The sequence below is a fragment of the Helianthus annuus genome, chromosome 2 (assembly GCF_002127325.2).
Source record: "Helianthus annuus cultivar XRQ/B chromosome 2, HanXRQr2.0-SUNRISE, whole genome shotgun sequence".
In the NCBI taxonomy this organism is placed as follows: Eukaryota; Viridiplantae; Streptophyta; class Magnoliopsida; order Asterales; family Asteraceae; genus Helianthus; species Helianthus annuus.
The window spans coordinates 97,648,720-97,720,808 of NC_035434.2; the positions used below are offsets into that span (position 1 = coordinate 97,648,720).

The 72,089-nt window shown below is 38.0% G+C and overlaps 1 protein-coding gene across 1 annotated transcript; it reads left to right on the forward strand.

Moving 5' to 3' along the window:
* Positions 1-14,791: 14,791 nt before the first annotated feature.
* LOC110890320 lies at positions 14,792-16,019 on the forward strand. Its single transcript, XM_022137917.1, has 2 exons — positions 14,792-14,888; positions 15,508-16,019. The coding sequence occupies exons 1-2, from the start codon at positions 14,792-14,794 to the stop codon at positions 16,017-16,019; spliced, it is 609 nt and encodes a 202-aa protein (XP_021993609.1).
* The last annotated feature ends 56,070 nt before the right edge of the window (positions 16,020-72,089 follow it).

Here is a 72,089-nt window from a genome sequence, read left to right on the forward strand (position 1 = left end):
AATTATTTTCAGTATTCTATAAAAATAATCTCATCAAAATATTACTAAATAATATTTCGTTCACCTAAACTTGTTGCGTCGTCCGCGTTTCGCAGTATACGCACTGTATTGCGCACTACGCGCTTCAATTCACAAAACAAGATTTTTAAGCGTTCTAACTAATTTTTCTTTACGAATATGATTAAAAATAGGGTTTTAATCATAACGGAATATTTTTCGACTTTTAACGTTATCCGGATAGTCACCGACGTTTGTTTTGCATTTCGTTCATTACGCGATTAGCATTTAACTTATTATTGCCAATGTATTTTTTAGCAAAGTTTGAGTTTGTCAAACTTTCAAATACCTCAAATGAATGTCCTATTTAATAATTTAGTGCCTATATATAATCATAACACGTATCACACCAGCACAGTGCCAGCTCAGAATAGCCGGGTGTCACAACATTACTCATACTCATATTCACATATCACTTTGTCAAACATATAGTTTACCCGTGAATAATCCATTTTCGCGTACGTTGAAATATGCGTATTTTAACGTTTTCGGGCGTCGGAAGTCACATTTGACTAACCAAACACCAAAGATACTTAATATAAGTTAAATTACTTATTTTTATTATAAAAATATCAGTTTACAATCTGATTTAAAATAGTTTTGCAAAAATCATTTTAAAAGCCGATTTTTACCGTTTTTAACGCATAGTCTAGTAGCGAACTTTACCATAACCATCCCAAATCGTCACGACTTGATATTTTAACACAACACATGTTATTTACTGATTAAAATGGTGGTTATACTCATGATAGTGCAGGTCTCATATAAGACACATAAATCATGCAATTTCACCCATTTTACTACTTTTTAACTATATGTACAACATGCAAAGCTAATAACCCAATGTCATAACTTTTACACTATCAAAACACATCATATAACATCATTTTTGCAAGATTTTTTTTTCTGATTTTTATATATTTTTATCATACCATAACAATTTCAACCTCTTATGATCATGTAGCTATCATGCATGCTTATGTACAAACATCCAATGCATGGTTATCATATCATCATACATGAACTTAAAATACTCCCAACATTCATTTAATCCATGTAATCTAAGATTTCATCATCAAATCATCTAATCATCCTGACTTAAATGCAACAACATTCTTTCATTTATGAACTAACTAACAAAGAACCCACATGTGCATATACATATATATACGTATGGCTCACATATACACACATAAACTTCCAAGATTTCACTATTCTTATATTCTTTTCAAATCACAAGACTTTTACATGACACCTTTTATAAAAACCTTTTGATCATGCATGCAATCACTTTCCATAAATCACATCATACAAGAATCATTATTTTAACAAAAATTAAAACACAACTCTAACATATACATACACACACCTACGTCTATGTGTACACACACATATGCTTCCATTTTATTTTGTTTAAAAACTCATTTGTTATTAGTTTCAAGTTTGTGAATAATTCCAAGATCAAGAGAAACCTTCCACTATCATCATCATCACCAAAGATCAAGAACGTGATTTTAAAAATAAATTTATACCTTCAAGATTTTGGTGGGTTTTTGACAAAGTTTGATGATATGGAGCCTGCACCTTCTTGGAATCACCTTAAAATCACCATTGAATCTTTAAAACATCTTGAAATGGCTTTAATCTTCAAAAAAAGTGTTTGAAATTTGAAAAGTTGGGTGTGTGGGTTTGTGTTTGGTCGAGAGTTTGAAAGGGAAGGGAAGGAATTGAAAAGTTTGTTCTTGGGAAGTTGTTTTAAGTTGAGTGTAAGAATTTGTAATCATTAGGTTTCTCATAACTCAACACATGGCAACAAAAGGAATTTGGTGGACACACATAGTGCCGCCACCTTCCTCTCACACGCACATTTTCTCTTTCTTAAATCTATACAAACACATATTCATGCAAAAACAGGTATTTAACTGACTACCGGGTATTTTATTTTCACGTTTTAATTGCGTTTTAAGGCGTTTAAAATTATTTTTATCGTTCTATAAAAATTAACTCACCATAATATTGTTGAACAATATTTTGTTTGCCTAGACTGGCTGCGTTGTCTGTACTTTGCAGTATACGCACAGTATTGCGCAGTACACATTAAAATTCGCAAAATAAGGAGTTTAAGAGTTTTAATTAATTTTTCTTAAAGAATATGATTAAAAATAGGATTTTAATCATAACGGAATAATTTTAGGATTTTAACATTGTTCGGCCGGTCACCGACGTTTGTTTCACATTTTGTTTGTTACGCGATAAACGTTTATTTTATTATTGCCAACAAAATTTTCAACTAAGTTTGGATTTACCAACACTTCAAATACCTTATATTAACGTCATATTTAATCATTTAGTGCCTTCATATATTCATAACACGTGTCATACTAGTATAGTACAAGCTTAAAATAGCCGGGTGTCAAAGGTAGTATCTATAACCTAGTCATAATGTGCGGAATCCATTTTGATTAGGCGACATAATAAGATTAGTTATTTTTTCAATGATTTCATTAATTTGTCAACGGTTACAATCAAGAAATCAATCCGACAGAGCTTCGCCATCAGATCAGCAAAATCTACCAAACACTAAGTCCTCATGATTATTTATACAACACGACACTACGTTCGTGCAGACCTAGTTACTTCCGTACGGATGAGCTCATCCGTGCGGATGTGACAACATCCGTACGGATGTACATTACAAACTCAAAACTTGAATAATCTAACAGTTAACCTATTACAGACTTGACACGACTCGATGACATAGGCAGCAGACATTGTGTATCAACACAATGAATCATAGCAAAATGACGCGTCGATAGTAGAGACAGCCATTACTTGCATACACTCTTAGACCAACCAACAAACTTTGTGGGAAGCCTGATTAATATCTCATACACAAGTATGTCAAGACCAACAACATCAATGGTAGTACTTTGTCGACCATAAGCATATAAAAAAATTTTCCTTCTACATTGATGCAGATTGTCCATGCGTACCTCTCACCCCAAGTAATATTAATTGCAAACAAAACGATTTATGTTCAAATATAAGTGAAAAGGTTTCTAAATGGAATAAGAAGGAACAATTTTATAGGATCGTTTGCACGACTAAAACGAGTCGTTCAGAAGAGTTCTAATCAATACGAGAGGCGGAAACAAACGTATCGACTTAGAATCGGCTTGATTTACACACAAAATCACTTTTAATGTCTTGTATATTGATATTACAGCTTTTTACAGGCAGTAGACACTTCGACAGCACCTCGGCACCAGAATCAGAATCGTTACAAATGAATGGGCAGCTCAGGTATTTATAGAGGTTGCATTTCGCACGGAATGGACAAGGTTCATTTCGTGCGAAAAGGCCATTGTCCATTTCGTACGAAATGGCTAAATCCCATTTCGTGCGAAATGGTCCCACAACTCTAATATCCTGTTTTCTAGCCTATCGAGCTCCATTCTTTCTAATCTAGACACAAGACTCGATACAAGACGAAGTCGACAGACATATGCACCAACAGACTCCCCCTTGGATGTTGACGAAGTCTTCGGTGTCGAGTCTTCATAGTCTTCAGTCTATATCAGTCTTCATGCTCTTCCAAAGTATCTGACAGTGTAAGTATCCTTCAATCTTATCTCTTCTTCTCTCTCTTTTTTCCAGAATCTCAACCTCTCTCTATCTTCTCTTGATCAGGTTTCTTGATTCCTTAAGTTCATCACCATCAGCAGCTTTCATGAACATCAGGATTTACACCTGGTTCTCTATCATTTAAACTCCCCCTTGAATGTTGATCCATAATCTGGCTCAAACTCTGCTCATGCTTTGCAGCATTCACATGTTCAGAATCGAAGCCTGACTCTACATATACTTATGCAGAAACACTTCAGGAATCGGAACCTGGCTCTTTCCAAGCTTCATTCCTGCACATCCTCTGCCTTAAAATAAAATTCACAAATTTAACAATTTGACAAATTTATTCTCTGCTTACCACTTGTAGAAGCAAACTCAAAACATCAATTATTATAATATTTCTCAAATTATCTAAACCATTTATCTTTACTTTTTATCTCAAACTAACTCTCCCAGACCTGTTAATCTGGTTTAGCACTCGGAATTTTGAAAATCAGCTTTTCATCATCAGTTGTCGAAAATCTTTTTGTATTTTCAAAAATTTATGCTAAAACACTCCGAAAATCTTTTTGGATTTTTGTTTTTAATGAAATGCAGTAAAGAAATATTTATAGACAATATTTTTGTGAGTTTGTGTAAGAGGATCATATCAGTTTATGAGACAAATCACCAACACCATTAAGCTTTAAACATTTTAAGTTCTAAACAATTCACGTAGATTGTCAGTATACTGATCCACTAAAATTTTCACACAAAGTTCAACTGTTTCGAGATACGAGATTAATGTTTTAATGGACTTAAACTTATTCGCGTGTCCCACCTCAGAATATACCCCCGTATCCAGACTTCTATATTCAGTCTTACAGGTGAATGTACACTAATGATATCTGTAAACGGGTAAATGCGAGACCATGAGAGCTCAGGTTAGAACTTCCATTCAGACAAAGAGATGATGGCTCGTCTTTAGGTGTGTCCCGTTTGGGGATCTTTTCTTCAACATCACATGATTAGCATTTTTCAATGTTTCATCATTTTTTATGCTGAGGGTAGGCTTGATGATTAAAGCAGTGCAAAGTATTATACGAGGACTAGGCTATTGCTTCCGCAAAATCAGAAGTCCAGGTATAATACCCCAGATATCATCACGCACAAAGACCTAGTATGTCAGAAATAGAAAGCCCTTCAAACAAGATTTCGGGGGTTACCCATATATCCGAGAGATGTTCCCCACGAGATAAGTAAGTATTGACATTTAAGTTTATATCTCGAAAACAATCTACTGAATGTATAAAAGCCTACTGGCACATCCTCAGTGAGATCGTTTATCACATTTGACTTTCCAATTCTTTAGCGTGTTGTGATAGTCCACTGATGTACTATCATTTCCTCTTTTTTCAACAAAACTCTTTTTCATTTTTTTTTCATGTTTTTGGCTTTTTAGATTTTATCATGTTTTTGACTTTTTCAAATTTTCGAATGTTTTTGGATTTTCTGAAATTTCTTACTCCCCCTAAAATTCAAAACCATTTAAAGAAAATTTGACAAACTGATGAAAAATGCTTCAATTCTCCATCCACTTGGCATAAGCAATCAGAACTCCCCCTGACAACAAACTATTTTCCCATTATGATTTCAAAACAATTAAGTTTGTTTTTAATCAAAATGGTTTTTCTGGAAAATAAGTTTTGTTGATTTTACCACTTGTAGGGTTGGGGTTATGATCATCACTTTGTTTTCCAATTTCTTGAATGAAAGTTAAATCAAGTTCAATTTAATGACCTTGATTAACCAACTTGAAGGTGAAAACCTTTTTTCAACCACTTGTAGGTTTGCTTATCAACCATACCACTATAAAATCGAAATATGACAATTATCAAGAACACTACTACTTGTAGGACGAAATATCACAGATGTGAATTTCTCAAGGAAGATGTCGATTCCTACTCCCCAATTACCAACCTGGGAGTTCCGGCAAGTCAGGATTTTAAGTAGAAAATGCTGTCACCCAAGCCTGACCAGCCTTGGGTGATTGTGATTCATCTCTATCCCACCATCTTTTTGATTTGTAAAAATCTTTCACACCCTTTACCTTCCCGTCAACCATCTTCTCAAAGATATGTTTTACTTCTCCATTAAAAGCTTTTTCAGCATCAAATTCTTCTTTACCAGAAAAGAATTGATCTGAAATTTCAACCTTACCAACTTTCAACTTCAAGTTTTCTTTTGACAATGGCGGAAAGTTTTCATCGTTCATTTCTGGAACGGAATTCTCATCACTTTTCTCATCAAATGACTCCTCTGACTTTGACAAGTCAGATTCATTGTCAGAACTACTCTCTGATTTAACAACCCACTTCTGTTTGTTCAAATCGACTTTTCTTTTGTAAAAACGTTTCGAACTTTCACCATCTTCGAAAGTCGAATTTTTGAACACTTTGAATTTTTCTGTTGGTTGTTCTGTTTTATCAACACATTTCTTTTTCATTTTAGAGTTAGAAAAAACTCCCTGTTTTGTGTTGTTGGACTTTGGGAAGTTCCAAGCAATATGTCCAACTTCTTGACATTTGAACCATGTTCTTTTCTTTCAATTCTTTTCTCAGATTCCTTCACCATATTCTTTTTCCTTTCAGCAAGAAACTCTTTGTTTGACTGTCTCCAGAATGGTTTCTTCTCTTCTTCTTCTGAACTTGTCCCTGAAACAAATTTAGTTTTTGCTTTATAATTTTTCTCATTTTTATGATTTTCTGGGGAAACAAAACCTAATCCTTTCTTTTTGAAATTACTGTTATGGTTCGGTTTCTTTTGAAAACCATAACCAGAACTGTAACCCTTTTTCTTGTTCAATCTTTGTTGAACTCTTGAAGTGTACTTTTTAGGTTTTTTAGTAAGACTTATATCTTTTATTTCAGAAATATTGATTTCTGTTAATTTGAAAACCTGTTTGATCTGTTCAGTTTTGACACTTCTTATTGGAAATTCTTTATCGGAAAATAATTTGTTAGAATCTTTCAAAGTATAAACTACTTTAAATGTTTCATCATTCAAAATATTTTTCGACATCAGAAATTCTTTATTGTAAACCCGTTTGACAGGTGAACTCGGACTCTTGTCTGATGAACTCGAACTTTCAGATTTAGACTCCGACTTTGACTCTTCATCCATATCCAACACCTGATCGACCACTTTCTTTAATAACTCAGACTCATGATCAGTGTCAGACGCTGTGAATGTGACGTCAATGTTGTCTGGTAACTCATCAATGGTTTCAGACTTTAACTTTATGTTGACTGCCTTTTTTAATCGTTCCTCATTTGGTTTTCTGGGAGAATAACTTTCCCAGATCGGAGGCAGACACTTGTTATACTTGACACTCTGTTTCTTACCAGTATCCTTATCTTCCGTCTTTTTATCTTGAAAAGCTTCAAGACCTGCAATAGTAGGATAAACTCTGTCAATCAAATAATCACAAGTTGTATAATTCAGCAGCAATCGTTTGGTTCTCTCATTTTCAATCTTTTCAAGTTCCAAATCCTGCTTCAGCTTTGCACAATCTTCAATATACTCATTGATAACCTTTTGCTTCGTCATTAATGTTGAACTCATCATCGTCTGAGCAGCTCCCATTTCTAGGTTTGTCTTGTTCAAATTATCAACCGTTCTGTTCAGCACATCATATGATTCTTTCACATACTTCACGTCAAACAACGATTTTTCTTTCAACTTTTCTAGCTTACTATACTTCTTGTATTTTTCTTCACACTGTTTGCATGATACCAAACATTTCTGACAAGGTTTAGTGACCTCAACAATCTTTTCAACTTCAACTATCTTTTCAACTTCGACTATCTTTTCAACTTCGACTATCTTTTCAACTTCGACGATTTTTTCAACTTCAACAATTTTCTCCACCACCTTCTCAATCACCTTTTCAGTCATCGGTTCTTCATCAAATTCTATTTTTATCTCACACTTATCATCTTCGACCTTTTCGGTCGAATTTTCTTCAACCTTTTCTTTCTCGGCTTCCATTTTTGCCTTTTCTTCAGCAATTTGTCTTGTTTCCAATTCTTCCAATTCTTTCTTCAGACGAGCAGCCCTTTTCTCTTTCAACATCTCAATTTTATCTGCAAAAAAAATAAATTAAAACTGAAGGAGTCTATGTTTTTTCTAGCATTATTAATGTACTCTTCCTCATCATCAGTATCTTCATCACTTTCTGATGATCTGAAAATCTTCGTTCTTTTTGGCTTCTTAGATTTGATTTCTTCTTCTTCCAAGATTCGAGCAACATGTCCTGAATCAGCCGGAACATATTTGTCCCAGCTAAATCCCTCTGCCACTTTTTCATCGTCTTGATTAACAAGATAAGCTTTCTTCTTTCCATCCTCAATAGCACGGGATGATGACGGTTGTTGAGCAATCTGATGAAAAATTGATTTTTGATAATAATCGTTCTTTCCAAACGGATCTTGTCTTCCGGTTGCTTCTTTATTTTTACATTCTTGTTTAAAATGCCCCTTTTCTCTACAATGAAAGCAAGTAACCTTTGATTTGTCAAACCCTAATGGAGATGAAGCAATATCACGAAGATCATCTCTTCCGGTGATTTGTGTGAATTTTTCTGCTCTTCTTACAGCACTGGCTAAACACCACTTGATGTCCATCAACTCAAGTTCCTCAGAATCAATCTGGTCATAATCCTCTTTAGTAAGCATTGGATTTCCAATTCTTCCAGCAACTAAGCTTTCATATGACTCAAGCATAGTAACAAGTGATGCCCTGTGTTGCTTAGCCACTTCTGGAGAGAGATTTTGACCATTTTGAATATTCAATGTAACATTTCATTGCAGATTTGTTGAACTCTGTCATTGCGGACTTGGTGTTGTGAAATTCGGATCAAAACTTGAATACGATGATGAATATCCACCACTCTGAGTTGTAGTGCTAACAATTGTTCCAGAAGAACCATCAGCACTAAAAGCAATCTTAATCTTCGGACTCGGAGTAGTCTCAAATTTGCTTCCTCTGTAGTATAGACTAACATCCTGTTGAGCATTTGGATTATTCATGATAGCAGTTTTCTGAATATCCAATTCATGTTCTTCAATCTCCTGAATGAACTTACTTAAATTCATACTTTCAGATTTTCTCATATGTTTCAAAATCAACAAATATGTTCCCCATTTATTTTGTGGTAGTGCATCAGCAAGCTTATCAACCCATTCATCGTCTTCTTTCTTGATCTCCAATCTTCTCATTTCCTGAACAAGATGACAATATCTGTCGATAGTTTTCTTAGTCGTCTCATCTTCAAAAGCTATAAACATATCAAATGATTTCTTTAGTAATGCACGTTTTTTTTTATCATATCAGCACTTCCCTTAAACTTCTGAATCAACGCCAACCAAATTAATCTAGCAGTTTCCTCATGTTGAAGCAAAACAAAAATATCTTCTTTTAATGCTTGTTGAAGAATGCTAATCATCATTTTTTCACTGGTGTATTTTAACTTCTCTTGTGCTGAATATTCACTTAAAGGTTTTTCATTTCCACGGTCATCTGTCGGTTTAACGTAATCTACATCTAACGAGCACCATGCATCAAACTTATAAGCTTGCACCCAGTTTTCAAACCTATTCTGCCATCCTTTAAAATCCTCAATGTACATAAGCTTCGGAAGCTTTTGAAAAGTTCCCGTTTCATTTTCGATTTCAATAGTTTCAGCAGCTGTGACTGGGGCAGCTGGAGTAGTAGCAAACGCGTTGTAAAACTTTTCTTCCATGTCTCGGTAAAATGTTTCACAAATTCACAAAGTTCACACGACATGGAAAATCAAACGAAATGCCTTTGATGCGAAATGGAACTTTCTTTCAAACGAAATGACAACTTCAAGCGAAATGGCAGCATGAATTCAATTCGTGCGAAATGGAGATCAATTCCAAGCGAAATGGACAAAGTTCAAGCGGAATGGGTCTTTTCGTGCGAAAAGGAACACTAATGGACCATTTTGTGCGAAATGAAGATTCTTTTTATGCGAAATGGACCTGTTTGGTGCGAAAAGGGCTATCTCAAGCGAAATGGAAATCCATTTCGTGTGAAATCATGCTGATGTCATCCAATCGGCCGGTTTTTGACAAAATTGATCAAGATTAAGGTCGATTTTAGGTCTAATTCTTTCAAGGATTGTTTAAAACAGTGTTTCGCTTGTTATGTGAAAAATTCAATCCATTTTAACCGTAAAATCTTGTTAATTTTTTTTAAAAAAGGTGTAGAAGTCAGAAATTTTGGTGAAATCAGGCTGATTTGGTAAGAACTCTTCCTCCTGAGCTCTGATACCACTTGTAGGATCGTTTGCACGACCAAAACGAGTCGTTCAAAAGAGTTCTAATCAATACGAGAGGCGGAAACAAACGTATCGACTTAGAATCGGCTTGATTTACACAGAGAATCACTTTTAATGTCTTGTATATTGATATTACAGCTTTTTACAGGTAGTAGACACTTCTGCAGCACCTTGGCACCGGAATCAGAATCGTTACAAATGAATGGGCAGCTCAGGTATTTATAGAGGTTGCATTTCGCACGGAATGGACAAGGTTCATTTCATGCGAAAAGGCCATTGTCCATTTCGTACGAAATGGCTAAATCCCATTTCGTGCGAAATGGTCCCACAACTCTAATATCCTGTTTTCTAGCCTATCGAGCTCCATTCTTTCTAATCTAGACATAAGACTCGATACAAGATGAAGTCGACAGACATATGCACCAACAAATTTTGCTAGATTCGACAAAAATGAGTATTAATTAATCATGAAATAAGAAGTTTATTAACCATTAACACAACAGTTGATGTCATCAGGTTTATAGGAGAACATGCCCCACATCTACAACAAAATAGTTTAACTTAATACAATTAAAATAAATGACGTCATGTAATAACATAAAGTGAACAAAAACACAATAATAACCACTCGAGTTAACTTCCTTTTGAATAAAATTAGAGTTAGTGTCGCATAAGAGAGGTTATTTATGTATCAAGAGAATTAACCATTAATGCAGTAGTTGTTGTTATCATGTTTGTAGGAGAACATGGTCAATAACTACAAAAAAGAGTTTTACCTGAACGTTAGACACTTAGACCGCTTATGCATGTTATAATGAAGGGAAATATACGTAAAAAAAACTCAAAGTCAACTTCATTCGATGTTGTAATAAAAAAAATATAACATGTCATATAAAAAATACAATGTTTTACAAAAAAACATAATCTACTGAAAAATTCAATGTTTATATAGAAAACACAACGAAATAATATATCACAATGTCACGTAAATAACACAAACAACTACACAAAAACATTCTCATATAAAAACAAAATGACATTAACACAATGTAATATATTGAAAATTTTACACAAAACACTCAATAAAATTCAAAATCATATCAGTATGAATCCTTTAAAATAAAACTAAAAAGACTAATAAGGCTGAAATGATTATAAACCATTTCATTTTCATCATACATCGAAAACTAAATAACTAAATATTAACCTAAACACTCAAGTTAATGTTTCCAAGGGAAGCACAACAACGAAACAACAAACAAAAGTCTTGAACCACGATCATCTACTTGTCCATCGTTCACTAAAACACAAGCATCATTTAATCTTTTTTTATAAGCATATCATCGTGTTTAGGGGTCGCAACCGTGTCGGGTTGATGAATTGGCGGGTTATGAGTTGGCGGGTTGGTGGTTGAAATGTTCAACCCGAACCCGACCCATATTATTATTCGGGTCAAAGATTTTAACCCTAACCCGACCCATATTAATTCGGGTAAACCTGAACCCGACCCGTTTAACCCATATTTTTAAATGAGTGATATAAGTAGACGATTTATATACGAGTTGTTCGGTTTTAAGCAGGTTATCGATAACATGTTTAATGATGAGATGAGTGTGATAAATAAATAATATAATGTGTCAAATAAACATTTTTATAACTAACCATGTAAAATAGAAACCGAAAAAACAAAAACAAAAATATAAAAGATTTTTTTATCTAAATAGTTAAACGAGTTAATGGGTCAACGTGTTTTTATACGGGTCAACCTTAACCTAACCTGTTATTTTAAACGCGTCGTGTTAATCCACCTAAACCTGTTTTTTCATGTCGGGTTCTGGTCGGGTTAACAGGTCGTGTTAAGAATTACCTCCCCTAATCGTCTTCCCTATCTTGATCAAAACCGTCAATGTCAATCACCTCACTCCACTTCTAGTTCTTAAGCGCCTTTGACCTTTGTTTAATTCTTTTAAACTTCCGAAGCTAATAAAATATACTTCAGTCATTGTTCTAGTATATTAACTAAACACGTGTTTGGCGTAACAACCTTGTTCATCTCATGACTAATATCTCTTTCATGAGAACCAATCAACGCACTAAGCTTCGATGCCAAGGTGTCATGTTGATCCTGTTTTTAACATAATAATACATGAGAACCGAAAAAAAATACAAGGATTATGGAAAGTATAAATTATAAGCTGCTAACATTATTTCCTTTCTTGCTAGCATTTGCAACCCCGTTGAACTCCATGTTAAGTCTTTATCTTCATTCTGTCATTTCCATAACAAAATACAAAACAAACATCATAAGCTTCACTAAATATCACTAACGTGATAATTTGAATACTTTAACATAAATGATTTACCTTTGCAGATTCATTTGAAGATATAATCAGGTTCGGCATTCCTTCAAACAATCCATCAAACTGAAAAACAACAAGAACAACAACAACAATCAAACCCAGTAAATCCTTTAATATATAAAAAAAACACTATTCTACTGAACAAACATTTTAAGTTACAACATAAGCTTTATTACATACATTTCGAGTTTCATTAGAGATGTTACTCAACTTTTAAAAATATCATCCACACACATGTTGGCAGCCACAACCTAGGTAAGAAAAAAACATGCCAATCATTGCTTTACTATTATAGCACAAATTTATACAAAAAACATGATAACTGTTAAACAACACAATGGTTATACAAAAAAAAAAAAAACACAATAATATATAACAACACAAACTTCAGCATAAGCTTGTTTATTTACATTTCCAGTTTCATTAGAGGAAAGACTCAACTTATGCAAATGATAATCCAGAAAATTGTTGTCAGCCACAAGCCACAACCTACAAGCCACAACCTGGTTAATAAAAAATACGTCAATCATTGTTTTACTATGATAACACAAGCTTCTTAAAAACACAATTTCTGTAAAAAAACACAATGTTATATAAAGACACAATACGTATACAAAATCACAATACGTATACAAAACACAATGATAGATACATTTCCTTCTACATTTGACGACACCATAACGATGGCTCGTCTGTATCTACAAGGTTGTCCAACCCAACAAACTGAAAAAGATAAACGTTATTTAAATTAACAAACATGATTGCTTAAAACAGACAGATAATGCAACTTTTTCTCCAATGATGGTGGAACTTGATGATATTCTCATCCAATTATCTTTTTATTTGACTAAGAGAAAAAAGTATATATAAAAAGGGTTTTGGACTAAAATGGCTATTTAGAAACCTTATTTTTTGTTAATGGCAAAAATACCGCTGGTTATATCTAGGTTTATAGATTGAGTTAGACAATGTGATCAACAATAGCGTCCCTGAGAATTCATTTACCCTGTTTGAGCTCGAAAAAATGTGCATTTATGCCTTTACAATTATGTTTTATTATTTTTATTTTTTGAAATTAAATTAGTATTGGGTCCAATAAACCTCATGTCAAGTGGGCTAAATTCTAAAGTATAAAAAACTATTTGTAAATGGGCCTATATTGGAATTGATATTTGTTTACTCTTTTTTAAATAAATATTAACATATATATATATATATATATATATATATATATATATATATATATATATATATATATATATATATATATATATATATATATATATATATATATATATATATCGATTTTTTTTTAAAATCACGTGCCACTCGAAATCATGGGTCTTGTGGGGAGGTCGTCCACGCACACTATCATAGCATCCACTGGTGATAAAAATGACAAAAAATGGGAACCAAGAGGAGAAAAAAAACTATTTGGATTAAAGTGACAATCAACCCCAGGGACTAAAATGATAATTTACTCTTTATTAAATGCATTTTATTTTATTGAAAATAGGAGTTTTTTAAACTCATATTGATAGTTGAGTAAGACCGCATATTGTCGTTGGGGAAGGTTCATTTGAGGAAAATTTAATGTGAGAAAAAAAAGAAGAAATGACATATTAGTAAAATACTATTTCATTTATAACTCATATCATTAATTATTAACTCTTTAATTAATTAGTCAACTAATAATTAATTATCCTACATATAATCTACAAAACTACACATATCAAACTTTCCAAAAAGAAATCATTTGATAACACGGAAGCGCACAAGGGTTTTCTCGTACGTATTTTCCATTCTATTTTAAGAAAATAATGTTATTTTCATGCTTTTAGTGAAAATTTAAGCTACGGAACCAAGTAAGAGCGACTCAAATAAGTCGAATTGTTTGTGTATTGTTTAAGATTGATTTGTCAAAAGCCTGAATCAAACTTAATTTAAATAGGCTCAAGCAAGAATTAAATTACAATTTAACGAATGAGTTTGAATTCAAGTTTCATAAAGCGGGGTTGACTATACTTTTTTAAGACCTATGCGTGTGGATCGGGAACAAGCTTCGGGGGGTTGATGTGGCCGGCGACCCGGACGGGGAACACTGCCCCCCGTTCATCCCAACGTCGATTTCAAAAATAAAGCTGTTAAACAATGGCTAATTTCAATAAAAAATCTAATTTTTTTTTTATTTTAAACACTATATAACCCCAAAATTCACCACACTCTTCATCTTTTATATTTCCTTCTCTCCCATTCAACTATATTTTTTAAAAAACTCACCACACTCTCCATCTTTTATATTTTTTTCTCTCGTATTCATCTATATCTTTTAAAAAATAATCACCATGAGTTCTTCATCGGACGAGGAAAATGCCGCAATTTTTTTCTTAGCATGATGATTGAGATGGCTAAAATTGTTGCCGAGATGGAAGAAGATGGTGAAGACGAAGAAACGTCACAACCAAGAACGAGGGCCACGGTGTTAAATAGAGATCGCGAAGGTATATTTATTTCTATACAATTTTTATTTTGAAAGTTTTGTTATTTATTTTTTGGATTGTGTTGAATAATATGTTAAACTTAGTTTATAACATTTATTTAAGGTGCCCAAGAACGTTTGGTTGATGACTATTTTGCTGAAAATTATGTGTACGCTAACGAACAATTTAGGTGTTGGTTTCAGATGAGTCGATGATTGTTTGTACGTATTGCCAATGATTTTGCTAATTATGATGTTTTTCAAAAATACACTTAGGCACTTCGTCAGTTAGCGTATGGCACTGCTAGTGATTAACGGGATGAATATTTAAGGATGTCCGAGAGAATGAGTCGGGAGTGTCTGTATGAATTTACCAAATGTATTGTGAACCTGTATAGCAAGGTTTGTTTGCGTAGGCCAACGAAGAACGATATCGAAAAGTTTTATGCATTCCATGAAGAGAGACATGGATTTCCTGGGATGCTAGGAAGCATTGATTGTACTTATTGGCAATGACATAATTGCCCTACTACATGGTGCAGTCAATATATGCGTGTTGATATAGGTTATCCCTTAATAATCTTAGAAGCCGCTTGCTCATAAGATTTATGGATTTGTCATGCTTTTTTGGGGGATTGTAGATTCCAACAATGATTATAACGTTCTTTCAAGATCTCATATTTTCGACGATATTATTAGAAGTACGGGTCCTCATTCTTCTTTCAAGCTCAATGAGGTGTCATACAAGCATGGTTATTACCTAGGCGAAGTTATATACCCATCCTATATGGCTATAGTTAAAACTATTCCTGAACCGGGTGATGAAAAAACAAAAAAGTTTGCAAAGTGCCAAGAATCGGCAAGGAAAGATGTTGAACGATTGTTTAGTGTGATAAAGATAAAATGGGTGATAATTCAACAACCGGCCCATGCATTTGAACAAAAAAAATTGAGATCCATTATGTATGCTTGTTTAATTCTTCATAACTTGATTATTGAAGACGATGGTCGAGCAATGTGCGTATACGATCCAAATGACGTTCAAGAGAATGTTGAGCCAGTTGACGAGGGAAAACAACAACCAAATTTGTGGGCGCTACGCAGTAAGTACGTGCATGGAAACCTATGTGCGGATTTCATCGACTATATTTAGAATAACTTCCGTGTCCATCACGTTGATGACGGGTAGTGGTGTTCGTATGTTCATTTTATGAATTAGTATGTAATTTGTGATTTTGTTTAGTTGTAATTTTCTAGAAATTTTATGCAAAGTTGAATTTTCTTTAAAAATATTTGGATTTATTATAAATAAAATACATTTTAGACAAATAAAAAAATGTGTTCAAAAACAAAATACATTTTAGAGAGAGATTTTGGTCAAATGGGGTTAAAAATGAGTTTTTGAGTCAATAGCATGTGAATGGACGAGATTAACCTTAAAGGATATAAAGTGTTACATAACATGCGATTTTTGGACACAAACTTAAATCTTTTAAAGGTCACGTTTCATAATTTTGATAATTCATAAAGGACACATAGTGTAATTTACTTAAAAAAATATTAAAAAATAGAAGTGGGAATAGGGAAGAAGGGGGGACCACACCCCATGTTTAAGGGAGGATGATGAATTGGAAGGTAAAGGTGATGTGACGCTGATGTGGTCTAACAGCAAAGCTTTCTTCCCATAAATTCTATACTAAATAACACCTTTCAAGAATTAAACCTTGGTCTCCTCACAAGAGGTAATTTTAACCACTAGAAAGGTATCATTTTTTAGTAATATTATTATTCTTATTCTAAAAAATAAACATGTAAGTGAATAATAAACATTATTATGTACACAGTTAAAATCAAAGCAATCATATTATAGCATTTATAAATATAGATAAAGGTTAAAAAACAAAAAAAAATTGTTGATGTGCGAAGCGTACAAAGGATTAATATAGGTTGCGCTACTATATTTACTTCATGCATAATTATAATTGTGATACTTTATGCGTAATTAACTTCGTATATTTCACACATCAATTCTCCCTTTTACATTAACCGTCCTTTATAAATAGTATACATATATACAATTACCGACTAGGGTACCAAATAGAATTTTAGTATAAATTTTATATTTCTGTTCATTTTAAAATTTTAAGTTGTTCTAATTAGCAATAAATTTAATAACTTTGTTATCAGGGCAAATTACATTTTTCGTCTTTTATGTTTATATCGGATTGCAATGAATCCCTTTTAACTTTAATAATTACAGTCACAATGCTTTATTTGTAAAACTTGTTACATCATACGTCTTTTAGCACTAACTTGGTTACTTTGTATGGTTAAATATAGTCCTGCGCGTTGCACATGAGGATAACTTGGTCTTTTTATTAAGAACTATTTGTGAAATAAATATATTTTGCTCTTTAATCCATGCCCTCTCTCTCTCTATCTCTCTCTATCCACACTCTCTCTAAATTGTTTGCAAAAGTAAAGAACCATCAAAATCCGCCACACACCACTACCTCTATCAAGATCTACCACACTACCTCCATCCAAATCCGCCACACCACACTACCACCTCCATCCAGATCCGCTAGAACCACCACCACCTGCCCACTTTTGTCAATCCCTTGTTAAATTCGAATTGGGTGTCAATCCCTTGTGCTGATTTTTACTTCATTATTATATGACAAAATTGTAGAAAACAACCTTTATATTTACCCCAAACTGCACTTTATACCTTTCACTATGAAATCTGTCAAAACCAACCTTTACGTTCATGTTTTGTTACACATCACAACCTTTACACCTAACCCAGTAAAAAAAGTAAGTTAAGTTGCCCCACGTGCGATGCACGTGAGGGCATTTATGTCTTTTCCTTTGACCCCTTTTACAATGAATATTATATTTAAACCTTTGTATTTATTTCCTTCAACTAACTGATATCAAATTACCCCCATTTGTAAGAGACTTATCAAATTCCCACCCACAAGAATCGTAAACCCTCATCTTCATCACAATCGCTTATAGCAGAGGTGAAATGGATCGTGATCCGATTCAAGTACGTCGTGCTGATGATGATCTTGCACTAGACCTTATATACGGTAATACTTCTTCACTCCAATTATGTGTATTAGGTCAAAATTAAGTTGTTATTGATCACTGATTATGTTCTGTAACTTGCATTGTAGGTGATTATCCAACGTTGTTTACTATACACTTGTATCATGGAGGGTATTTTACAGATCCTCCAGGACGATTGTATATGAATGATGACCTAGATTTCTTTGATTTGCTTGACAGTGACAAGTTTGGGTTTGCACAATCAGAGTCGATTAGGGATAAGCTAGGTTATAACCATGATGTCCCTCATTACTTTATCTAATCCATCAATGAATGACCTTGATAATGGACTCACATTATTAAGTAATGATGAAGATATTGAGAAGTTGCTTGCTTTTGTTAGGGATGGTCACCGGTTCTTTAGTGTTTATTTGGAAAATGGGATGTCTAATGTTCAACGATTAAGTCAAACCCAAAGCAATACTCTTCTATCAATATGTTGGCATGATGAGACACATGAAGAAGTAGGTGAATCAGGGGACAAAAAGGATACTCATGTGTAATTAAGCCAAATGTCTCACTTTCCATCCTATTCAAATTGTAATGAACAAATCCATGAAGGTAAGATTGTTGATGATTTTAACCCTTTTTTAGATGTTAATGATGTGAAGGTTAGTGCTAATGAGGCTAAAGAAGTTAGTGATCATGATTGTAAAGATAAGGATTATGATGTAGAAGTTAGTGATCATGAACTTAGTGATAATTCAGATAAGGACTATGACCTCAATTCATTTCATTTCAGCAAACATCAGTTGGATTACAAAAGACCTCAATTCATTTCAACCTAAAATATACCCTACTAACATACTGCATCCTTAACAAAAGCTAACCTAAAAATTACAACAAGACCAAAAAATAACCAACTATAAACCAGATAAGTCTTCCTACGTTCTGATTCATCTTCTTGAGCTTTCAATTTGTCCAACAGGATTTCAGTCACAGCTTCAATTTCTTGTTTTGAACCTTCCATCTCTTGCATTGCATTCATTTGAGGTTGGCTTCGATCCACCCATCCAAGAAATGATCGACACCTAAAATTAGAGCATGAGTAGAATCTTCTGCCTGGATTTCTTCGAGTTATTGATGTTAGAATTATGCCCTCCCCACCACATCTGTAGTAGATCGTCGCCCTGAATGATTGAAGATGCAAACCTAGGTTTTCTTGAACACAGAAAGGATGAAAGAAAGATGGAGGATAACAGCTAGGGTTTTTCATTTAAAAGGGAACGAGTTGTAAAAGAGGTCAAAGGAAAAGACATAAATGCCCTCACGTGCATCGCACGTGGGGCAACTTAGCTTACTTTTTTGACTGGGTTAGGTGTAAAGGTTGTGATGTGTAACAAAACATGAACGTAAAGGTTGGTTTTGGCGGGTTTCATAGTGAAAGGTATAAAGTGCAGTTTGGGGTAAACATAAAGAATGTTTTCTGCAATTTTGTCTTATTATATCATCATCAACTTCATATTCATTTCATGTGCTCTATTCTTCTATTTTCAATTTCTTTAATTCCAACATGGTAAAAAATCTATTCTTTCTCTATTATTTCATCCTCAACGGTTGTTTGCCAAAAACACAAACCAATGTGTTTCAGATCCGTACAAAAATGTGATTGGTGGTTGTAACTATGGTTTCAAATTTGTACTCAAGTCAGATCCGCATAAAAAAAATATTAGATCTTCTCTTCTCATTAGATGGGGATGACCAGATTTGTTCATTGTTTATGTGCTTGTAACAACCCGTTCTTCGGTTATTCCTACTTTTGTCGTATTTCTGCGTAAACGCTTGTACTCTTGGGATTCGATTAACGCTATGGGTTAAACTACATTTTCAACACATTTTAAACGCATATTACAACGCTTATTTAATTACAATTGTCGCATTTAAACGCTATTTATAACGCTTGTTACTTAACGCTTATCGCAACGCAATCTCAACGCAAACTCGAAACACGGATTTAATTATATTATTTGTGTTATTTGTGTGATTATTTGTTTAGAATGTTGATGTGCGTGAAGTGTGTTATATTTTTGATGAGTATTTAAGCCCTTTTTACACTTTTAGCCAAGTTTTAAATTTATAAAACACGATATTTACTAACACTAAACACACATATGGGCAAGTGCACCCATCGTGGACGTAGTATAGTGTTGGTAAGATACCGAGGTCGTCCAAGGACACAAGAGCTTTTAATACCGGTTTATCCTCAACGTCTAATCAAATCAAAAAGGTTAGAGAAATGTTTTTAAACTAAGAAAATAAAAAACTAACTAAATGCTGAAAAATAAAATAAAATAAAAACAGATAGACAAGATGAATCACTTGGATCCGACACGTGTATTAGTATAATCTTTGATTATTTTCGCACTTTTGCACTTGTTTAAGAGATTATCTTAGTTATTGTAGTAGGCCCCTCTTTTGAAGGCGACGTTATCCTCAACCCAGTAGTTTGAGTCAGCAAGGATACAATCCTAAAGGGTCGGATTATTGAAAGATAATGAATTAAGTTATTAATGCAAATTGTGGTAGGCCCCGCTTTTGGCGGTGACGTTACCCTCGGCTAAGTAGTCTGAGTCAGCAGGGATACAGTCCTAAATAGCCGGGTTATAGTATTAATAGTAGTTAACTTATGAGGGGGTCAAAGAGTTTGGATCCCCGCCATCCAATACCTATGGGCATTGAAGGAGATCCTACTAAATTTGACCCAGGTCCCAAGCAGGACCTCTAAACGCTGAACAAGGGCAAGACCCTTACCAAACCGTTCCCTTAACCCCCGACCAGGTAGCCAACATACCTCCATATAGACCGTGGAGATATGAATGGTGAAAATCTTTTATTTTATATAGACAGTAAAATAATGCCAAGACACCACGGACAAACGATAAGGAAAGATCACCTTCAACATAAGTAACTAGTTATTAAAGTCATTAATACAAAACCAAATAAAAAGTGCAAAAGATTAAAAATAAAAAGTATTATACTAAACACTTGTCTTCACCAAGTGATGTAAGAGACTTAGGCAAACATGGCCTTGGTTGTCAAGAACTCTTACGATCAATCTTGGATCCCGAGACGACTCACACACTCTACGATGGACAATGGATGATGGTGGTGGATGATGGTGTTATGGTGGTGGTGGGTGGTGGATGAGGTGTGAGAGAGGTGGTGTGCCAAGGGATGAGAGAGAATGAAGCCAAGCTCCTCTATTTATAGGCTGAACAGAAGGCTGGACACGGCCCCGTGTCCGCTGGACACGGCCCCGTGCCCGTCTGACACTCTCTCTCCTCATTAATTGTAATTGCGAATTACAATTAATGCGCCTGCTGTACTTTCACCACGCCCCCGTGCCCGCTGGACACGGCCCCGTGGTGGGCAATGGAAGCTTCTACTGGTTTGTCTTTTCTGCTGCTTCCTGGGCACGCCCCCGTGTTCGCTGGACACGGGGCGTGTTCAGACTCTGTTTCTTCTCCTTTGCTTTGGGAGGTGCCGTTGAGGGTCCGGGCAGTCTACTTTTGTTCCTTTTCTTGTATTTATGCTAGAATTAGTTGTCTTTTTGCTTCTTTTGTGATTTTGAGCTCATTTAATCCTGAAAATGCAAAAGGAAGACAAAAACACTATTTTTCCAACATTAGTACTCAAAAAGGGTTAGTTTTATGCCTTAATTGATGTGATTTATATGTTGCATTTTACACACATCAAATACCCCCACACTTGAACTTTTGCTTGTCCTCAAGCAAAACTCTTTAAATGTGGCTTACACTCCCAAATGGAATAGGTAGAAGAGAAGTTTTTTTAGCTTGTCCTAGAGTGTCGGGAATCCAAGGTTTTTATAGGTTTTATTTTTATTTATTTACAATCCTATTCGTTATGATTTATTTTGAACGTTTCATAAGATGAATTACTTATTTGGGCATAGCATGCCTTATTAAAATTCCATTTATATACAAGTTCACATACCTCACGGGAGATCACTCAACACTCGGCCGAAGGTGTATATTTTTAGTGAATCACTCGAGAGCGGCATGGAACTTACGCCTTCCATAGGCTTGCCAAGCAATCAATCCTCCTCCTTTTTAACTTTTTACCTTTGTAAATATCAAGAGGACTTTTGGGGTTTAGGGTTAGGCTTGGGTTAAAGGTGGGTGGTTGGGTTAGTGGTTAGTAAAAAGGGCGAAAATCGTAAAAAGCGTCGGTTTTCGTAAAATACCTTATTTTTAGTGACTTTTTATTTTGAAGTATTTCTCCAAACAAGCTTTTTTTTATAGCTTTTGTTTGTTTTTGACTTCATCATCATTTTATTTTTATTTTATTTTTATTTTTTTTTATTTTTTTTGATTGTCACATAAAAAGGCGAGTTTACGGAAAAGCGAGCTTGTTACTAAAATAAAGGGTGAAAAAATAAAAAGGTTTTTGGTGGGTAAAAAGGGTTTTGGGGTAATGAAATGAAAGGTTTAGGCTCAAAGGGGCTATCTAGGGGGATTTTGGGTAGGTGGTAAAAAAAAATGAAAAATAATGGTTTTGAAAGAAAAATGGTTAGTCCTAATGCCTCCATCATTTACTTACTTGGGTTTAAGTTGGTAAGGACCGGGAATGTATCGTTGTGGCAAGTTCTAGATTTGTAAGAACCAAGCGGCTATTCACACAAGAAACGAAAAATGAGCATTTAGTCTAAATATGTATATTTTTATGCTCAATAAAGGCTCAAAACTCACTTTTGTGGGAATGGGTTTTTATGTGACCAAGTATATATAATCGAATTTTTAACTAAGCTTGTCATGCCGTTTCATAATTTTCTTATGTTGGTTCTTTTTTTTTTATCACGACGCTATCGGTTGTAAACTTGTATAAATATAACCTTTTTAGAACTTGTTATTCCCAACTTAAACTAAGACAAGTAAATAAAAAAAATGAAAAAGTTTTTGAAAAAATTTGGGGTGTTTAGCGGTTCCAATAGAGTTTTGTGTAAGGCTTGTGTTTAGGATTTTGCAAAATTTCAAGGTTTTAGCATCCCCCCACACTTAAATTACACATTGTCCTCAATGTGTCCAAAAATAATGTTTTTGGTTGATTAGAATGTGTAAAAGTGGGTTTAAAAGCAAAGTTTTGTGTTACTGGCATCCTGGACACGGCCCCGTGTTGACCGGGCACGGCCCCGTGGTCAAGTGCCAGTAACAAAAATTAGAGAATTGAAACAGAAGCCTGGACACGGGGGCGTGTCCACTGAACACGGCCCGTGTCCAGTTACCTGAACTGGGTGATTTTCTGCAGGGGGCTCAGCACGGGGCCGTGTTGGTTGGGCACGGCCCGTGTTAAGCCTTCTGTGATGGAGATTTGTGTCGGGTTGCTCTGTTCTTTTTGCATGGTTCCATTTTTCTCGTTCCCTTTTTCATCCATTACCACCATGAGTGTGTTTTATTTGTTAAAACAACCATCAATCTTAAAAACCATCATAACATTACTAATCATAGAGAGACATTACATAAAGATAAAGATAAAAATTACATAACTATTAAACTTATGGAGTTCTAGCCCTATGTTGTATTTTAATTTAGCAAAATTTCCAAGAAGCTACTAATCTTGGTTAGATAAGGCTTTTTTAGAACTCCTACTTCCGGGTGTGGTTCTCCTCATATGTCGGCAAGCCACTCCTCTACCTCCCTTGGAAGGAGAAAAGAGGGCTCGTTCGCATTAGTTTGAGGAGTTTCAACTTCCGCTGGAACTTCTTGTGGATTTTCCATGGGAGGTTCTGCGGGAAAGTCTCCCCACCCGGTAGGGTTGTTAACACCGAGTGCCAAGTTCCAGTCTTGTTGTGGAAGGACTGGTTCCATAGGAGGTGCTACCAAAATGTTTAACCTTTGGTGCAAAAGGTTAATCTCTTGGAAGCTGCTTTCAAGTCCCATTGTAAGATCGTTAATACGGTCAATGAGGACCTCCTCTACTGACGTCATTTCGTCGAGAGCTTCCCTCAGTGCTATCACGTAGTGCACAAGTGTAGCTTCAACGGAGGGCCTCCTTCCCCTTCGGCTGTTTGAGGAATGAACGGATGATGTTTCGCTGTTTTCACTCGCCATTCTACGAAAAATAAACCAAAAGCAGTTTATATGACAAAACAGTTTCTGGACACGGCCCCGTGCTCATTGAGCACGGCCCCGTGTTCATCTTTCTGCAGAATTTTGGAGCAAAGAATCTTGGGTTTTTAAGTTATTTCCTGAGTTTATGCAAGCTTTTTGACAGTAAATAACTCTAAACAATGTTACATAACATGTTTTTACCAAGATTCCATGATCAAAACTCATTGTTCCCTACCACAAAGATTGAAAATTCAAACTTTTCATGGTAGTTCTTGAAGAAAGATGAAGAAGAAGGAAATGTCTAGAAGAGGAAAGGACAAGATGGGTTGTTGGAAACTTCTTTTAGACTTACCTAGGATTGTTTGAGAGAAGATTCCTTCAAATCTCTGTCCCCAAGTTGGTCCAAAAGTGCAGGATTTTTGGCTGCATTTATAGAAAACGACAGCCTGCTGGACACGGCCCCGTGTCCGCTGGACACGGCCCCGTGTGCAGATAAAATTCTGACACAGTTTGTCCGTATTCTGACGTTCTGATCAGAAGGGAATCTTTTGGTGGACACGGGGGCGTGTTGGCCGGGCATATGGCTCCGTGTCGGAAAGCTGTTTTATGAAGTTTTGTCTTTACTAAGGAGCTAATCTATATCGGGTGGCTCTTGACTTGTTGGAACAACCCCAAAGTGCCTAAGATACCTTAATTGTCCTATACTAAGGCGAGAACGCAAGAGGTTGTCGGTGAGGGTAATTCCTATTTTCATTCTAGGTGGACAAGTCCAACCCCTTCCCGGGCTCTCGTTAAAGAAGGTGTATGCCGAATCGCTCAGGTCTATGTATGCACCGAACGAAGTCGATGGGGAGTCCTTCACGGCACAATCGGCACAGGGACGACTATCGTCCGCGTCTTTTCTGGGTAAGAAGGTATTTTCGGGAGCAACGAGGTTGTCGGAATGCGGTTCCAACATTTCCTCATGGTCATCGTCTTGGGATGGATATAAAAAATCCTTCCTAAGTTCTTTTGACCAATTTAGAAGTAGTTCTTCTAGTTGAAATAACTCGTCAAGGAGCATTTCTCCTAGAATATCTGGCTGGGCGCATTCGAGGGAGAAATAGTGCTTATTTTTACTTTCGCCCCTCTTAAGGTTACAAGGAATCGGTGGGTCTATATAGTGGGGCCTATAAGTGAGGAAAAAACATTTTAATTCCTCATGTTCGCCTCCACATATTCGACACAACAAACCATAAGAGTGCCGAAAGTAAAAAGAATTACTATCACTCATGTTTGTGTCAGAAATTACCAACCGCCGGGATCTAACGGTTCTGTTTTCAGCAACTGAATCTTGGGCACGGGGGCGTGTTGAGTGGACACGGCCCCGTGTTCAGCCTACTGTCTGACTTAAAACAGGATTGCCAGTTCCAATGATTGAGCACGGGGCGTGTTCAGCGGGCACGGCCCCGTGTTGAGCTCTGCAGAAGCTAAAAATCTAAGAAAAATCCTAAAAAAAATGAAGAAAAATAAAAATATGATTAGGCCGTTGATTCCTAACTTTCTTAAAATCCTTGTGTCCCCGGCAGCGGCGCCAAAAACTTGATGTGCGTGAAGTGTGTTATATTTTTGATGAGTATTTAAGCCCTTTTTACACTTTTAGCCAAGTTTTAAATTTATAAAACACGATATTTACTAACACTAAACACACATATGGGCAAGTGCACCCATCGTGGACGTAGTATAGTGTTGGTAAGATACCGAGGTCGTCCAAGGACACAAGAGCTTTTAATACCGGTTTATCCTCAACGTCTAATCAAATCAAAAAGGTTAGAGAAATGTTTTTAAACTAAGACAATAAAAAACTAACTAAATGCTGAAAAATAAAATAAAATAAAAACAAATAGACAAGATGAATCACTTGGATCCGACACGTGTATTAGTATAATCTTTGATTATTTTCGCACTTTTGCACTTGTTTAAGAGATTATCTTAGTTATTGTAGTAGGCCCCTCTTTTGAAGGCGACGTTACCCTCAACCCAATAGTTTGAGTCAGCAAGGATACAATCCTAAAGGGTCGGATTGTTGAAAGATAATGAATTAAGTTATTAATGCAAATTGTGGTAGGCCCCGCTTTTGGCGGTGACGTTACCCTCGGCTAAGTAGTCTGAGTCAGCAGGGATACAGTCCTAAATAGCCGGGTTATAGTATTAATAGTAGTTAACTTATGAGGGGGTCAAAGAGTTTGGATCCCCGCCATCCAATACCTATGGGCATTGAAGGAGATCCTACTAAATTTGACCCAGGTCCCAAGCAGGACCTCTAAACGCTGAACAAGGGCAAGACCCTTACCAAACCGTTCCCTTAACCCCCGACCAGGTAGCCAACATACCTCCATATAGACCGTGGAGATATGAATGGTGAAAATCTTTTATTTTATATAGACAGTAAAATAATGTCAAGACACCACGGACAAACGATAAGGAAAGATCACCTTCAACATAAGTAACTAGTTATTAAAGTCATTAATACAAAACCAAATAAAAAGTGCAAAAGATTAAAAATAAAAAGTATTATACTAAACACTTGTCTTCACCAAGTGATGTAAGAGACTTAGGCAAACATGGCCTTGATTGTCAAGAACTCTTACGATCAATCTTGGATCCCGAGACGACTCACACACTCTACGATGGACAATGGATGATGGTGGTGGATGATGGTGTTATGGTGGTGGTGGGTGGTGGATGAGGTGTGAGAGAGGTGGTGTGCCAAGGGATGAGAGAGAATGAAGCCAAGCTCCTCTATTTATAGGCTGAACAGAAGGCTGGACACGGCCCCGTGCCCGTCTGACACTCTCTCTCCTCATTAATTGTAATTGCGAATTACAATTAATGCGCCTGCTGTACTTTCACCACGCCCCCGTGCCCGCTGGACACGGCCCCGTGGTGGGCAATGGAAGCTTCTACTGGTTTGTCTTTTCTGCTGCTTCCTGGGCACGCCCCCGTGTTCGCTGGACACGGGGCGTGTTCAGACTCTGTTTCTTCTCCTTTGCTTTGGGAGGTGCCGTTGAGGGTCCGGGCAGTCTACTTTTGTTCCTTTTCTTGTATTTATGCTAGAATTAGTTGTCTTTTTGCTTCTTTTGTGATTTTGAGCTCATTTAATCCTGAAAATGCAAAAGGAAGACAAAAACACTATTTTTCCAACATTAGTACTCAAAAAGGGTTAGTTTTATGCCTTAATTGATGTGATTTATATGTTGCATTTTACACACATCAAATGTTATGTGGTTATCAACGCAACGCTTATACGCTCAAACGCTCACTTGCATCTAAATTTATCGCAACACTAAACGAACGAACAAAAGTTGGAAAACTAACAAACGTGAGCTCGGCCGTCCGAATGGGCCATCCGCCCGGATGGGGCCCATCCGCCCGGATTGAGCCCATCCATCCGGATGGAGCCATCCGGACAAAGCATATCGCCCACCGCCTTAAACTCCACCCTCACCTATAAATAGGGGACTTGTGTCTCACTTTCAACCTTTTAAGCTCTCTCATCCGCTCTCAAGGTTGCAGTCGCCAAGACTTTTTGTAAGCTTTTTCCTTCAAATCATCCTCAATCTTTAATCTATTTCACTTCTACTCCATCTCCTTCATCAAAATCACACACACACTTAAATTATTTCTCGAAATCACTGATTTTGGACCTCTCGAAGGTGGTTCCCACTCGTTTTGCTTAGGCAAACTGCAGGGGAGTATCATTCAATCGAGATTGGTTCAAGATCTAAAGGATTTCCACACTTTTCAACTTATTTATGAAACTTCTCCTTGATTTTTATAAAATATTGGTGGAATCGGATTTAATAGGACTCTCGACTCATTCTATAGTCAAGAGCCGACTCGAGAACTGATTTCCTTCGAAGAGATGGATCGACTAACGGGCCGAACATGATTTTTCATCAAGAACAGAACATCCGTTCGAATGGGTAAGGCCCATCCGTCCGAATGGGCTGGACATGGTGTTTTCCATTGTTCGAATCCGACAACATGTCCGTCTCCGTTAACCAAAACCGTTGTTTAAGAAAATTTTTACAAAAAAAAAACTTCGTCTCAGCCCATCTGCCCGAATGGACAATGTCCATCTGCCCGTATGACCTGACCCTGACGATTTCCCTTAGTTAAATCTGGTTACCACGACTGTTAAAATGTATTTAACCAAAATTCAAAAACTTTAACGATTCACAAACAAACATAGACCATCCGCCCGAATGGTGTAGGATCGGACTTCGACCTAAATGAGTCGTTCGGATGAGCTCAAATCCGTTTCAGCGGCGGAAACAAAGAAACGGACGTATACACAGCTTGTATCACACTTTAATCCTCTTGTATATTAATATTACAGCGTTTACAGTAAGAGGAAATACCGGCAGCACCTCGGTATCAATTCTGAACTCTGTTACAAATGACATGAACAAAGACTTATATATACTAACTTTGGAATCGCTCCAAATAACATGCCGTAAAGGCGGTTCCAACACTTAACCGTAAAGGCGGTTCCACATGTGTCCGAATAGGCGGTTCCACCATGTTCATAAACGCGGTTCCATCATGTTGACTGTCTTTCATCCTTTTGACTCTTGAACTCTTCATTTAATTTGACCTTATAATGGCAACATCTCATTGGTCCTCATGTTGGTCCAATCAACATCATCTTGGTATAAAGACTTTTGCAATTTTAATAGTATGTTGTCGTTTGCTGTTGATGATGATAATAGCATAATGATGATGTCACATGATGTCATCATTAAACATGATGACATCATGCTTGACCAGACCCGCATCGTAACCCGGACTCGACATTAGACGTAGTCGACAGATGACTGCACCAACAGACTCCCCCTCAGATGTTGACGAGTCTTGAGTGTCGAGTCTTCAACGACTTCAGTCTTTATCAGTCTTTGGACTTCTCTCTCTCTATCTTCAGACTCCCCCTCTCGATTTGCTGGCATTCCTTTGATCTTCAGCAACATCTTCAGGATCGATGTCTGGTTTTCCTGTAAAAACTCTACCTCAGAGTAAATTTCTTTCACATATATTTCAAACATATGAACTTAAACCAATCCAGATTCTCATTCAAAACATACACAGATTGTGATGAACCACTTGAAAAGGTTAGATTATGAAAACATTTTAATTTCACACACACACTCCCTCTCAAGAATTGCTCATCATGTTTAGCACTCGAAATTTTGAAAATCAGCTATTCAACATCAGTTGTCGAAAATCTTTTTGAATTTTGAAATAAAGAAACTAAAATGCAGAAATAAACTATTTACAAACAATATTTTTTGTGAGCTCGTGCAAGAGGATCATATCAGTTTTGAGACAAATCACCAACACCATTAAGCTTTAAACATACTAAGTTCTAAACAATTTACCTAGATTGTCAGTATATTTGTCCACTTAAATTTTCAACACAAATTTCAATCGATTCGAGATACGATATTAATGTTTTAGAGACTTAAACTTAATTGTGTATCACTCCACTTGAATATACTCCCGTATCCAGATCCCAAATATTCAGTCTTACAGGTGAGTATACCACAGATGATATCTGTAAAGGGGTTAAATGCGAAACCGTGAGAGCTCAGGTCAGAACTTCCGTTCAGCAGAGAGATGACGGCTCGACTTTTGGTGGGTCCCCTTTAGAGGATCTTTTTGCATTTCAACAGCAGCGACTATCAATTTTATTGTTTCATCAGCATGCTGAGGGCGGCGCTTTTTCAAGCATTTGCAGAAAGTATTATCCGGGGACTAGGTCAGTACTTCCATACAGCAGAAGTCCCGGGATAATACCCCAGATATCACTGAGTATAAAGACCTAGTATCTCAGAATACGGGACCTTTCAAACAAGATTTCGGGGGTTACCCATATATCCAAGAATAGTTACCCACGAATTAAGCAAGTTTGATTTAGGTTTATATCTCGTTTCAATTTACTAAATGTGCGAAAATCTACTGACACATCCGCAGTAAGATCGTTTATCACATTTTGACTTTCCAATTCTTTAGCGTGTTGTGATAGTCCACTGATGCACTATCATTTCCTCTTTTATGCAACAAAACTCATTTTTGATTTTATCATGTTTTTGGCTTTTTCAAATTTTCTGATGTTTTTGGATTTTCTAAAAATTCTTACTCCCCCTAAAATTCAAATACATCTAAAGAAAATTGAAAACAAACTGTACAGAACATGACAACTGATATCAAAACACTTCAATTCTCCATCCGTTTGGCTTAAACAATCAGAACTCCCCCTCACAACAAACTATTTTCTCATAATGATTTAAAACACTTAAGTTTGTTTTAATCAGAATGGTTTTTCCGGAAAATAAGTTTAGTTGTTTTTATCTTTTGTAAAATGGGGTTCAAATCATCACTTTGTTTACCAAATTCTTGAATGATAATTAAATCAAGTCCAATTTAATGACCCTGATTTAACCACTTGTAAGATCTACACCAATTACTACCATACAACCACTTGTAAGTTTAGCAATTCAAGCTCTTCAAACCTGTTTTTCAACCAATTACCATCTTTAGGTTGAATTCTCAAGATGCCGATTCCTACTCCTCGCTTACAAACCTGGGAGTTCCGGCAAGTCCTGCAACTACACAAACAGATTTAGAAAGATGCCGATTCATGATCCGCAATACCATCTTGGGATCTCCGGCAAGTCAGGATTTTATTCTTGGAAAAATATATCCACCCAAGCCTGACCATCCTTGGGTGTAACCTCATCATTTTCATCCCTCTTTTCAACCGACTTGTAAACCCATCCTTTGGAAGCATAAAACTCCTAAATGCTTTGGGCCTTACCACTGGCCATTCTTCCAAAGATGCGTTTCACATTGCCGTTGAAAGTTTTTCCAACATCAATTTTCTTTTTGTCTGAATAAAATTGATTTGGAACATCAACTTTTCCGATTTTAGATTTGTAATTTTTAGCATGTAGTGGCGGAAAATTCACATCGTCCACTTTCGGAGTTTTCTTTACAACCTTTCCTTCAACACATGGCTCCTCTGATTTTATGGAATCAGATTCATCACCAGAACTGTTACCTGAACCTTTCACAACCCATTTCTAATTTGATTCTTTGGCTATGCGTTTGGAAGCACTCTTTGAAGATTCTCCTTTTTCATAAGTTGAATTCTCAAATCCTGTAAACTTCCGGGTTGATAGTTCAGTCGTTTCAACAACTTTGTCTTTCATTTTTCTTGAGATTTCCTGTTTTGGTCTGAATGTCATCGGACAATCTTTCGCAAGATGACCACCAGCTTTACACTGAAAACAGGATCTCTTTTCAACCTTCTTTAGAACTTCGGTCTTCTTTGGTTCTTCTTGCTTCTTGGCAAGGAATTCCTGATTTGTCTGATTTCTGAATAATTTTTCTTTTTCAGCTTCCGAAGTTTTCCCTGAAACAAACACATTTTTTTGTTTATAAAATTTTTCATTTTTATAGTTTTTCGGTGGAATAAAACCGAGACCTTTTTTTTTTGAAATTACGATTATGGTTTGATTTCTGTTGAAAACTATAACCACAATTGTAACCCATTTTCTTGTTAATTCTTTGTTGATCTCTTGAAGTGTACTGTTTAGGTTTTCCGTTAAGATTAAAATCTTTTATTTCAGAAATATTAATTTCTGTGATTTTGAAAACCTTTTGAATCATTTCAATTCTGACACTTCTTATTGGAAAACTTTCATCTGAATATAATTTGTCAGAACCCTTCAAAGTATATGCTACTTTGACTGATTCATCATTCAAATTAGATTTCGAAATTAAAAACTCTTTGTCATAAACCCGTTTGTCCTTTTTGACTGTTTGCTTTGACGCACTAGACTCAGACTTTGACTCGGATTTTGACTCCTCATTGTCATCTTTGTCTAACACCTGATCGACCACACTTTTTATCAACTTTGACTCATGATCAGTGTCTGATGACGTGTACGTGACATCGATACTTTCTGGCAAGTTATCCGACAGCCCAGACTCCCATTTCAGATTGATTGCTTTATTGACTCTTTCTGAATTAGGATTTCGGGGTGAATATCCATTTTCGACTGGGGGCGGACATCTGTTGTAAGATACACTCGGTTTCTTACCAGAAGCTTTCACTTTTTCTTCATCTTTTGTCACGGATTGTTCTTCTTCACCAATCTTCACTTCTTCAAAGGTCTTCAAATCTTTCACCACCGGATAAATCCTGTCAACAACAAAAGTAGAACATGAGTAGCTGTCCAATAATTTCTTGACTTTCTCAGTTTCTATCTTTTGTGTCGCTAACTGAAGCTCGAGATCTGCACATTTCTTTATGTTATAGTTCGCCGTATCAAGCTGTCTCAGATATGCTATCTTCAAAGTATTCATAGCTTCAGCTTGTTCACCACCAGAATCTGTGTATTTGTTGATTTCTCTGTTCATTGTGTCATACGATTCTTTTAACTTGTGAATGTTGTGCAACAGCTCATTGTTCTGCTTGATCAGCGAATCACAGTTCATGCACTTTTCTTGGACCATGACCGGTTCAGCATCCACTTTAATTTCAAATTCAGGAACTTCTTTCACTGTCCTGCCTGAATTTAAAAAATGAGCTCTTCTCAATTTTTCAGCTTTTGCTTCTTCCTTCAATCTCTCTTCCTCTTCAGCCTCCTCTTGAATCTTTCTTCGTCTCTCTTCAGCAGCTTCCATGACTTTTCTGCATCTTTCTGCACATTTCAAATCATAAGCATTAGCAAAGAAAGCATGATAAGTATTTTTGGCCATAAAGTCTTGATCTGTACAGAAATCATTCCAAGTAAATCCTTCAGCCAACTTCTCATCATTTTGTTCAGTTACACATACTTTGCTTTCTTTCGGAAGATATTTTTCCCAGGTAAAATTATCATATTTTCCCTGACTAACAACACATGCCCTTTTATCAACCACGTCTCTTCCATGAGCTGTTTGTGCCTGATGCTGCTGTGCTGGTTGTGTGATTTGATGATAAATGGCCTTCTTGTGATAATCATTGTTTCCGAAAGGATTCTGGGCACCGGTAGCTTCACGGTTTTTGCATTCCCTCTTGAAATGCCCCTTCTCCCTGCAACGAAAACATGTAACTTTAGATTTGTCAAAACCTAAAGCTGAAACATTCGCATCACGAAAATCATCACGGCCAGTAATTTGTTTGAACTTTTCGGCACGTCTCATCACACTCGCCATACACCATTTTATATCCATCAACTCCATTTCTTCAGCATCAATTTGATCGTAATCCTCTTTCGTGAGCATTGGATTACCGATCTTTCCTGCAACAAAACAACTATAAGATTCCAGAATCATCCCTAACAAAGACATTTGGTTTTTAGCAATATCTTCAGAGTAATCTTGATCATTTTCAAGACTCAACACAATGTTACACTGAAGTTTTCTACCACTCTTTGTTACAGAGATGTTAGGATCAAAAGATGAAAATCTTGTGCTGCTGCTTGATCCCTGAGATGTCTTCACTTCAGTAGAATCTTTAACGCTGTAGGCAGTTTCGATCTTAGGTGAAAACTTTGTTGAATCAGTAGCACCATGCTTGTAGTACAGACTGATATCCTGCTCTCCATCGTAGTTCTTCATCCTAGCGATCTTTCTCTGCTCCATCTCTTGGGCTTCTAAATGCTTTATGAAATCTCCGAGTTTCATCTTTTTGTATTCCACTTTGTTAGACTTCAGCATCATCAAGAATGTTCCCCAGATTTCATATGGAAGTGCATCTGCAAGTTTTTCAATTAATTCATCAGTATCTTTCTTAACACCTAACTTTATCATATTTCTCACCAAATTACAGTATCGATCAATAATTTGTTTGGTGGTTTCATTTTTTAATCCCCTAAACAAGTCAAATTCTTTCTTCATGAGAGACATTTTGTTCTTTAACATGTCATCACTTCCTGTAAACTTTGCTTCCAATTCTGTCCAAATCGAATATGCAGTTCCATCGTGTTGAAGCAAAATCAAGATATCTTCTTTTATCGCTTGCTGAAGTAGACTGACCATTAATTTTTCATCTCGATACTTCTTTTTCTCATCTGTACTCATCTCTCAAAGTGTTAGTTGCACACCATTTTTAACTGGTTTAACATATGGTTCCTCGGTGTGTTCCCATGCATCAAGATGATAAGCTTCAACCCAATTTCCGAATCGTTCTGACCACACGTTGTAATCATCAATATCCATGAGTTTCGGTGGCTTCTGAGACGTTCCGGTTTCATTTTCAATCAACGCACTTTGGGTAATCGAGGTCGGAGTAGCAAAAGCATTGTAAAAATCAGAATCCATTCTTCAAGAATCAGATAATACTTCGAGCAATACAGTAATGCTTCGGGAAAATACCTGAAAGACAAACAAACAACACAATCAGTTTACGGTATTATCAATTAATAGAAGCGAACTGGTACTCGAACTGATGATCAATTCTGTGCGAATTTGAAGATTGACAAACTGAGTGAACTAAACGTTGACCAACTGTGCGGACAGCTTTGACCTTTTCAATGACCTGGCAAAAACACACAATCTGGAACGAAATCGAACTCAAACAACTGAACTGAAAATAAATTTCAAATTTCAAATAAACTTTGACAAAATATTTGGACGACAAATGATTTGGTTTTCCTTTCCTTTTTTTTTAAAAAAAACCGATTGGGCCTATAAATGCTAGTGGGCGGTGGATTATAGCATGCAACAATGTACTTAAAAGTATTGGGTGAATGGGCTTTGATTGGGCAGATTAGGCGGCAACTGTTTATGAGCGGCAACTTATAGTGGGTTATTTGGTCAATGGGGCGGTGGTTTTTAAAAGGTGCACATGGGATTGAATCTCAAGTCTAAAGGAGGCGGTTAATTTTTGTTTTTAATGATCTGTCAAATACACAATAATTGGGTGGTGATAAAATCCTTAAGAGCGATCCACGTATATGATATGAACAAATGAGCGGTTCAATTAAGAGCGGTCCACGTATGTTATACTTTTGAGCGATTCAAGTATGTAACTTTGAGCGGTTCCAGACGGTGTTTTGAGCGGTTCCAGATGATATTTCGAGCGGTTCCAGATGATATTTCGAGCGGTTCCAGAAATGACGTCAGCCGAACCGCTTTTAGAGCGAAAATTCAATTTTAACCAAAATTAAGCCGAATTAAGGTCTGAAACTTTCCAGGCTTTGTTAAATCATCATTCCGCACACAATATGTAAATTTGAAGCAATTTTGACCGTAAAAAGTTGCGTTTTTCGAAAAAGAAAGGTGTAGAAGCAGAAAAAATGATGAACACGAGCTGTATATGCAAGATCTCCTCCTCCTTGGCTCTGATACCAATTGTAAGATTGGACTTCGACCTAAATGAGTCGTTCGGATGAGCTCAAATCCGTTTCAGCGGCGGAAACAAAGAAACGGACGTATACACAGCTTGTATCACACTTTAATCCTCTTGTATATTAATATTACAGCGTTTACAGTAAGAGGAAATACCGGCAGCACCTCGGTATCAATTCTGAACTCTGTTACAAATGACATGAACAAAGACCTATATATACTAACTTTGGAATCGCTCCAAATAACATGCCGTAAAGGCGGTTCCAACACTTAACCGTAAAGGCGGTTCCACATGTGTCCGAATAGGCGGTTCCACCATGTTCATAAACGCGGTTCCATCATGTTGACTGTCTTTCATCCTTTTGACTCTTGAACTCTTCATTTAATTTGACCTTATAATGGCAACATCTCATTGGTCCTCATGTTGGTCCAATCAACATCATCTTGGTATAAAGACTTTTGCAATTTTAATAGTATGTTGTCGTTTGCTGTTGATGATGATAATAGCATAATGATGATGTCACATGATGTCATCATTAAACATGATGACATCATGCTTGACCAGACCCGCATCGTAACCCGGACTCGACATTAGACGTAGTCGACAGATGACTGCACCAACAAATGGTCATCCGTCCGGATGGAACCCATCCTTCCGGATGGAACCCATCCGCTTGGATAGACTGGACCCATCCATTCGGATAGACTGTTGGACACTTAACTCATTTTCTACCCCACTCGACACTCTGATTTAGACCGTGTCAGCACTTGGAAGACTTATGCATCTGTTCCCATACGCAGGCTGATCCAGCGCTCCCTTCAATCCAATCCAAATTGTGTTTACTTGCTAAACACACACTGTGAGTATACTTGAACCCATTTTCGTTTAACGCACTTTTGGGTGTTACATACGTTCTCTATCAAAACATAACACACAACGCAAACACTTTATAAATGCTACCGCTCTCGCATGCTATACGTGGTGTGTTGAATGCTTATTACTATGCTTATATAGTGTTACACTAGACCGCCTTTAGCAACGATAGTACTATAGTTTGGACCCAGCACCTGTTGTGAACAGGGGTTGCTAAGGATCACATTACTTTACTTCACGTGTTCGCTTCGGTGAACATGTGTCGCGCATACTCTACATCACAGTCACGTGGTTAGGTTGTATCATTGTTGATAGTTACATGCTTTGCCCGTTACGTCTTACATGCTGGTTATGCGTAAACGCTTTTTTTTCTATTATCTATGCAAACCTTTGTACTCACCTTTACTTTATGTATTGACTTTTATTTTAACGTATGTGATAGTTTGATTGGATGTTATGCTGCAAACAAGTTAGGAAGTCTAGAAACTCATCAAATAAAAATCTGAGTTGTCGGAATGGAATTTGTTTTTGAGACTGAATATCTGTAATGACTGTTATAAATTATTTGTTTAATAATATGGGATATTAAACCATATAAATATTGTCATTTAATAGTTGTTATGGATTCTCTTGAACAATCTGTTTCGCTTAGTGCTACGCCCCGATAATTCCGCCATCGGTTGGGGTGTGACAGATTGGTATCAGAGCCATAACTATAGGGAATTAGGTCGAGTCGTGTAGAATTGACCTAGTCTATAGTCTAAGTACCAACAGACCCTTCGTACGAACCCACTTAGGGCTTTGTACGAACCTTTATGCTGTCATATTCTCATTCGAACTTGCAATATTATACTACACCTTCGTACGAACCCGTATACTACAGCTTCAGCCTTTCCTAAGGAGAAATGCTACCAGCCTTTCCTAAGGCTAACACAATACACACGTTTGAAAACGCTCGCGTAACAGAACCGAGTGATTGGGTCGAGATTAGGTGTGAAAACCAAGAACTCTTGATAAGATCACTCACTCTTCGTATTTTTACTCTCAGCACGAGAATCTTCGTTGAGTTAGGAGTGACATCCATACCTCAACGGGAATCTCCATCTCTATCTCGTGGTTGTCTCAACCGTAGCTAGGAGCAAAGTTGTTAAGTTAGGGGTGAAACCCGCATCTTAGTGACCTGTTCCACTCCCTACTTTGATGATCTCACCAAAGTCTCGACTGTTCCAATGACGCGGGTCACGTAGTAACTAGAAAGATGAGTGTCGTTCACCGTAAGAAGGTGAGAGCACTGTCTATCAGGCCAAAGCGTGTACTCGAACTCGTTGGGAATAGTCAAATCACTTTGGGTAGTCAATGTTTAACACCCAAGGCACTATTTTGATTTCAAGCCTCCAATCGCCAATTTTACTCGTTATCGATTTTATGTGTTTATGTGTTTCGATTTTGGAGATTTTACGCTTTCCGCTTCCCGCTTTACAAAACACGCACAACTCGCACAACCATCACAATCCAAAACGCTAATTAATCGCAAACGAACTAAAGAATTCTCGTACGCTAAACTCGTAGCTTACGCTACTCGCTATCGCTCACAACTCTCGAACGCGCTACGCGGCCTTGAAAGATAGGTGAATACGTGCAAAATATGTAGGTGAATACGTGAAATATGTGCTTACATGAATTATGTGTCCCTATGTGCCAATGTGTATACGTGCATATGTGCTTATGTGTATACGTGCCTACGTGAATTATATGATTTAGAAGCTTTTGTCTTGGTTATGGTTTTTGGAGCCGGGGGTCTCACTGGAGGCAGCCTCTCTATCCCCTGGGATAGAGGTAAGGCGTGCCTACATCCTACCCTCCCCAGACCCTATCAATAGCTTCGCTATATGTGGGATTATACTGGGTATTGTTGTTGTTGTTGTTGTTGTCTCAGCCCATCCGCCCGAATGGATAATGTCCATCCGCCCGGATGACCTGACCCTGACGATTTCCCTTGTTTAAATCTAGTTACCACGACTGTTAAAACGTTTTTAACCAAACTTCAAAAACTTTAACGGTTCACAAACAAACATAGACCATCCGCCCGAATGGTCATCCGTCCGGATGGAACCCATCCGCCCGAATGGACTGGACCCATCCGTTCGGATAGACTGTTTGACACTTAACTCACTTTCTACCCCACTCGACACTTTGATTTCGAACGTGTCAACACTTGGAAGACTTATGCTTCTGTTCCCATACGAAGGCTTATCCGGCGCTCCCTTCAATCCAATCCAAATTGAGTTTACTTGCTAAACACACACTGTGATTATACTCGAACCCATTTTCGTTTAACGCACTTTTGGGTGTTACATACATTCTCTATCAAAACACAACACACAACGCAAACACTTTATAAACGCTAACCGCTCCCGCATGCTATACGTGGTTTGTTGAATGCTTGTTACTATGCTTATACAGTGTTACACTAGAGCGACTTTAGCAACGATAGTACTATAGTTTAGACTCAGCACCTGTTGTGAACAGGGGTTGCTAAGGATCACATTACTTTACTTCACGTGTTCGCTTCAGTGAACAAGTGTCACGCATATTCTACATCGCTGTCACGTGGTTAGGTTGTATCATTGTTAATAGTTAAATGCTTCGACCATTACGTGTTACATGCTGGTTATGCGTAAACACTTTTTATTCTATTATCTATGCAAACTTGTGTATTCACCTTTACTTTATGTCTTGACTTTTATTTTAACGTATGTGACAGGTTGATTAGATGTTATGCTGCAAACAAGTTAGGAAGTTGAGAAACTCACCAAATAAAAATCTGAGTTGTCGAAATGGAATTTGTTTTTGAGACTGAATATTTGTAATGACTGTTATGAATTATTTGTTTAATAGTATGGGATATTAAACCGTATAAATATTGTCATTTAATAGTTGTTATGGATTCTTTTGAACAATCTGTTTCGCTCAGTGTCACGCCCCGATGATTCCGCCATCGGTTGCGGTGTGACAAATCGGGCGTTAACAGCACCATACTTTAGCTCATGTTTTCTATAACTTAATCATGTGCTCCTCATAAGTTCCCAATGACACCCTTTACTTTACTCTGGGCACGAACACCACCATACTTTAGTTCATGTTTACAAATCAACCCCATTTGGAAGGACCTTTGGTTTGTTGCACCGCTCTGTGTTGTCACCTCGAATAGCTAAGCCCTATCTCTCGGGATCTATAAATCTGGTTGTTAGGTCAAATGAGGTTGGGATAAGGTTGGAGTGTGGTATAAAGCCCCTAGGGGCTTTATTATGTCACATTAGTGTCATGTCACATGGGGGCTTTTAAGCCCCTTTAACTTGCATGCAATAGTTTTAAGCCCTTTTAAATCCCCCTAATAAACAAAATACAAAAAAAAAAAAAAATTACGAAAGAGGAAAGATTTGATTGGTTGATATCATATGGGTCCCACCAGCTTTTCCCTTTAACATTCGTTAGCATGCTAGAGGGGATGCCATAGCGCCCCATTGTTAAAGATGGTGGTGTGGTTGATGGCGCCCCGAGGTGCTAAAATGGCTAACATGGCGGGGTGGCACTAAGCCACATCATGTGGGCAAAGCAATGGTCATTTCAATTTAACGGTACAGTTGCTTCACAGTGAGATTAGAACTAGAACCAACATCCATGTTATCAAAGGTCAGATAAATGCGAAGTAGAGAGTGTTAGAAGTTCATGTCCGGTTCGATAAATCAATGCTACCGACCATAAGAGTTATACCGAGGATAACGAGGTAATTCATTTAATTAGATTAAATGACATATTTTGATGGAACGAGTCACAAAGTTTTATTTTATAAAGTCACAAAATAAATATTATAATAAACCTAATTAGGTTGGGTTTTATATTATGGACTTTTGTTAATGGGCTGAAAGAAAGACAAGAGGAAAGGATGTGGGCTTGTGGCCCATAGGGTTTTAGTTTTAACCTAATCCTTTCCTTTATAAGCTTAAGTATGGGTTATGACATCAGATGCTTGTCCAAAACAAAACCTTAGTTGCCACACTTCACTACAGCCGCCACCCTCTCTCTTGTCGCCGCTAGCCGCCACTGTTCCACCGCCGCTGTTCCGCCGCCGCTACCGCCGTTTTCCGGCCGCCGCCGCCGCCGTCGTTTTTCCGGCCACCGTCGCCGCAAACCGGCTAAAAAAGGAGTTGCGTTTTCAGCTTGATGCTGACCCGTTCTAGCTCACCTCGTTGCATCTCGGTGCCTCATGCGGTTATTACTAACCGAAGGTATACCTAAAACCCACTATGGTTATATTTCGTATTTGCATATAGGTGACATTGTTCCGTTGCAGGTATTCCTTGGTATAAAAGTGTTCATATTAATCATTTGTTAACTGTGCTTCCATTGCTATACGTGGTTTGTTGAATGCTTGTTACTATGCTTATACAGTGTTACACTAGAGTGCCTTTAGCAACGATATTACTATAGTTTGGACTCAGCACCTGTTGTGAACAGGGGTTGCTAAGGATCACATTACTTTACTTCACGTGTTCGCTTCGGTGAACAAGTGGCACACATACTCTACATTGCAGTCACGTGGTTAGGTTGTATCATTGTTGATAGTTACATTGTCACACCCCCAAAATCCACCTGCGGAGTATCACCGCTTGGGAGCGTGACTGACCAGGATCAAGCCACCAATCATACAGAACATTGTACAAAGTAAAAGTAAATGCAATATAAACCAAACCAATTCCATATGAAAGGTATTTCCAAAACATAAGTAAGTTGTCATTGTTTAGCGGAAGCGTATTATTGTAAAACCCATAGCAATAAGTATCAAATATCAAAAGTGTTTAACAAGTTGATCAAGATCCAATCCCCACAACGACCAGCTCCTCCGTGTGCAAGCTCCAAGTACCTAACGATCTGCAAGGCATGTAACAGAATGATCAACAAACTAGTTGAGCGAGTTCACAGAAAGTAAATGCGTAATAGTAAGTTCGTTTGTAACAGGTGGCTCTACTGGGCCGTTTGTATGTACTATTGGTGGTGGTGTTCCACGTTACTGGTGGTGGTGTTCCACGTTACTGGTGGTGGTGTTCCACGTTACTGGTGGTGGTGTTCCACGTTACTGGTGGTGGTGTTCCACGTTACTGGTGGTGGTGTTCCACGTTATATAACCACTAGACTACTCGTAACTATAGGTATCCTTCACAACCGAGGATAGTGATGTGGTAGTCTAGTCATAGTGTCAATAGAGTATCTAATCAACCTTTCAATCCCATTCCCAACACCCCGGGAATCCCATGCCTTGGTAAGAGTGTGAACTCACCTTGGTTTGCTCGGTATGCTAGGTTATGCACTCACAGGTAATTAATCACGTCCTATAGTATGCACGTATAACAATTCAGTTCATGTTCGCAATGATACGCATGCAATTTAATGTTCACATAACAGTTAGTTTGCATATCGGCACAACACGTATTATTTCACATTGAATCATCAGTTAGTGTGCACGAATACAATTATTAACATTCATTCCCAAGCATGGCATGCCAAATAAATCAAACATATGTTCCATTATTCAAAGCATAAACCCTATTATCTTTCGACACATTACAGATCTTTCAACAAACAGTTTGCACAATTATCATTCGGACCAAGTATTATGTTTCGAACTCTATGCCATCTTTCGACCATATCTACCTTTCGGTTCATGTGTTATCTTTCGTCAAAGCTATCCTTCGGTCCCAACGACTATCTTTCGAGTAGTAAGTAACAACAACTATCTTTCGACCAACTGTCATCATACTAAACTCGGCAGGTAACACCCCCATCCCTTTATAATAAACCCCACTTTTGGCCGACCCACTTTTATCACATGAAGTTTACTGGACCAATTTATGATCCAATGGCACACACACACACATGTAGTCGCCGCCCAGCTCATCCAATATTCAAACAAATACTTGATCAAAGGATGGCCGACATACTATATTACTTCTATGATGCTATTGGACGAAATTGTAGGCATGCACTAATCATTAAACAATTTCGATAATCATCACTTGGCGGCTCATGTATAACGTCACACAATCAAGAATATATACATATTGGCCGACAATTGTAGATGGGTTTCATGTTCCCATTGGACCCCTATCTTCACTCATTTGAATTATCAAATACATAACAACCATTATCATAAAATCGGCGGCATATATATACAAACAATCACATAGTTTCTGACACACACATGCAAATTTAAGAATAATAGCCGACAATATTCAGAATCCTTATGTATTACATCACCATTCATCGTTTGTATCATAGTCATCATGTTCCTAGTATAGCCATTAATTAAGAATAAAACAAACTTAAACAAATAAAACACTAACCGAACTAGGTATGGTAAAACACGAGAAATCTGGTTTCGAATGCAGAGAGAGTTGGATGGAAAGAGAGTTGCCGTCGTACCCAGAGACTCTAGGGTTTCTATCAGTTATCGATTTTTTTTGCATAGCTTAATGCAAATCCTATATTTAAATCGCTACTGGGCCGAAGCCCCATAAGTTGATTTTGTAGGCCACACTAGTGGACTGGGAAAAGGATGATTTCGTGTGGGGTGTAGGGTTGTACAGGATCCATTTATTTATTAAATATACAAATCAAATAAACAATACAATATACATATAACATTTACATACATATCGTGTATGCTACAATCTACACCCAACGCGTGTATTGCACATCATGTAATTATAAAGGCACACTTAACACCCACCATATATAACATACTAACCACAATACGATTTAACATATGATAACGTGCAATAAACAAGTCGTGAAAACAAACAACTTAAACAATTAACGTGCAATTAATACGAAGATGGCAATCTTGGAACTCGAGTTGTCACATTATCCCCAACTTGAAAGAAATTTCGTCCCGAAATTTGGTACGCACTCACTGAGGAAGCTAGGTAAGTTATATCGTTCACTGGTTTTCCTGGGGTGTCACATCATCCCCCCGTTGATTTGGAATTTCGTCCCGAAATTCAGTAGTAGTAGCTTCAGCCTCAGAAGTGGATGCATTGGTTTCGAATAACTGGGGATACTTTTCTTTCATCTGATCTTCGCGTTCCCAGGTGTACTCTGGGCCACGCTGGGAGTTCCAACGAACTCGGACAAGAGGGATTCTCTTGTGTTTGAGGACCTTAACATCCCGGTCCGTGATTTCAATTGGTTCCTCGACGAACTGCAACCGCTCGTCGATAGTGAGTTCCTGAAAAGGAACTATGAGGGTCTCATCTGACAGACACTTCTTCAGATTCGACACGTGAAATACGTTGTGAACTGCACCGAGTTCAGCTGGTAGGTTTAATCTGTAGGCTATTGGGCCTATTCTTTCTATAATCTCGAATGGCCCGACATATCGTGGATTGAGTTTGCCTCGTTTACCAAAACGAACCACACCCTTCCAGGGTGAAACTTCCAATAAAACCCGGTCCCCGACCTCAAATTCCAATGGTTTTCTACGCTTATCCGCGTAGGCTTTCTGACGGTCGCGTGCTGCCGCCATGCGTTGTCGTATCTGCGCAATCTTTTCTGTGGCGTCCACTACAATCTCTGGACCCGTAATTTGACTATCCCCCACCTCTGCCCAACAGAGAGGTGACCGGCATTTACGTCCGTACAATGCCTCAAATGGAGCGGCTTGAATGCTGGTGTGGTAACTGTTATTGTATGAAAACTCCACTAAAGGGAGGTGTTTTTCCCAGCCGTTGCCGAAATCGATGACACACGCTCGAAGCATGTCTTCTAGAGTTTGGATAGTTCGCTCAGACTGCCCATCCGTCTGAGGATGATATGCTGTGCTCATGTCTAATCGTGAGCCAAAGGATTTGTGCATTGCTTGCCATAGCTCTGACGTGAATCGTGCATCGCGATCCGAAATAATAGAGGTGGGCACTCCGTGCCTCGAAACAACTTCTTTAAGATAGACGTCGGCGAGAGTGGAGAACTTGTCCGTTTCCTTGATCGGCAGAAGTGTGCAGACTTGGTGAGTCGATCAACTATGACCCATATTGTGTCGTTCCAACGCTGAGATCTAGGTAGGCCTGTAACAAAATCCATGGAAATTTCTTCCCATTTCCATTGCGGTATCTTAGGCTGCTGAGGTAGACCAGATGGTTTCTGATATTCAACCTTGACTCTCGCATAGGTTAAGCATTTCCCAACATACGTAGCGATGTGAGCCTTCATGCTAGGCCACCAATAAGTAGTACTGATGTCGTGGTACATTTTATCCGACCCTGGATGTACCGAATAGCGAGACTTGTGAGCTTCATCCATTACAAGTTCGCGTAAACCGCCATAAAGTGGGACCCAAATACGCCCCGTTACATAGTAGGCGCCGTCTTCCTTTTGTTCCATGCGTTGCCTTGAACCGCGTAAGGCTTCAGCTTTGACGTTTTCGGGTTTCAGTGCTTCTAACTGAGCAGCTCGTATCTGTGCAGGAAGGCTAGACTGAATCGTAAGCTGTAGCGCTCGCACACGCCGAGGTAAAGTGTCCTTTCGACTGAGGGCATCAGCCACAACATTGGCTTTGCCTGGATGGTACTTGATGGCGCATTCGTAGTCGTTTAGAAGTTCAACCCATCTCCGTTGACGCATATTTAAATCCTTTTGCTTAAGAATATGCTCGAGACTCCTGTGATCGGTGTAAATCGTGCACCTGGTACCGTACAGGTAGTGTCGCCATATCTTAAGCGCGAAAACAACAGCTCCCAGCTCTAAATCGTGCGTCGTGTAGTTCCGTTCATGAATCTTGAGTTGGCGCGAGGCATAAGCATTGGCCTTGTCGTGCTGCTTTAACACACATCCAAAACCCTGTATGGATGCATCAAGTATACTACAAAATCGTCCGTGCCCTCTGGCAATGGGAGAATAGGTGCGCTGCAAAGCCTATCCTTAAGGTACTGGAAAGCAGTCTCCTGGGGTTCTCCCCAGCGATAGGTGACACCCTTCTGTGTCAGTAACGTAAGCGGCTGAGCAATCTTGGAGAAGTCTTTTATGAACCGTCGATGGTATCCTGCCAAACCCAAGAATTGGCGTATTTCTGTTGGTGTATGCGGTGCTGGTCTGTTCCTGATCGAATCTATCTTGGATGGATCAACATGAATCCCATCCTTGTTCACCACATGGCCTAAGAAGTGGACTTCACGTATCCAGAAGTCGCATTTAGAAAACTTGGCGTATAATTGTTCCTTTCGGAGGAGTTTCAAGATAAGACGTAAGTGCTGCTCGTGCTCCTCCTGACTCTTGGAGTAGATCAGAATGTCGTCGATAAAGACAATAACGAACTTGTCAAGATAAGGTTTGCGCACCCTGTTCGTAAAGTCCGTAAATACGGCAGGTGTGTTCAATAATATCAAACCATTCATCACATCAAACATAAAATATAGTAGTTAAAAATAATTCATAAATCCCAAGACATTTGATGTTCAAACCAAACTTTGTTCGAATAGCGGAAACATAATAATGAAAAACCCAAAAAGAAGTTATAAGTTCAATTAGCGTTCATTGCGTCTCCTCCTCCTAGCATGAAAACTCGACCTCTTGCCTCGTTGCCATTGTTATTGTTGTTTCCCCCGTTGTTGTCGTTGTTCCCGTTGCCCTGGTTATTGTTGTGGTTCTGATTTTGGTTCAACTGAGGGCAATCGCGTTTGTAGTGTCCTTCTGCCCCACACTGGAAACATCCCCGGTTTCCACGCTGTGGTTGCTGCTGCTGGTTCTGTGGAGCTGGCGGTGGGAGTTGCTGGTTCTGATTTGCAGGCCGTGGACTCCTACAGTCTTTGGCCTCATGACCCATCTTGAGGCATCTTTGACAACGAACCTTATTACACTGGCCACTGTGATGTTTGTTGCAGGTGTTACACTTCGGAAGGTTTCCTCGATACCCTCCCTGTCTGTGGCTGCTAGAGGAGTGCTGACTGGGACTCTGATAACTGTCTGTCTTTCGCTGCTGGGCTTGTGACTGTACTGATGCTGACCCCTTGCTAGAATCCCCATCCCATTTTCTCTTACTTTCACTGGGAGTAGCAAGTGTAGTAGAAGCAGTAGCGGTAGCAGTAGCACTGACACGCTTAGGCAGTTTATTCTGTTCCACTGCCTGATCGGTGATGCGATGAGCGAGACGCTGGATTTCCTGGATGTTGTTGAGGTTAGCCGAGGTAACGTGGCTCTGTATTTCTGGTGCCAAACCTTTGAGATACAACTCAATACGCTTGTATGGAGGGTCCACCATAGTTGGACATAACACAGCCAACTCATTCGATCTCTTGGTGTAAGCTTCGATTTCCGAACCAACCATTTTCAAATTATACAACTCGTCCTCCAACTTGTGAATGTCTTCTCTAGTGCAGTATTCCCTCTTGATCAGTTCTTTGAAATCATTCCAGGGTGTGGCGTTAGCAGCTGCCAACCCTAAGATCTGCACTTGTGCGTTCCACCAAGTGAGCGCAATCCCTTCAAGTGTGCCAGTGGCGAACTTCACCCTGCGAGCCTCAGGGCATTCACACATTTCGAAAACCGACTCGAGCTTTTCAAACCAGTGGAGGAGTCCAACTGCTCCCTCCGTGCCACTGAACGAGCTAGGACGACATTCCATGAAATTCTTGAAGGTGCACCCAGGTTGTTGCTGAGCGGGTTGACCTATTGTGTACGAATAGGGCAAAGTTAAGTACGAGAATTAATGTAGGATCTAAAGATCCTAGTGTCTATACTGCAGGGTATACTACCTGCTTGGGCGGCTGCAACTGCCGCAGCAACGAGAGCCTCTAGCTGGGCTTGAGTCATAGTAATTCGTGCGGCCATTGATCTTCACATCAGAGGCAACATAAGTGAGAAAGGTTCGCGAATAGTGCGATGACAGAAGAGTGTAAGCACATAAGTATTCTCATGCAATAACAAGTTGTGAGCAAGGTAATGTAAGCATACTACGAGCAAAGTTCTATGCCAATTCTAGTATGTAGGCAATAAACATAAACCTTATTACCTAGGAAGTTGAGTCTTGCACGTGGAGCGAAGCGTCGTTGTGGATCGTTGAGAGCACTGTTCTGGTTATAGTCTGGTTTTAATAAAAAAAACGTTTTTCCATATTAAAACCAAGTTCTTTATAACCAATGGCTCTGATACCAATCTGTCACACCCCCAAAATCCACCTGCGGAGTATCACCGCTTGGGAGCGTGACTGACCAGGATCAAGCCACCAATCATACAGAACATTGTACAAAGTAAAAGTAAATGCAATATAAACCAAACCAATTCCATATGAAAGGTATTTCCAAAACATAAGTAAGTTGTCATTGTTTAGCGGAAGCGTATTATTGTAAAACCCATAGCAATAAGTATCAAATATCAAAAGTGTTTAACAAGTTGATCAAGATCCAATCCCCACAACGACCAGCTCCTCCGTGTGCAAGCTCCAAGTACCTAACGATCTGCAAGGCATGTAACAGAATGATCAACAAACTAGTTGAGCGAGTTCACAGAAAGTAAATGCGTAATAGTAAGTTCGTTTGTAACAGGTGGCTCTACTGGGCCGTTTGTATGTACTATTGGTGGTGGTGTTCCACGTTACTGGTGGTGGTGTTCCACGTTACTGGTGGTGGTGTTCCACGTTACTGGTGGTGGTGTTCCACGTTACTGGTGGTGGTGTTCCACGTTACTGGTGGTGGTGTTCCACGTTATATAACCACTAGACTACTCGTAACTATAGGTATCCTTCACAACCGAGGATAGTGATGTGGTAGTCTAGTCATAGTGTCAATAGAGTATCTAATCAACCTTTCAATCCCATTCCCAACACCCCGGGAATCCCATGCCTTGGTAAGAGTGTGAACTCACCTTGGTTTGCTCGGTATGCTAGGTTATGCACTCACAGGTAATTAATCACGTCCTATAGTATGCACGTATAACAATTCAGTTCATGTTCGCAATGATACGCATGCAATTTAATGTTCACATAACAGTTAGTTTGCATATCGGCACAACACGTATTATTTCACATTGAATCATCAGTTAGTGTGCACGAATACAATTATTAACATTCATTCCCAAGCATGGCATGCCAAATAAATCAAACATATGTTCCATTATTCAAAGCATAAACCCTATTATCTTTCGACACATTACAGATCTTTCAACAAACAGTTTGCACAATTATCATTCGGACCAAGTATTATGTTTCGAACTCTATGCCATCTTTCGACCATATCTACCTTTCGGTTCATGTGTTATCTTTCGTCAAAGCTATCCTTCGGTCCCAACGACTATCTTTCGAGTAGTAAGTAACAACAACTATCTTTCGACCAACTGTCATCATACTAAACTCGGCAGGTAACACCCCCATCCCTTTATAATAAACCCCACTTTTGGCCGACCCACTTTTATCACATGAAGTTTACTGGACCAATTTATGATCCAATGGCACACACACACACATGTAGTCGCCGCCCAGCTCATCCAATATTCAAACAAATACTTGATCAAAGGATGGCCGACATACTATATTACTTCTATGATGCTATTGGACGAAATTGTAGGCATGCACTAATCATTAAACAATTTCGATAATCATCACTTGGCGGCTCATGTATAACGTCACACAATCAAGAATATATACATATTGGCCGACAATTGTAGATGGGTTTCATGTTCCCATTGGACCCCTATCTTCACTCATTTGAATTATCAAATACATAACAACCATTATCATAAAATCGGCGGCATATATATACAAACAATCACATAGTTTCTGACACACACATGCAAATTTAAGAATAATAGCCGACAATATTCAGAATCCTTATGTATTACATCACCATTCATCGTTTGTATCATAGTCATCATGTTCCTAGTATAGCCATTAATTAAGAATAAAACAAACTTAAACAAATAAAACACTAACCGAACTAGGTATGGTAAAACACGAGAAATCTGGTTTCGAATGCAGAGAGAGTTGGATGGAAAGAGAGTTGCCGTCGTACCCAGAGACTCTAGGGTTTCTATCAGTTATCGATTTTTTTTGCATAGCTTAATGCAAATCCTATATTTAAATCGCTACTGGGCCGAAGCCCCATAAGTTGATTTTGTAGGCCACACTAGTGGACTGGGAAAAGGATGATTTCGTGTGGGGTGTAGGGTTGTACAGGATCCATTTATTTATTAAATATACAAATCAAATAAACAATACAATATACATATAACATTTACATACATATCGTGTATGCTACAATCTACACCCAACGCGTGTATTGCACATCATGTAATTATAAAGGCACACTTAACACCCACCATATATAACATACTAACCACAATACGATTTAACATATGATAACGTGCAATAAACAAGTCGTGAAAACAAACAACTTAAACAATTAACGTGCAATTAATACGAAGATGGCAATCTTGGAACTCGAGTTGTCACATACATACTTCGACTATTACGTGTTACATGCTGGTTATGCATAAACACTTTTTATTCTATTATCTATGCAAACTTGTGTACTCACCTTTACTTTATGTATTGACTTTTATTTTAACGTATGTGACAGGTTGATTGGATGTTATGCTGCAAACAAGTTAGGAAGTTCAGAAACTCACCAAACAAAAATCTGAGTTGTCGGAATGGAATTTGTTTTTGAGAGTGAATATTTGTAATGACTGTTATGAATTATTTGTTTAATAGTATGGGATATTAAACCGTATAAATATTGTCATTTAATAGTTGTTATGGATTCTTTTGAACAATCTGTTTCACTCAGTGCCACGCCCCGATGATTCCGCCATAGGTTGGGGTGTGACAGATCGGGCGTTAACAGCACCATACTTTAGTTCATGTTTTCTATAACATAATCATCTGCTCCTCATAAGTTCCCAATGATACCCTTCACTTTAGTCTGGGCACGAACACCACCATACTTTAGTTCATGTTTTCTAAATTTGAACAAATCAACCCCATTTGGAAGGACCTTTGGTTTGTTGCATCGCTCTGTGATGTCACCTCGAATAGCTAAGCCCTATCTCTCAGCATCTATAAATCCAGTTGTTAGGTCAATGAGGTTGGGATAAGGCTGGAGTGTGGTATAAAGCCCCTAGGGGCTTTATTATGTCACATTAGTGTCATGTCACATGGGTGCTTTAAAGCCCCATTAACTTGCATGCAATAGTTTTAAGCCCCTTTAAATCCCCCTAATAAACAAAATACGAAAAAAAAAATTAATAAAGAGGAAAGATTTGATTGGTTGATATCATAAGGACCCTACCAGCTTTTCCCTTTAACACTCATTAGCACGCTGGCGGAGATGCCATAGCACCCCATTGTTAAAGATAGTGGTGTGGTTGATGGCGCCCCGAGGTGCTAAAATGGCTGACATGGCGGGGTGGCGCTAAGCCAGACCCTGTGGGCGTAGCAATGGTCATTTCAATTTAACGGTATAGTTGCTTCACAGTGAGATCAGAACTAGAACCATCATCCAAGTTATCAAAGGTGAGACAAATGCGATGTATAGAGTCGTGGAAGTTTATGTCCGGTTCGATAAATCAATGCTATCGACCGTAAGAGCTACACCAAGGATACCGAGGTAATTCATTTAATTAGATTAAATGACATATTTTGACGGAACGAGTCACAATGTTTTATTTTATAAAGTTACAAAATAAATATTATAATAAACCTAATTAGGTTGGGTTTTATATTATGGACTTTTGTTAATGGGCTGAAAGAAAGACGAGAGGAAAGGATGTGGGCTTGTGGGTTTTAGTTTTAACCTAATCCTGGCCTTTATAAGCTTAAGTATGGGTTAAGACATAAGATGCTTGTCCAAAACAAAGCCCTAGTTGCCACACTTCACTACTGTCACACCCTGTCACACCCTAGTTTTAACCTAATCCTTGCCTTTATAAGCTTATGTGTGACTTGCTTAATATCATTGCATTCAACCATAACAAACAACTATATGATAAAACCAAAGATGTTCATCCATAGATTAAGCTTCGAAACATTACAAACAACATTGTTTTAAAACCAACAATAGACTTCAAATCCATATTACAAACCATTCAAATTGTTTTAGAGTTCCAGAAGGACTCGACAAAAGACACTAATAAAAACTAGGCTTTGAAATATGTATCTAATCCAGGATAAGATACACACTCCAAACCCTTCTACACCGGATGACATCTTTTATTTCAAACAACCCTTCAAAACTTCCAACGCCCGCCAGATCCATTTTTAGTTTCCTGAAATACATGTAGTTTGAAAACATCAACAAAAGTTGAGCGAGTTCATGTGTTTTGTATGTGTGCACGAATAAACCTTTGTAATCATTGTAAGTATGTATGTTTTATAAACCCGGTATGAAAGCAAACAAGGAAACAGATCAATTAATGGGTTGCAAGGCCATTAACATGTGTGCAACGGCGTAGGAAGGCTCAAACCTAGCAGATTTTGTATCGGGCTTCCGGCTGGAAGACATAGTCACCTCCTGGGCCAAACCCCGGTCCTCATGGGTGTGGGCTCACTACACCCAAATAGATCTATCACTCATGTCCCTCGGTCCTTATACGAGGATTAATGGTCTTAAGTGTGCGCCTACCCATTCACATGATCTAACAGTTCATTCCTTAGCTAACCATACCATTTTAATCGTTTGTAAACAATTTGTAACATGTACTTCACCCCCGAAGTTATAAAACAAAAACAGTTAAAAGAAAAGGGGGACATGAACTCACAATCTTGCGTTCTTTGTATCCAAATGTAACCCAAAGCTGCTACTCGTGTGCACGACTACCTACAACATACTACGGTTTATTAGACGAGCGGGTCGTGCCTTGACTTAGTATTAATTAGTGTCTTTGAGTTACGTTTCACTGTGTCTTCAATATTATTCCAAGTTATATAATTATTCGTTAAAATAATAAATATTTTAATTTAAATTATATTTATTAAATTTTGGAATATTCGTTAAAATAATATATTTTAACTTGACACATTTATGTATAACTTTCCCAAGGATGGGTGTATTCAAACACGTATTATTAACCTTGTGTATTTTTGCCAAGTATCGGTGGCTTATTCCGGTGTTATTTTTACGTACGAGAATACGTATTTTTATTGTGTTTATTAAGTATCCTTATACTTAATTTTTGTGTTAATTTTTCCACAATAATATTTCTAATAAAAACACATCAATATATATTCTCAAAATATATATTTAAGAAATATTACATAGAAAAATTATTTATAATTTTTCCCCTTGGCAAAAATATTTATAATTTTCATCTAAACCTCAAAAATAATATATTTTCAAGTTTAACTTGGAAAATATATATAAACTTATTTTTCACCCAAAAATAATGTATTTCATGTTTATTTAAGAAAATGTATATTTTCTCCCAAAAATAATATATCTTCTAATAATTTCAAGAAAATATATATTTTTATTTACCCAAAAATAATATATTTTCTTCTTGTCAAAATATGATATATTTTTGTAATAATTGTAAAAATCATATTTTTGTTCTCTTGGTCTCCAAAATACCAATTACCAAAATATACTTATGAATTTATTTCCGGAATATTGATGTAAGTTATTTTCCTTATTCGGTTTCTCCAATATATTGGGTATAAATTATATATTTATTTCTTGGAATTTTGGTAATATTTTGGATCGTAATTTCTTGGTATTTTGGTGAGTTATATTACTTTAAGTCCTAAAATAATATAACTAATACACATAATATACAGAGTTAATTACATAGTTAGTCCCTGTGGTTTGCACAAAATAACATACTTAGGTGCTAATAATTTAAAATCACATTCTAGGGTATTAAATTTTCATTTTATAACGTTTGGAGGTATTAACGATATTTGTAGGTTTAAAATCAGTTTCTATTAGTACCTAAGTATGTTATTTTATGCAAACCACATGGACTAACGATGTTAATACCCTAGAAGTTAATACCTCCAAACGTTACAAAATGAAATGTTAATACCTTAGAAGGTGATTTTAAACTATTAGTACCTAAGTATGTTATTTTGTGCAAAGCACAGGGACTAACTATGTAATTAACTCTAATATACAAATAATCACACACATGGTGACATCTAAATATATATTCTCCTAAATACATATTTAGTCACTTTTATTATCAAAAACCAACCTCCAATATTTATAATTTTTGTAACAAAAATTATGGCAAACTTTGTATGAAAATTTATGGTTTAAAATATACTTGTAAATATTTGTTTAAAAAATATTTTTCTAAGTGTTTAATTTCTAGAAAAATTTTGCCATAGTTTCCCCTTAAAAGTGGAGGTTTCCATCCTTTCAAAGCATATCATTTCTTTTATAAATAACACTTACCAATTTGCCAAAATCAAGCATTAATCACTACTTCATGAGCTTGAAAATTTATAAAAATTTGTAGTAACTTACCAGTGTGTTTAGTAAGCCTAGTTACCCTTTAAAGTGTGGTTATTTATTTAAAATCATCATTATTGAAGAAGTTAGATGTTTACAACTTGTAAATAAATTTTCTACAAATATTTCTTCTTGAGCTTTTCTTGTTAAATATATATTTCTACACTTGATTAACCACTAAAAATGTGGTTAATTTCTTTAAGAACCAAGTTTATATAAATCTTGTATTTTAACTTGGTTTCTTGAGAAAATCATTCTTAAAATCATATGTTTACAAGACTTTATATTCACTTTGATCATCATACTTCAAGAAAAACAATTTATACTTTCAAGTTCATGCTTTACATATGGATGATTACTTTGATCTTAACATAATCATCCTCTCATCTTGCTAGATTATATCTTTAATCACTATCTAGCAAGATCATATGATGTTTATCATCAAATACACAAATATCAACAATCAACAAGCATAACAACACTTAACAACATGATTTCTTATGATTTTTAAGCTTATGTTTAAGTTTCATGCTAAGTAGTTAATGCGGTAAAATATCGGATATCAGTCAAGGACTGATATTTATCGGTTATCGCGGTGGGATATCGGTAATTTTAATATCATGCTAATTTATATATATAGCAATTTAACACTAACAATTGAAACAAGTAAGAACTGACTAAGACTTAAAACACTAACATTTAACAGTAATAACTAACAATTAAGACTTAAAACACTAATAGCAGCAATAAGAAGAAAAATGAACGGTAAAAATAAGAAGAATGGTACCGATATCGGGAAAATCAGTGATTTATCGATCAAATATCGGTCCTATATCAGTTAAATATCGGACAATATCGCTGATATTATCGGTAACGATATTCTGACCAATATTTTGTACCGTTATCTCGGTAGGGGACCGATAACCGATATATCACTGATATATCGGGATATTAACTACATAGGCTTCATGTTCAAGATTCATAGTGTTCTTCATGATTAGTGACTTGTATCATTCTTTAACCAACTAAATAAGATGTAAAATGGAGTGTAGAATGATCTTACTACAAGCTCAAGGCTAGGGATGATCACAAGATGAAGAAGAGGTGGTTAAAAGCTCGTATGAGAGGTCCTTCAACTTCCAAGAGTTCCTAGCTTCCTTGTATGGCTTCTTACACCTTTGTATATGTATGGAATGGATGAATGTTGAAAGATGAAGATGGATGTGGGTGTGTGTGTTCTCGGCAGAAGTGAAATGTAGTGTGTGAAAATGCTAAGTTACTTGTGGTTTATAAGAAAGACTTCCAACATGGTTTTCTCTAATGTGTAAAGTGTTACAAAAGTGGAAGACATAATCTATTTTAATAATCAAATAAAATCAAGAGTGGGGGACCCACTCATGACCGTAAGATGGGGGGGGGGTGTTTTGTTGTGTTGTAATGCTTAGTTAGATTTCTTAGTTACAATCCAAGTAATCTAGTTAGGTGTTTAGTTATTAGGATGTTATATAGTGTGTCATGATGTTCGGGGACCATAACTAGCTTGGAAATGTTAAAACAATGTTTCTAGTGAAGATTTAGTGTTTCGGGTAGTGTCCGGTTGTTCGGTTGGTTGCTGGTTTGTTAAGGTGCTAAACAATGCAGTTTAGTGAGCTTTATGTTACCTTTCGTGACAGTTTTGATTCCCGACACTTAGGAAAGCATTATGGACCATTTAACCATATTTCTGTATGATATTAAAGTGTTTAAATGCTGAATTTTGCTGATTTTTGCTGAATTCAGCAATTTAAGTGAGTTTCAGGCACTTTCCGGTGCTTAAACTATCTCTAGGAACAGTTTTGTGATCGTTACTTTCCTACACACTATACTAGTGTAACTCTTGGCTTCTGGCTCATTCTGTGTCTCAATACCATGTCTGTCTATGTACTGAACTCCGTCAGCATTTTTCTGATTTATCTGATAACTGTGCTATCTTTGTTTCGTGCATCATTTGAATCAATAAAGTTTGCATGCAACAATGATATGACATTTTGCATTATATGATGCACATGTATGTATGATAGCAATAATCAAAAAGCCATTCAAGTCATTAATTGTAAGTCAGCACAGTCATCAAGTCATAATATTGTCTAATCATTGTACGGATATATGCAAATTTGACAGTTGTCACATTCTCCCCCTATTAAGAAAATTTCGTCCTGAAATTTTAAGCTTTACTGTTAGCTGCAGGGGAGTTGGGGAAAAATTGTGGGTATTTAGCTTTCATGCGGTCTTCACGCTCCCAAGTGAACTCCGGGCCGTGACGTGCATTCCATCGAACCTTGACAAGCTTAACACTACTCCTCCGAGTCTTGTTAACCTTCCAATCTGTAACCTCAACGGGTTCTTCTGTGAAGTGGAGCGTGTAGTCAATGTGCACTTCATCCGCAGGGATGACCACTGTCTCTTGAGTTGGACTTTTCTTCAGATTAGATACATGGAATGTATCATGAACACCATTTAGTTCCGCTGGTAGCTCCAACTTGTACGCTACATGACCAAGCCTTTCTAAAATTTTGAATGGCCCGATATAGCGTGGGTTTAACTTACCACGCTTCCCAAAGTGTGCCACACCTTTCCAAGGTGCAACTTTTAACAAAACCATATCACCCACTTCAAATTCCAAGGGTTTCCGTCTTTGGTCCGCATAACTCTTCTGTCGATCACGAGCTGCCTTGATGTGCTCTCGGATCTGCATGATCTGATCAATTGTTTCTTGGACCAGTTCGGGACCAACCATCTGTCTATCACCTACATCTGCCCAGCATAATGGTGATCGACACTTGCGTCTGTAGAGAGCCTCGAACGGTGCAACTTGAATGCTTGTATGGTAGCTGTTGTTATTGTTGGAATTTTCGTGTAACTTTTAGAAAATAATTTTAGTCAATTTATCAAACAAACTGAATGCAGCGGAAAAACATGTACACGAGGTTCGGTTCTAAACTGATTCCACCAGTGATCTCGTTACAATCAAAATAGGTTAAAATAAAATAAAGAATCGTGACATCCAAGAAAGACACCTTGGTTCAACGAACGATCTCGCTAGATGATCGTTGACCACGATATTTGATTTGTTCGTTTGACATGATTTCAAATGAAACCATAATCTAAAGAAGTAAAGTTCAAAGCTTTACTTACCTTTTGCGTAAAGAAAAAAGAACTGTGAATTAAATGGGGCTGTTTGGAATTCAATATTGGGATTGATAAAGAGCCGAATATTTCTTCCTTGCTTCCTCCGGTCAAACGTTTTTTTGTGAAGCCTCAAAAGAAACCATTTAATTGACAGTTCTATATATATACATAATAGAAATTCCTTTTGATAACAATTCGAAACACATAATCGACAGTCATGGAGAAAAATATGAAAAGTCCTTTTTTGATTAAAAGATATGCATATATCTTTTATTTTAAAACAAGGATTAAGAATTGTAATCTAATCACAACTCCTTCATAACTATCTCAAGATTAAACAATATCTCTCCTTATTGTTATTATTAATTATCTAATAACTAACAATATAGATATACATATTTAATTATACGATATTAATTATAATTAACAAATTAATTATAATATTAATCTGGCTCTCCGTAATTATTCTAGATAATTACCCGTTTCTTTTATTACGCTTATTATTTCATGATCCGGTGATTAACGATTAAAACACCGCTAAATGTTCGTTGCCCGAAGTGTAACTCTTTGGGTCGTACCTTGATGGCAACGTTGAATCTTAATCGACAATTGAACATTATATCCAACAATCTCCCACTTGGTCGATTGGCTGTTAAGTTTCAATGTAAACAATAGTGGGTGCCTAGCTGCATCATATTGCCCCCGGCAAGGTATGACAAATTTATGTCAACTAATTCTTTGCACTAATCAAACCTTTAGTTATGCAAATACTATAGCCCTGGTTATCGACTCATTTATCCCTTTGTATTGAACACTTGTTGAACATGAGACATGGATCCTATTCATTCTCATATATTATTCAACCATTTCTTATTTCGTACCTGATTTGAAGTGGTTTATCCAACTACTACTAGTTCGAGCGTGGCCACGCGTTTAACACCAGTTCAAACCAATGAAAGGCGCCAGAGTGTTCCTCTCCTAAGTATAGAAGCACAGATCCCTTTGGCTACAAACAACTCCCACTAAACTTCAGATTATTCCCAAAACTATCCTTATTACTGCCAGTTACGTACAGTGTTTGATAGAATCAAAGAGCAACCATTCATTTAAGTTAGTTCTAGTATGTACCGTAGGTCTAAGGATACAATGATCGTACCTATTCAAAATGTCTTATGACTAAGATCCATGAAGATCATTTTGAAATGAGTTATGCCCAATATGATTCAACTAATCATATTAGTGAATATGGTTCTCAAGACTTCTGTGACACCCATGTCACTTCAACGATCATACGAATATCAAACCAATTAAATATTGTATTTCATATTTGGAATTTGTATAAATATGTGTATCGTTTGCACATATCAATTCTTGTTCGATTTCGAGCTTTAAATCGCTTTCTGGAAGATTATACGCGATCTGATGCATAAATATAATCAGTTTAATGCAAAAAACACTCCGGAACGGTGACATAGGCTTAACATACCTTAAATAACCTTTACATAAGTTAGAAATAAGTTTTGGATGGTTTGGTGTGTCGAAATCAAGTTTATTCGCTTACAGGGACTAATTTCGACAAACTGCGAAAGTATGCCGATTCTTACTGTAACGAACATTCCGGTACTTGATCATAATTTAAACATACCCTAAATATCCTTTACATAGCTTAGAAATATTCTTTGAGGGGTTCGGTATGCTAAAATAAACTTATTTGATCAATAGAGACTAAAAGCGTCAAAAGTGAATACGTTTGCATTTTCGCGCATATCTTACGTCCTGAATATATCCGGACATCCAAAAATTTATGTAATCATTAAAATATTTTATTTTAGTGATTGGCATGATAAAATTCCATTCGTTGCGTAATTTGGATCGTTTTTGCGTTCATTACGATTTTCGTCATAATTAACCGAACAACGCAACCGTACGACCAAACGAACTGACATCCGAGATGTTTTTGAGCATATTTTAAGTTCCCTATACTTTAACTTTATTTAATAGCCTTGAAATGGGGTTAATGGGGCTTAAAAGTGCAAAAAAATCAAGTTTTACAAGTGCAGGGACCATTTTTGAAATTTCTGGCAGATACATTGAATTTGGTCCATTTTTGAGATTTTGATGGTTTTAACCCATGGTTTTGCACCCTATGGGCTGGTATTTGATGGTTTTACATGTTCCCATGGTATTCTAAAACCTTGGGCCCAAGTGTGAGGCCATGATTAAAGCACGGTTCTCGATAAACGATCTTAACGGTGGACCGAATCCTATATATACCCACCTCATTTTCATTCTTTCCTCACACATGATCTAATTTTCTCTAAGTTGAAGCTCAAATGCTTCATACCTGAGAATTTATAGATCATATCTTCCTAGCTTGGACCCTTTGTAAGCTTCTTTCATTCTTTTATGCGTTTTTTAAGCGGGAAAGTCAAACAGTGTTTAACTTTCTGCATTGACCAGTTTATGGTCAACACGAAGTTCGTTTGAACTTCACAACGTGAGCGTAATCACGATGGTTATAGTCCCAAGTGACTATACTTACTGATTACCACGTTGATTAGGTGTAGTGACGAGTCGTAGTTTCGGTCAAAATGCGTATTCATGCGTATTTTGTAACCAAACTACTCTTGGGTATCAAAACCATTTGTTTTGATATCAAACCTATTTTCTAACTTCATTAAAGATGTTTTAACATGTTTAGCTCGTCACTTTAGGTTTAGTGCTTAAGTGGAGTCGTAAGTCAAGTGGTCTAAACAACCGCTTAGACTTTCGAACTAGACCCGTTTGGTCGATCATTAGGATCCGACCAAACATGTTTAGTGACGATAGTTGTATAGGGAATAACCTTCCGAGGTTGTACCTTATGGTCACTTCGTTTAAGTAGTTGTATGATAGGTAGTTTATATGCCTTAGGAAAATGACCAAAATGCCCTTTTTATGCATAATTGATATATGTAACCCAAACTTTTGTCACTTAACTGATTATGCAACATAATTAAATATGTTTAGGCATATAATACTTGTGATAGGACTAGTTAGGCGTTCCACACGCGTTTTACGCGAACGACCCGTTAAAGTAGAGTAAGCTACCTAAGCGGGTCGTAAGCACTTAGGTTAGGTTTCGTTTTAGTATGTAGGCTTTGTTAAACCATATCATATGAGTTTCCACACTCATTTGGTTTACGAGACCTCATCCTATCCGGTCTTCCGATTTAGGTCCGATTTATTAATGTAGTTACCTATATTAGGTGCTGTTTGACTTCCGTGATCCCTCTAGCTTGCTTGGTAGTTGTTCAAGACTTCTAAGCACTCTCAAGTGAGTACATAGTCCCCTCTTTTACTATTTTTCAAATGTTTTGGGGTGAAATATGTGTACCTAATTGTTATGTTCATGATTTCAAAAGTATAATTGATTATACATATTAGTTCTTATCTTTTGACAAACTGAATGATTATTTATGGTTTGAACTCTAATTTTTCAAAGATTATAAAATTAATTGTTGGATAGTACTTATTTTATGTTCACCAGACCGGTTAGTAGTATGATATAGCGCTATAGGATTTGACACCCCATTCCTGTTGTCATGGAATGTCAGAAACCGATATTTTATCCAAATAGGGATTGCCTTTGTGGTATTTCTATAGTCTCAAAGGTGTATTTTGATACACTCAAGTCTGAATGAATTCTTAAATCACATTTTTATTGTATATTTTATTATACTCCCAAAAGTATAGTTTGATATTCTCTCATGTGTGATATTGTACAAAACCAACATATATTTTGTTAATTACTAAAACATAGTTTAATATGTTATTTATAAAACCAAAACATAGTTTAATATGTTATTTATAAGACCAAAGCATAGTTTAATATGTTATTAATAAAACCAAAGTATACTTTTGATATACTACTGAAAATTATTATTTTGACGACTAAAGTATATTTAATATACTACTTTAACGATTTTGGAACTGAAATATATTTTAATATATTACTTATTCGACTTTCTTAAAACCAAAGTATATATATATATATATATATATATATATATATATATATATATATATATTACAAACCTTTTTATCAAAATATTGTTTTACAAACAATATATTTTACTTGGTTATTTATTTACCTATGTATTATTCTGTTATATTATCTGATTTCTTATAAATTTTAGTATGATTTATAAAAGAAAATATTTTAAGGTTCATGACTATTTTTGATTAAATATTTTTTTTTAAACTTATAAGTCATGAATCCTATTATAATAAAACCTATGTATCTCACAGGCATTTTTATGCTGACGTACCTATTTTTACATATGTTTCAGGTGCTGTTATGTGATGATTGTTGATACATGCTACACATAGGATAGACTCGTGCCTTAGCGACTTTAAAACTAGAAAGATAATATTTGTATTTATCTGATTGTAATAAAACAATGAGTTCAATAATTTAATAAAACGAAATTATTTAATCCATGGTTGTGAAACAATGATTCTGTTACAACACTCCCCGACGTTTCCGCCACATTTTGTTGTTTTACGTGGTCGGGGTGTGACAACTTTGAGTATCCATTATATGGATCAACCATCTAATTCACAATAGTCTTTTACCAGATTGGTTCTCACGAATCTGATAGACTACGGACATTTTAGAATACAATATTCATAGATACTTAACGTACTAATATTTGAACACATATATAATAGTTTAAAAAACATTCAACCATTAAATTCAAATAAACATAAAATACTGTTTATAGTTCAATATGCACCAAATTACTAAATTACAAAATCAGACCCACTGCCTGGCATATCTAAGACCTATACTATCAGCATGTTTCTCGTGTCTCACTTGAGGTATAGGCTTAGTAAACGGGTCTGCTAGATTCTGATCAATATCAATTTTCTCTACTACGATGTCTCCTCTATCCAAAACTTCCCTTATGTAATGGAATTTTCTGAGAATATGCTTCGTGCTGTGATGCGACCTTGCTTCCTTTGCCTGAGCAATTGCACCTGTATTGTCGCTAAATATCTCGATAGGCTTCTGTATGCTTGGTATAACTTCGAGATCAGCAATGAACTTTTTCATCCAAATAGCCTCCTTAGCAGCTTTTGAAGCCGCTATATATTCTGTTTCAGTGGTCGACTGGGCCACCACGCTTTGCTTATTACTCTTCCAAGTTATAGCACCACCATTTAAAGTAAAAACATAGCCTGTCTGAGATTGTGAATCATCACGATCCGTTTGGAAGCTTGCGTCAGTGTAACACTTTAGTCTCATCTCTTCTTCCAAACCGCCAAATATCAGAATCATATCCTTAGTCCTTTTTAAGTACTTTAGGATATTTTTCACAGCAATCCAGTGACTTTTACTAGGATTCTGTTGATATCTGCTAGTCAAGATTAGAGCGTACGATACGTCCGGTCTAGTACATAACATGGCATACATCATGGAACCGATAACAGAGGCATATGGAACCTTTTTCATATCCTCTTTATCTTTGTCCAACTTGGGATACTGATGACTATTCGGTACGGTTCCACTTGCCATTGGCAAGAGACCCTTCTTGGAATCTTGCATTGAAAAACATCGAATGACCTTATCAATATATGTACTTTGACTAAGTCCAAGTAGCCGCTTAGTTCTATCTATATAAATCTTTATTCCTAGAATATAAGCAACTTCTCCATGATCCTTCATTGAGAAACATTTACCAAGCCAGGATTTAACGTCCTACAGCATCGGGATATTGTTTCCAATTAGAAGTATGTCATCTACATACAGGATTAGAAAAGTAATAGAACTCCCACTTGCCTTCTTGTAAACACACGGCTCATCTTCATTTTTGATTAAACCAAATTGTTTGATTTTCTAATCAAAACGAAGATTCCAGCTTCGAGATGCTTGTTTCAATCCATAAATGGATTTATTCAGCTTGCAAACTTTCTTAGAATTCTTAGGATCTACAAAACCTTCAGGCTGCTCCATATAGACGTCTTCTGTTAGGTGTCCATTTAGGAACACGGTTTTGACATCCATCTGCCATATCTCGTAGTCATAATACGCAGCTATGGCAAGTAGAATGCAGATAGACTTAAGCATGGCTATTGGCGAGAAGGTTTCCTCATAATCAACTCCTTGAGTCTGAGTAAAACCTTTAGCAACCAACCAAGCCTTATAGGTTTGCACATTTCCATCCATGTCTGTTTTCAACTTGAAAACCCATTTACTTCCTACAGTCCGACATTCGGGAGGAAGTTCAACCAAATCCCAGACTTGGTTGTCATACATGGATTGCATCTCGACGCCCATGGCTTCGAGCCATTTTTCAGATTCATTTCCTGAAATCGCAGCTTTGTAGGTTCAGGGCTCTTCTTGATCAATTTTCAAGACGTACCTATCAGGTGAATACCGATTAGGTTCATGACGATCCCTCGTACTTCTGCGGACGCCTAGTGTTACATCAGATTCCTGAATCCTATCAAATTCAGGTCCAACAATATTTTGTTGAGAGGTTGATTCGACTATTGGTTGATTAATTTGTGGTTCTCGAATTTCCTCAAGATCCACAAGATTATCTCCAATTCCTTGCGCCATAAGCTCATCCTCTAGAAATGTTCCTCAATGCTCAGTGAAAACTCTATTTTCAGCAGGATTATTGAAATAATAACCAACCAGATATGCATATCCAATGAAAACAACTTTTTCACCGCGAGGAGCAGGTTAGTCCGAAGACTTACTGGTAACATAAACGTTACATCATGTGACAACTCGAACTTTAGACTTGCTTAGATGTAACGTTATGTGTGCTTATATGACACTTCAAGTTAACGAATGTTATGATGTTACGTACTATGTGAACTTGATTATATAATTATGTGAGTACGTGTGTTAATATGTGCGTTGTGTGTTATATGTTTGCATGTTAATCGAGCCAAACCCAAGCCGCACACTATAACCGGTCACACAAGCCCTTTGGGCCACACCTTGTTCACGGATCCATTAGGCAGCCGAGTTGGGCTCGGCCCACTCCCCACTCGCAAACACAAAACCACATGTGAGGGTTTGATTTTGATTGTTTTGCAAAAACACCACACACACAAACCCTAGGCGATTTCCCCTCCTTCTCTCGTGTGCTTGGAACCGACGGCAAGAACATCTCCATTCGGATCGTCCTCTTCTCCTTCCCTAATCCGGTTAGTGTGATTGTGATTTGTATTGTTAGATAGCATGTTGTTTATACGTGATTTCATGTTCATTCGGATAGTTGTTGATGATGTGTGATGATAATACTCTTGTTAATCGGTTTTATAGTCACGAAATCGGAATTTTATGATGTTGATTAATCCATGGTTATGTGCTGTGATTCGGGTCGTGGTTTGTTGATAAGGTTTTTGATAAATGTTTATAAGTTTCTTGAATGCATGATCTAATAATCGGCTATCATATATTGTTTCGGGTATTAGAATTGATAGGCTACGGGGTAGTTATATTTCAAGGATTAATCTAATTGAATGTTATAAGATATGGTACATATGCACAATTACTGATTTATTTGCTGGTTCGATGTTCTTGGATTGTTATGAATATGCATGAAATCTGAATTAACTGTTGATTGATCGGAATTGCGAAACTGTCCAAGGTGTTAGCTGAAATCACGGAGTTTAATTGACTAGAATTATGGAAACCAGTTACACACACACGGTTGCGACTCGGTATCACCACATTGCGACTCGAAACCTCACACCAGCAACAGCACGAACCGCAACCATGGTTGCGAGTCATATCGCGACTCGTAACCAGACCATGATGAGCCGAGATCACCATTGCGACTCGTAACTAGCTGTTGCGACTCGTAATCCCCGGTTGCGACTCGAGATCGCCGGTTGCGACTCGAGACTAGTTAATGCACGTACACTGTTTGGGCCTTCACTGTCACGGGCCCAATCAGTTGAGCCCAATGATTGGATTTGTGGACTGTTTGTTATTGGACTTGTATACGTTTACTATTTGGGCCGATTGAGAATCTGGACTGTTTAGATTGGGCCGTTATATGAATTGGTTGAATGTTAATTGGGTTGTTTGACCTTCGGGCTTAGACATTGGATCGCACATGAATGTTAATGCTATGCTCTTACCTGTTTACATGCATACGTGATGGTAACGTGTTAACATATGTGATGCACACGCGTATTACCTTAGTCAAAACCTGACTTGTATAATAACCATGATAGGACGTGGTTAACCATTTACTTGCTACCTGTACTCTTTGTGTATCTGCCGAGCAAACCAAGGTGAGTTCACACAGCCAAGGCATGGGATTCCCGGGTTGGGAATTGGGTTGGATATGTTGATATTGAAAGAGTTACTCGTACTTACGCATTCACTAGACTATAGACCATCGTCCTCAGGATAGTCAGGACACGTTACGTAAAGCCTACGTAACCCAGTATTTGCCATTTGTCTCCCGGGTCGGGAGGACACGTTACGTAAAGCCTACGTAACCCAATACCTTCTACTGTCTTCCGGGTCGGAAGGACACGCTGCGTAAAGCCTACGTAGCCCCCCACGCGTACCACTGTCCTCGGGGAAGGGCACGTCACGTAAAGCCTACGTGACCCAGTACGTATTCCTGTTCTCGGTAAAGAAGAACACATGGTTGGAAGTTAGTCTAGTAAGTACCACTGATGAGAATCCCTCATCAGTAAGGATAAACGTGGGAAGCCCCCACCGGTAATATTAACACAAGGTTTGGGAAGCCCCCACCTTTAGTACACACTAGTATGGGAAGCCCCCACTAGTATACTTATGCACTATGTTATGAACTTACTTTCTGTGAACTCGCTCAACTAGTTTGTTGATTATTTGCTGCATGCCTTGCAGGACCTTAGGTACATTATGGAGCTTGCACAGGGAGGAGCAGGTCGTTGCGGGATTTGGATCATGAACGATATCTGAACTTATAACTATTTTGAGTTTACATTACTATGCTTCCGCTACTTAAACAATGTTTGGTTTTGAAACATCAATCATGTCTTGATGAATTACGTTAATTACTTTGATTATTAAATGCTATGTTTGATATGATTGATGGCTTGATCCTGGTCAGTCACGCTCCCAAGCGGTGGTACTCCGCGGGTGGATTTTGGGGGTGTGACAGATTGGTATCAGAGCCATTGGTTATAGAGAACTTGGTTTTAATATAGGAAAACGTTTTTATTAAAACCAGACTATAACCAGAACAGTGCTCTCAACGATCCACAACGACGCTTCGCTCCACGTGCAAGACTCGACGTCCTAGGTAATAAGGTTTATGTTTATTGCCTGTTTGCTAGAACTGCTTAGAACTTTGCTCGCATTACGCTTAGATACACATGATACCATAGCATGAGAATCCCTACATGCTTACACTTTTCTGTCATCGCCCTACTCGCGAACCACTCTCATTTACGTTCCTTTTACAATGAAGATCATGTCTGGACGAATCAACATGACACAAGCCCAGCTAGAGGCTCTCGTTCAAGCTCAAGTTGCTGCGGCAGTTGCAGCAGCTCAAGCAGGTAGTATATCCTGCAGTATAGGCACACACTAGGATCTTTAGATCCTACATTAACTCTCGTATTTAACTTCGTCCTATTCGTACACAATAGGTCAACACGCGCAGCAGCCTGTCTGCACATTCAAGAACTTCATGGACTGTCGTCCAAATTCTTTCAGCGGCACCGAGGGGGCAGTGGGACTCCTCCATTGGTTTGAAAAGCTAGAGTCAGTATTCGAAATGTGCGAGTGCCCTGAGGCTCGCAAGGTCAAGTTTGCCACCGGCACCTTGGAAGGAATCGCGCTAACCTGGTGGAACGCGCAGGTGCAAATTCTGGGGTTGGCAGCTGCTAACGCCACACCCTGGAACGATTTTAAGGAACTTATCAAGAGGGAGTATTGTACACGTGAAGATATTCACAAGTTGGAAGACGAGCTGTATAATCTGAAAATGGTTGGGTCAGAGATTGAAGCGTATACTAAACGGTCGAATGAGCTGGCCGTATTGTGCCCAACTATGGTGGACCCTCCATACAAGCGCATTGAGATGTATCTCAAGGGATTGGCGCCAGAGATCCAGAGCCATGTTACCTCGGCTAATCTTGACAACATCCAGGAAATTCAGCGTCTCGCTCATCGCATCACCAACCAGGCAGTGGATCAGAATAAACTGCCTAAGCGTGTCAACGCTACTACTACAGTCACTCCTTCAGTTACTCCTGCTACTACTAGCGACAGCAAAAGAAAGTGGGAAGGAGATTCTAGTAAAGGTTCAGCATCCGTTCAGTCTCAAGCTCAGCAACAGAAGACTGACCACTACCAGAGCCCCAGTCAGCAATCATCTGGTGGTCACAGACAGAGGAGATATCAGGGAAGTCAACCTAAGTGCCACAATTGCCATAGACATCACAATGGCCCGTGTAACAAGGGTCGTTGTCAAAGGTGTCTTAAGATGGGTCACGAGGCCAAAGACTGTAGGAGTCCACGGCCTGCGAATCAGAATCAGCAGCCTCAGCTACCAGCTCCACAGAACCAGAATCAGCAGCAGCAGCCACAGCGTGGAAACCGGGGATGTTTCCAGTGTGGGGCAGAGGGTCACTTCAAGCGTGATTGCCCTCAGTTGAACCAGAATCACACCAACAATAACCAGGGCAACGGGAACAACAACGGTGGGAACAACAACAATAATGGCAACGAAGCTAGGGGACGTGCTTTTGTGCTAGGTCGAGGTGACGCAGTGAACGATCCCAACGTAGTTATGGGTAAGTTTCTACTCGACAATATTTACGTTACTGTTTTATTTGATTCGGGTGCGGATACAAGCTATATGTCTGTGAAAATGTGTCAACTGCTAAAACGTGCACCAACACTTTTACCCACCAAACATGTAGTAGAGTTAGCTAACGGTAAAAGTCTAGAAGCCACGCACGTAGTTCAGGGTTGTAATCTTATCCTAGCTGGCCAAGCCTTCTCTATCGATCTCATTCCCATAGTTTTGGGTAGTTTCGACATCGTGATTGGGATGGATTGGTTATCCCAACACCAGGCAGAAATCTTATGCAGCGAGAAGATAATTCGTATTCCTCGGTCGGGTCGAGAACCTCTCGAAGTCCAAGGCGACAAGAGTGGTGCTGTGGTTGGCATCATCTCTTTCTTGAAGGCTCAGAAATGCTTACGAAAGGGGCACACTGCCATTCTGGCACTCGTTACAGACGCATCAGCAAGGGAAAAGAAATTGGAGGATATTCCAATTGTACGTGATTACCCTCAGGTGTTTCCTGAAGACCTACCTGGCTTACCGCCTCATCGTCAGGTCGAATTCCAAATCGAGCTCGCTCCAGGAGCAGCACCCATAGCTCGCGCACCATATCGTCTAGCTCCATCAGAATTGGAGGAACTGTCAAAGCAGCTACAAGAGCTCTTGGAAAAGGGTTTCATTCGTCCAAGCTCTTCGCCTTGGGGAGCTCCAGTACTATTCGTGAAAAAGAAAGACGGTACGTTCAGGATGTGCATCGACTACCGTGAACTCAACAAGGTGACGGTGAAGAACCGTTATCCTCTTCCGCGCATCGACGACTTATTCGACCAGTTGTAAGGGTCGTGCTACTATTCGAAGATAGATTTGAGGTCGGGGTACCATTAGCTGAGAGTCCGGGATGAGGACATCTCCAAGACAGCCTTCAGAACTCGTTATGGTCACTACGAGTTTCTTGTCATGCCGTTTGGGTTAACGAACGCACCTGCTGTATTTATGGATCTTATGAACAGGGTGTGCAAACCCTATCTTGACAAGTTTGTCATAGTATTCATCGACGACATCCTGATTTACTCCAAGAGTCAGGAGGAACACGAGCAGCATCTTCGCCTGATATTGGAACTTCTTCGGAAGGAACAGCTGTACGCCAAGCTTTCTAAATGCGACTTCTGGCTTCGTGAAGTCCACTTCTTAGGCCATGTGGTGAACAGGGATGGGATCCATGTCGATCCATCCAAGGTAGATTCGATCAGGAACTGGCCTGCACCACGAACGCCAACGGAAATACGTCAATTCTTGGGTTTGGCAGGTTACTACAGACGGTTTATCAAGGATTTCTCGAAGATTGCGCAGCCGCTTACGCTACTGACACAGAAGGGTGTCACCTACCGTTGGGGAGATCCCCAGGAAACAGCTTTTCAGCACCTAAAGGATAGACTTTGCAGTGCACCTATCCTCTCTTTGCCTGAGGGCACAGACGACTTCGTGGTTTATTGTGATGCATCCATTCGGGGACTTGGATGTGTGTTAATGCAGCGCGACAAGGTTATCGCTTACGCCTCTCGTCAACTCAAGGTTCATGAACGCAACTACACGACGCACGATTTAGAGCTGGGAGCTGTTGTTTTCACGCTTAAGATATGGCGACACTACCTGTACGGTACCAGGTGCACGATTTACACCGATCACAGGAGTCTCGAGCATATCCTTAAGCAGAAGGACTTGAACATGCGTCAACGAAGATGGGTTGAATTACTTAACGATTACGAATGCGCTATCAAGTATCATCCAGGCAAAGCCAATGTTGTGGCTGATGCCCTCAGTCGAAAGGACACCTTACCGAAGCGCGTGCAAGCGCTACAGCTTACGATTAACTCCAGTCTTCCTGCTCAGATACGAGCTGCTCAGACAGAAGCACTGAAGCCCGAAAACGTCAAGGCTGAAGCCTTACGCGGCTCACGACAACAGATGGAACAGAAGGCAGACGGCGCCTACTATGTAACGGGGCGTATTTGGGTCCCACTTTATGGCAGTCTACGCGAACTTGTGATGGACGAAGCACACAAGTCTCGCTATTCGGTACATCCAGGGTCGGATAAAATGTACCACGACATCAGCACTACTTATTGGTGGCCTAGCATGAAGGCCCACATCGCTACGTACGTTGGAAAATGCTTGACCTGTGCGAGAGTCAAGGTTGAATATCAGAAACCAGCTGGCCTACTTCAACAGCCTAAGATACCTCAATGGAAATGGGAAGAAATTTCCATGGATTTCGTTACAGGCCTACCTAGATCCCAGCGTGGGAACGATACCATATGGGTGATCGTGGACCGACTCACCAAGTCTGCACACTTCCTACCTATAAAGGAAACGGATAAGTTCTCCACTCTCGCAGACGTCTATCTTAAGGAAGTTGTTTCGAGGCACGGGGTGCCCACGTCCATCATTTCGGATCGCGACGCACGATTCACGTCAGAACTATGGCAAGCGATGCATAAATCTTTTGGCTCACAATTAGACATGAGCACAGCTTATCACCCTCAGACGGATGGGCAGTCTGAACGAACGATCCAAACTCTTGAAGACATGCTTCGGGCATGCGTTATCGATTTCGGCAACGGCTGGGAAAAGCACCTCCCTTTGGTGGAGTTCTCGTATAATAATAGTTATCACACCAGCATACAAGCCGCTCCATTCGAGGCATTGTACGGGCGTAAATGCCGGTCACCTCTCTGTTGGGCAGAGGTGGGGGATAGTCAGATCACGGGTCCAGAGATTGTAGTGGACGCCATAGAAAAGATAGCACAGATACGACAACGTATGGCGGCAGCACGCGACTGTCAGAAAGCCTACGCGGACAAGCGTAGAAAGCCATTGGAATTTCAGGTCGGGGACCGGGTTTTACTAAAAGTCTCACCCTGGAAGGGTGTGGTTCGTTTTGGCAAACGGGGCAAACTGAATCCGCGGTACGTCGGACCATTCGAAATCATAGAAAAGATTGGCAAAGTAGCATACAAGCTAAACCTACCAGCTGAACTCGGGGCAGTTCACAATGTCTTTCATGTATCGAACTTAAAGAAGTGCCTATCAGATGAAAATCTCATCATTCCTTTTAAGGAACTCACTATTGACGAGCGGTTGCAGTTCGTCAAGGAACCAGTTGAAATCACGGACTGGGATGTGAAGGTCCTCAAAAACAAGAGAATCCCTCTTGTTCGAGTTCGTTGGAACTCCAAACGTGGTCCAGAGTACACCTGGGAACGCGAAGACAGGATGACAGAAAAGTACCCCCAGTTATTCGAAACCAATGCTACCACTGCTGAGGCTGAAGCTACTACTTCGGAATTTCGGGACGAAATTCCAGATCAACGGGGGGAGGATGTGACACCCCAGGAAAATCAGTGAACAATACAGTTTACTTAGCTTCCTCAGTGAGTGCATACCAAATTTCGGGACGAAATTTCCAATTAGTTGGGGATAATGTGACAACTCGAACTTTAGACTTGCTTAGATGTAACGTTATGTGTGCTTATATGACACTTCAAGTTAACGAATGTTATGATGTTACGTACTATGTGAACTTGATTATATAATTATGTGAGTACGTATGTTAATATGTGCGTTGTGTGTTATATGTTTGCATGTTAATCGAGCCAAACCCAAGCCGCACACTATAACCGGTCACACAAGCCCTTTGGGCCACACCTTGTTCACGGATCCATTAGGCAGCCGAGTTGGGCTCGGCCCACTCCCCACTCGCAAACACAAAACCACATGTGAGGGTTTGATTTTGATTGTTTTGCAAAAACACCACACACACAAACCCTAGGCGATTTCCCCTCCTTCTCTCGTGTGCTTGGAACCGACGGCAAGAACATCTCCATTCGGATCGTCCTCTTCTCCTTCCCTAATCCGGTTAGTGTGATTGTGATTTGTATTGTTAGATAGCATGTTGTTTATACGTGATTTCATGTTCATTCGGATAGTTGTTGATGATGTGTGATGATAATACTCTTGTTAATCGGTTTTATAGTCACGAAATCGGAATTTTATGATGTTGATTAATCCATGGTTATGTGCTGTGATTCGGGTCGTGGTTTGTTGATAAGGTTTTTGATAAATGTTTATAAGTTTCTTGAATGCATGATCTAATAATCGGCTATCATATATTGTTTCGGGTATTAGAATTGATAGGCTACGGGGTAGTTATATTTCAAGGATTAATCTAATTGAATGTTATAAGATATGGTTCATATGCACAATTACTGATTTATTTGCTGGTTCGATGTTCTTGGATTGTTATGAATATGCATGAAATCTGAATTA

What these genes read in the sequence shown, in the direction of transcription:
- LOC110890320 (XM_022137917.1), top strand. Translation starts at nt 14,792, where the DNA reads ATGGCTAAAATTGTTGCCGAGATGGAAGAAGATGGTGAAGACGAAGAA. An exon ending in GTTAAATAGAGATCGCGAAG is followed by an intron (nt 14,889 to 15,507) that starts GTATATTTATTT and finishes GGGGGATTGTAG; the next exon opens with ATTCCAACAATGATTATAAC.